At 43.5% G+C, this 72,089-nt stretch overlaps 1 protein-coding gene and 1 pseudogene across 1 annotated transcript; one reads left to right on the plus strand and one right to left on the minus strand.

Moving 5' to 3' along the window:
* The first annotated feature begins 12,730 nt into the window (after positions 1-12,730).
* On the plus strand, positions 12,731-13,777 carry LOC116483810 (26S proteasome non-ATPase regulatory subunit 7-like; annotated as a pseudogene).
* A 10,553-nt stretch (positions 13,778-24,330) lies between these two features.
* APOH (apolipoprotein H) lies at positions 24,331-42,106 on the minus strand. Its single transcript, XM_032177340.2, has 8 exons — positions 42,007-42,106; positions 40,701-40,877; positions 38,100-38,196; positions 35,891-35,967; positions 32,880-33,068; positions 29,106-29,285; positions 26,762-26,959; positions 24,331-24,486 (listed from the first exon to the last, which is right to left on the minus strand). The coding sequence occupies exons 1-8, from the start codon at positions 42,068-42,070 to the stop codon at positions 24,431-24,433; spliced, it is 1,038 nt and encodes a 345-aa protein (XP_032033231.1). The 5' UTR covers positions 42,071-42,106; the 3' UTR covers positions 24,331-24,430.
* Positions 42,107-72,089: the final 29,983 nt, after the last annotated feature.

The following is a 72,089-nucleotide window of genomic DNA, read 5'->3' on the forward strand; positions in this document are numbered from 1 at the left end:
GGCTAACACAGTGAAACCCCGTCTCTACTAAAAGCACAAAAAAAATTAGCCGGGTGAGATGGCGGGCGCTTGTAGTCCCAGCTACTCGGGAGGCTGAGGCAGAAGAATGGCGTGAACCCCGGGGGGACGGAGCCTGCAGTGAGCCGAGATTGCGCCACTGCACTCCAGCCTGGGCGACAGCGAGACTCTGCCTCAGAAAAAAGAAAATGTGGCACATATACACCATGGAATACTATGCAGCTATAAAAAAGGATAAGTTCATGTCCTTTATAGGGACATGGATGAAGCTAGAAATCATCATTCTCAGCAAACTATTGCAAGGACAAAAAACCAAACACCACATGTTCTCACTCATAGGTGGGAATTGAACAATGAGAACACTTGGACACAGGGTGGGGAACATCACACACTGGGGCCTGTTGTGGGGTGGGGGGAGGGGGGAGGGATAGCATTAGGAGATATACCTAATGTAAATGACGAGTTAATGGGTGCAGCACACCAACATGACACATGTATACATATGTAACAAGCCTGCACGTTGTGCACATGTACCCTAGAACTTAAAGTATAAAAAAAAAGAAAAAAAGAACAGTGTCATCATCCAGGGCCCAGGTATGGAAGAACTGGTCTCGAAAACGTGCCCACAGGCCAGACCTGGACATCTTCATGTGGCGCTCTAGGGACAAAGTGGGCATCAGGCCAGGAGAGTTCCCTGGGAAGAGTCAGAGCCCACACCCCATGGCCACTTCAGTCTCCCACTGGGCAGTGCCAGATCCTTTTGTGGCCACCCTAGGGGTCCAGATGTGCACAGAACGCTGTGGCTGGCGGTGCGGCCTGGGCAGGGTAGTGCTCACCACACTCCTGACTTTCATCTGGGTCATGTGAGGGATGGGCTCGGTGTCACTGTGCCCTGCCCAGCCCACCTGGCCAGACCTCCCTCTGGGCCAGAACAGAGGATCGTGAGGACAGTGTGAGGAAGCTGCCCTTAGGCTAGTCGGGGTTTGACCCCAGTGATCCCCAGGCCCCACTGGGCACACGTGGACTTACTCCTCTGAACCTTAAAGGCAGTGCTTGTTATCGGCATCAACATCTGTTCCCCTTCCAGCAAATACATGTCCCACAGGCGCAGGGTGAGCCCGAGACAGATCTGTGGGGAAAGTAGGCATGGGATGACCTGGCCCTTCCAGGCTGGGGCTGGTGGCTCGAGCTAGCCCGTTGGGGCTTCAGTGACCCTCCCCATGAGGGTCACCCGACCCCTCCAGGAGGCTGGGTCAGACAAGGTCTTGCAGCTTCTTATGGGGGGCACTCATTTCAGTGGAGAGAGGGGCTTCCCCAGGGGCCCCTGGACTTGAGGCTCCCCTGAGCCCTCCCAAGTCGGTCCTGACCCAGTCTGTCCATGAGGCTGGGCCTGAGCCCCGCCCTCTGCCCTGAGATGAGCCGTCTTGGGCAGAGGGTCTTGCTTGTGTGTCCTGTGGGGATCTGCCTGAGCCTCCTGTGGGCTGGAGGTGAGTTGGACCCCCGGCCTGGGGAAGCAGGACACTGCAGGGCAAGGAGGGTCCCTGAGCCAGGGTCTCCCTGTGCCTTCTTACCCCATCATTCAGCATCCGGAGAAGCCAGCTGAACGAGGAACCCTGTGTGCATAGACCTTCCTTGTCCTAATGGGAGGAACAGAGGTGCTCAGGGCCCCCTGGGCTGCCCTAAAAACCTCCCTCTTCCAGGGCCCTCTGAAGATCCTTCCCCAAGTGCAGAACACTGGCCAGTGTCCCGGGCTCCCCGCAACATCTTCCCCTTCCGGCACTCCTGGTGGACACACTGCTCTTAGCCCTGCTCTGAGGGAGCTGGGCCCCCATCCCTGTGCCTCTGTCTCCTCCAGGGCTGGAAAGGAAACCCAACTCCCAGCCTGTGGGGAACCCGACATCCCAGGTCAGGCCCTGGCTGGGACCCAGCCTGTCACCAGCCCCACGAGGGGCTCCAGCCCCCCCTGCTCCTCCAGCCCCCCAAGATGCAGGGCCTCTGGGGAAGAGCCGAGGGGACCATAAACTCACCAGATGCCACATGGTCTCGGGTTGTGACGTGGGTACCACATGCTCCTGATGGTCTTGGAGCCCCTGGACTGTCCCACCATTTGGGCTGTGGAACCCTGAGAAGCCCTCAGCCCATCATGAAATCAGAGCCCTCTCCCAAGTTGTGGAGCCATCAGCTGGAAGAGCTGGGCAGCTGCAGAGCCCCCCAAACCCCAAGGCCTCCCACCCTTCCATCTGGTAACCCCACCATGTGGCCTTGGCACTGGGGAGGAGGGGTGGGAACATCCCCTGGAGCCTGGCTGGAGGTTCTCCTGGAGGTCTCCTGGGCCAGGGTGCAAAAAGGGCAAGCCTGACTTTGAGGCCACGACAGGGGGCGGCCAGAACAGGGTGGGTGCTGGGCTTCGTGGTCGTCTCCTGGAAGTGGCGTTGGGCCAAGGGACATGGGATGGGGAGATGCTGCCATCTGGGCTTGGCTGGCCCGTTTGTGGGTACCAAGGGAAGCTAGAGCCTGGGCAGCTGAAGGGCAGGAGGACTCTCAGGGAGGGGAGAGTCAGCTGCACAGAATCAGAGCCGGAGGGCGTGGCTCCATGATACCGAGGGCGGCCACGGGGAGGATGCGATGCCCTCTGCTGATGAAGATGAAAGGTGTCTGACTTGGGCTCTGGGGGTCAGCCCTGGGCTCCTGTGGGACCCTCAGGAGAGACATCCTAAAGGCTCCCAACAAGCTGGTGACACAAGGAAGGTGTCTTCACTGAAAGCCGAGATCACCTGGCCAGGGTGGCTCTCCCTGGGTCTGACTGCGTGAGGCAGAGACATCCTAAAGATTCTTTCTTCTTTCTTTCCTTTCTTTTTAAAGCAAAGCATAACCTTTTAGATCCAAGTTACTGAAAACTTCTTTATGCAAGTTTAATTTACACTTCTCTTTCAAATTGTGTCTTTATTGGGACCATCAATTCTTTTTTTTTTTTTCTGAGACAGAGTCTCTCTCTGTCACCTAGGCTGGAGTGCTGTAGTGTGATCTCGGCTCACTGCAACCTCCTGGGTTCGGGTGATTCTCTTGCCTCAGCCTCCCGAGTAGCTGGGACTCCAGACATGTGCCACCATGCCTGGATAATTTTTTGTATTTTTAGTAGAGACAGGGTTTCACCATGTTGTCCAAGCTGGTCTCAAACTCCTGGCCTCTGGTGATCCACCTGCCTCGGCCTCTCAAAGTGCTGGGATTACAGGCATGAGCCAGCATGCCTGGCTGCCTCTTGTCCTCTTAAATGCTCTCTTCTTATTCCACTAGATCTTTCCTTTCTACTTGGCAAGGCTGCAATCCCTTGATGCCCTCCATGCTCTACAGGGTTGCTGGAAAAAAATGGCACTGCCTTGTAGTCAGATGGCTTCCAACATTACCTGAACCCTCAGGAGTCTTGCTATTTCCTACTCCACAAGGCAGCTTTAAAACTTTTCCCAAATATCTTACAGCCCCTTGAATAACTCCAGCCTCTCCTAACTCTCAATTTAAAAATCATACATCTTGCTTCATGGAAAAAATAATAGTCAGGTGGTACCACCCCAAGATGTTATTCCTCCCACCTCTCAACTTACCTCTCAGAGAAAACACTCTTCCACCTCTGCTCCTGTATCAGATGCAATAACTCTCCCTCTACCTGTCCTCTATCAATTGCCCATCCACTATGTAAAATTTTCCATCTCCACTGACTCCTTCCCCTCTGATGGCAGCTGAGAAATGTCTCAAAATCTGCCTGCTTCTCTATTCTCACTGCCATGACTTCAGATAAAGGCCTGCCCACCACTTAACTTGAACTACTACGGCAGCCTCATCATCTGTCTCCCTACTGCCAGTTTTCTCTACTTGAGTCCATTTTCCTCACCTGTTCCAGAATGAGTTTCCTAATGACAAAGCTAAGTTTATCACTTCCTGTTTAAAAATCTCCCCTCACTCTAGCATTCCATTCACCAAATCCACTTACTTTCTCCACTGCGTCAACTTCTATCCAGATCTCACCCCCTGTATATTACCTCTTCTATCTCCATCATGGTAGCAAAAATCTTTCAAAGCTCACCAGTGATCCACTAATTGCCAAATCCAAAGGGCTGTCTTCAGTTTGCATCCTATTTGACATCTCCACAGCATCTTCCACGTCTGACAACTCCCTGCTCCTAAGAAACTCTTCTTTGACTTCAGTGGTTCCATTCAGTCCTGGCTCCCCTACCACCTCAGATCATTCCTTCTCGGTCTCTCAATAGCTCTGGCTTCTCCAGTCAGTATGGACTCTCCAGTGCTCTTTCCTTAGTCTCCTTTTGATCTGACTTTTCACACTCACTTAGTGAATGCATTCAGTACCATCATTTCAAGTATTCATTTCATGCCATTCACCCTTAAACTTTATTTCAAACTCCAGCCTCTCTTTGCAACTCCAGACTCATTTATAATAGCTCCTGGACCTATTCACTAATGTCCTATTTATTACCTAGATTTATATGTCCAAGGAAAAAATCCTTGCTGTTTTTCTCCATAAATCTATGTTGTACTCTGCTTGATGACATCATCTACTTCATCTCCCAAGCTAGAAGTTTCAATGTTCCCATCCTCTAAACCCCCACAAACCAATACATCAATAAACGCTGAGAAATATCTCAAAATCTGCCTGCTTCCCTATTCTCACTGCCACAATCTCAGATAAAGGCCTGCCCACCACTTACTTGAACTACTGCGGCAGCCTCATCATCTGTCTCTACTGTCAGTTTTCTTTACTTGAGTCCATTTTCCTCACCTGCTCCAGAATGAGTTTCCTAATGACAAAGCTAAGCCTATCACTTCCTGCTTAAAAACCTCTCATGACTGCCTAAAACAGAATACTATCCAAACCCAAAGTTAGGCATACAAGTACCTTTGCATTTAGGCCTGTCTCTCACACCACACACACAAACACACACACACACTTACTTTGCCTAACTACACCAACCCACCAATACTCACTTCCCTCTTGCCACAATGAACTCCTCACTACGGTCAAACCCCCCCGAGCACTTATCTGATCCCACCCCCTTTTCATAGGCTATTCCCTCCACCTGGAGTCAGGTAAATGCAGCTCAAATGTCACCTGAGTGAAGCTGGCCCCCCCCCCCTTGCCCTAGACTGGCTGTTGCTCTGTTCTCAGTGTAAACTGTTCACATCTGTGTACAGCATTTATCATGATTTTTTTTTACACATCTGTGCATTATTATGTATACATCTTCCATTATCTGTGAGAAGCTCCTAGAAGGCAGGGACCATGATTTACACATCTTAGTAAGTACCTAGCTTATTACCTGGTACTCATCATTTTTTGTTTGGCTGGTTGGTTTTGTTTTACATATATACAGTATATTCCATCAGTTATGCACTTGGTAACAGTCGGCTATGATACCAGTGCTGGATGTGAGATCATAATGTTGAAAAGCAACAATTCAAATGGATGAATAAACCAATGGAAACTCATAAACCCGAGTTTTAAAGCACAGCTCTGGCCTAGATGTACTCCAGGGCTTAAAGACTATATACTGCCCATGTACTCAAACATTTGCCTGAGAACATCTATAGCTAAAGCTAAATAAAAAAGATTCCTCATAATCACTAATTCTCAATAAATCCTTTGACATGGGCAGGAAATATTAGTGTTTAACATTAGAGGAAACTAAAATTCAACCATTAAATGACTAACTCAAAATCATGAAATCAAGCACAAAGCTCAGACTAAAATTCTGAAACCTCCAGCTCTCAGATCCATTATATTGACCATTTACATATAAGTCAGCAATATCTCCAACTAATTAAAAAGTATTTTGAAGGCCGGGCACGGTGGCTTAAGCCTGTAATCCCAGCACTTTGGGAAGCTGAGGCAGGCGGATAACTTGAGGTCAGGAGTTCAAGACCAGCCTGGCCAACGTGGTGAAACCCCGTCTCTACTAAAAATACCAAAAAAATTAGCTGGGCAAAGTGGCACACGCCTGTATTCCCAGCTACTAGGGAGGCTGAGGCAGGAGAATCGCTTGAACCCGGGAGGCGGAGTTTGCAGTGAGCTGAGATGGTGCCACTGCACTCCAGCCTGTGTAACACAGCAAAACTCTGTCTCAAAAAAAAAAAAGAGTATTTTGAAAAGTAGAAAGGCAATTGGAATTGCTATATTGACATGCAATATTGAAGTATACATTTAAAAAAAAACAAGATAAAGAATCAAAGTAACATTTGGTAAAAACTAAAAATCTGCTTCTTCTTATCCCTTAATTTTTCTCCAAAAAAATAAAGAAATGGAAAAAGAAACAAAAAAACTAACATTTCAAACCTTGAAGGATTTATTGCTATACAAATTACATCTTATTGGCCAGGTGTGGTGGCTCATGCCTGTAATCCAAACACTTTGGGAGGCCAAGGTGAGTGGATCATTTGAGCCCAGGAGTTCAAGGCCAGCCTGGGCAACATAGTGAGACCCTGTCTCTACAAAAAATACAAAAATTAGCCAGGCATGGTGGCATGCATCTGTAGTCCCAGCTACTCGGGAGGCTGAGGTGGGAGGATCACTTGAGCCCAAGAGGTCAAGGCTGCAATGAGCCAAGATCATGCCATTGCACTCCAGCCTGAGCAATAAAGTGAGAACCTGTCTCAAAAAAACTGAAAATGGGCCGGGTGCAGTGGCTCACACCTATAATCCCAGCACTTTGGGAGGCCTAGGAGGGAGGGTCACCTGAGGTCAGGAGTTTGAGACAAGCCTGGCCAATTAAAAATACAAAAATTAGCTGGGCATGGTGGCAGGCACCTGTAACCCCAGCTACTCAGGAGGCTGAGGCAGGAGAAACACTTGAACCTGGGAGGCGGAGGTTGCAGTGAGCTGAAATCACGCCACTGCACTCCAGCCTGGGTGACAAGAGCAAAGCTCTGTCTCAAAAAAAAAAAAAATTTGAAAATGAAAAATAATTTTAAAGCAAATTACACCATATTCACAAATTGTATCTAAGTTCCAACTTATCAAAAGTTTCATACCATTTATGAGAATTGAAAATTTAAATTACTAGAATTGAAAAATAAGTAAAGCAACATCTTTGGCTTAGGCTTAGAGTAATTACAGTGTGCCTATCAGTTATATAAATTATTTCAAAGGTAACCCAGGTGACGGACATTGCAGTGAGCTGAGATCGCACCACTGCACTCCAGCCCGGGCCACAGAGCAAGACTGTCTCAAAAAAATAAATAATTTCAAAGGTAAAAAAGAAGTAAATTGGGTGACTCTTGCTTATAGCTACAATCTATATTTGGATCATGTCTTTTATTAAACTCACCCATGTTGTCTTTTTTTAAACTTCTTTTTGGACAGCTACAAAATGGGCTTACCTACCCTACAGTGAGCAAACACAACCAGCCACAAGTATTAAAAGGTCTGGGAAAAAAAGGAGTCACAACTGCCAAGCAAAGAATACACTTCATTCATATCACACTCCTTGCCAAACAAAACAAACGTTCTTGGAAGTTGTGTAAAATCCATTTTGTTCAATCAAATCATATTTTAAATATATTGTGGGTCATTAAAGAAAACTGGAAATGTCGACAAATTAAAAAGGATTACAGGTGCACGTTTTCTCTGGCTTACACGTGTGGATGTTTTGACAGGAGCCTTCCCTGACTCTACCCGTAGCTCAGTGTGTGCTTTAGAAACAAATCTCAGTTTATTTTCTGGCCCGGCCCTACCATTTCCGCACCATTTCCATGGTCATTTCACAGAGGAAGATGCTGAGGCTTAAATGAGGTGAAATCACTGACCTAGGTTCTTAGGGGACAGTGACAGCTGGGCCTGAACACTGCACAAATTATTAACACCATGCATTCCACTAAGCTGCAGCCTGACCACTGTGGAGAGGCTCATGGACTTTAATGTGCCTTTTCTATCTTATTTTGACTCATCTTAAAATATTAAAGACAAAAATAGCCGTGCAATGATCAGAAAAGCTGTTCACATTTACTTATGTCGTTCTCTTGAACACTTAAAAATAATTAACTCAGAAACACAGGGTAGCATCCTACATGCGGCGGTGCTGGGCTAGGGCCTCTCCAAGCGGCCTATGACTTTCTGCAAACCAACCAGCGCCCTGGTTCTGTCCCCGCAAATCCAGCTGATTGTTCTGAGACTCTTTTCTGGAACGGAATTGAAAACTCTAGCGGCGCCGTTCCTAGCAGTCCCGTTCCTAGCAGACCCCTCCTCCGCCCGCCGAGGCCCAGGCCCAGGCCGCGCTCCTACCTTGTCCAGGACACAGATTTCCTCTCCCAGTCGCAAATCCTTGGGTCAGACTCCTGGACCACGTCAGACCGATCAAACCGGCTGATCAAACTTTACTTAGAACTTTCCCAAGCGTCCCGGCCTGGATCGCGCTCTGCCTGCCGGGGACACCACAGCGGGCAGCGCCGGGACCCCTGGAGGGCGCGCCCCCCAGGCCCGGAGAACAGGCCCAGGGCCTGAGGGCGACGCCCCTTCCCGAACGGGCCCGCAAGTGCAGGGCGGCAGCCACCGGCGCAAAATTCCACTCAAGAACCTGGTGGGAGGGGCGGGGGAAGGAAATTCGGAAAAAACGAGAACCTGGCACCACCACACGCAAGCTTTCCGCTCGGCCGCTGCCGCCAACGCCGCCGCCACCGCCGTCCCTGCCAAATGGTTTCAAATCCTCGCGGGCCGCTGAGTCGCCGCCCCCCAGCAGCCCTGGGGCAGGGACTTTCGCGCTCGCATTTCCCCGCCCCCTACTCCACCCCTCTAGCCTGCGGTGCGGTTGCCATGGCGACGTTCCCGGCAGCGGCTACCACTGGTGCCCCAGGCTGGGGGCGGAGACTTCCGCGCGGGCATTTCTCCGCCCACAGGCGTTGGCGTGCGCTTGGCCCCGTTGCCATGGCAACGCTCCTGCTGGCCTAGCAGCGGCCAGACTCGCACCCCAGCTTGCGGGCCCCTTGGCGGGTCCCAAGTCGAAGCTTCCGGGATAACCCGACCACAGTTTGAATGCTGCTGCCCTCCCGCATCCCGCGCAGAGTCGCTTATGATCACCTTAGGGGCCGTGGCGAAAGAATAAGGGCACAGAAAATGGGGCGGCTGGAGGATGTTCACAGAAGGGGTGATCTGTTATGTGGACAGACATCAGAGTTGAATGAGTCTCAAGTGAAAATTTCCTCACTCTCTGATATATCAAAACCCAAGTCAAATTCTTTAAAAGTTCTTTTTAAAACCTATCCCACTGGAAGTAAACACCAACAGCTCTTCCTTGTCTCAAAGACAAATCATGCTGAGGAAAATAAAGGGTACAGAATGCTTTTAAGAATGTTTAGTTTTCAAAAGCATACTTGAACATGTTTATAACTAGGGAATGATCTATAATCCAGATCATTAGTACTGAGAATCAAGGATGCAAAATCAAGCATGCAATTACAGGAATTTAACCAGTCAGTTAATACATTCAAGATAGATAAACTGGCCGGGCGCGGTGGCTCACGTCTGTAATCCCAGTACTTTGGGAGGCTAAGGCGGGCGGATCAGGCGGTCAGGAGATCGAGACCATCTGGGCTAACACGGTGAAACCCTGTCTCTCCTAAAAATACAAAAAGTTAGCCAGGCGTGGTGGCACACGCCTGTAATCCCAGTTATCGGGAGTCTGAAGCAGGAAAATTGCTTGAACCCAGGAAGCAGAGGTTGCAGTAAGCCGAGATTGTGGCACTGCACTCTAGCCTGGGCGACAGAGGAAGACTATGTCAAAGAAAGAAAGAAAGAAAGAAAGAAAGAAAGAAAGAAAGAAAGAAAGAAAGAAAGAAAGAAAGGAGGGAGGGAGGGAGGGAGGGAGGGAGGGAGGGAGGGAGGGAGGGAGGGAAGGAAGGAAGGAAGGAAGGAAGGAAGGAAGGAAGGAAGGAAGGAAGGAAGGAAGAAAGAAAGAAAGAAAGAAAGAAAGAAAGAAAGAAAGAAAGAAAAACTACCCTACTCCAGCCTCAGGAGGACGAAGATATTGGTCAAAGAAACAAAATTTAAGTTAGATGGGAGGAATAAGTCTAAGAGATCTATTGTACAACGTGGTGAACACAGTAAATGACAATGTATTGTGTTCTTGAAAATTGCTAAAAGAGTACATCTTAAGTGTTCTCATCACAAAATTTATAAGTATGTGAAGCAACACTTATGTTAATTAGTTTGATTTAGTCATTTCACAATGTTGTGCATAATAAATATATGCAATTTTTAGAATCATAAACTGCATTGCTGAAAGAATATGAAATGAATTTGACAAATGGTGTCTAAATGAACATGAAAAAAATAGAAGATAAATAAATAGAAGATAAATCAAAGAAAAATGTAACAAGCTCAAGCTCATCTCAGAGGAAATAACTATAGCAGAAAAATATAACTGAAAATTAAAAATGTCTTTAAATATTTCCTCTACTTAGGTGAAAATAAGGTGAATAGATCTCCCTACTTTTAAGAACAAGCTGATTGTCATTTTTTTCATTTATATATATCATTTTCATTTATATATTTTTCATCCATATATACACACACATGCAAATAAAAATAAGATATGCATATAGTTTTATTATTTATGTTATGCGTATATAACATGAAAGGGATACCAGCTTGAGCCTGAGCTGTGTTCACCTTAGAACTCAAGCCTACATGTCATGTTTAGATGACTGGTAGGCAAGTTTCACTTGGAAACTCCTTACCTGAGAACCAAGGAACCTCCTAGGAAGTAAGTCATCCTGGCTGAGCACGGTGGCTCATGCCTGTAATCCCAGCACTTTGGGAGGCTGAGGCAGGTGGATCATGAGGTCAGGAGTTCAAGACCAGCCTGGCCAATATGGTGAAACCCCGTCTCTACTGAAAATACAAAAATTAGCAGGCGTGGTGGTGGACGCCCGTGGTCCCAGCTACTCAGGAGGCTGAGGCAGGAGAATCGCTTGAACCCAGGAGGCGGAGGTTGCAGTGAGCCAAGATTATGCCACTGCACTCTAGCCTGGGTAACAGAGCGAGACTCTATCTCAAAAAAAAAAAAGAAAAAGTAAGTCATCCTAAAGAGATCTGGTTCAAGGGCAATATGCAAAATTGAAGGGGAAAGTGATGATGCATGAAGCAAAGTATTGGCCATGAGTTGCCCTTCATGTAGCATCTTCCTCTTTGTATAAGAGAGTGATTCCTAATCTTACAGTATGAAGAGCTTCCTTTGAGAATTTTCTTTTTTCTTTTTTTAGAGGCAGAGCCTGGCTCTGTCACCTAGGCTGGAGTGCAGTGGCTTGATCATAGCTCACTACAGCCTCCAACTCCTGAGCTCAAGCAATCCTCCCACCTCAGCCTCCCAAGTAGCTCAGTCAGAGACAGAGCACTATGATAGGGTAGTTCCATCATATACAGAGCACCTATGTGACTCACCCTGGGGACCTCTACAAATATTTGGGAAGAAATTGCTGAACTCAGAGCCTATTCAGGAACCTCAAGGATGAAGCCAGATAAATATTCTCTAGTCGGCCAGGTGTAGTGGCTCACACCTGTAATCCCAGCACTTTGGGAGGCCGAGGCGGGCGGATCATGAGGTCAGGAGATCGAGACCCTCCTGGCAAACACGGTGAAACCCCGTCTCTACTAAAAATACAAACAAAAAATTAGACTCCGTCTCAAAAAAAAAGGTATATAAATCATGTTTTGGGATAGAGAGGAAATAAAGAAAACACTGTGCTGTGATTATAAAGTCAGTATAGGAAATATATACAGAACCTTGTTTTACCTTTGATAAAAAGAGAGTGATGTTGAAACATTATTTCTATTGAAAATATTGTTTCCTAACAGCTACAAATGACTTAAATGAAAGTAGGTTTGTTTCAAAAACAAATGACATCTTATCTCAATTTTTAAAAATCAAATGGTGACATTGTTGATAATGGTAGTATAAAGAGGACCCTAAAAAAATTGTTTTTCTTTCCTCTGTGGGAAGATAATTGTGCTATACTTCCCATGTTGAAAGAGATCTGCTTATTTTCAAAATATAAACTTAAGAATTAGTCTAGATGACATTGAACAATGTGAATTCAATTATTCTCTACAAAAAAAATCAATAGGAAAATGTGAGCTTTTATTAATTAGAAAGATAATAATTATTCATCTGTAATTTGAACTAACCTGCATCTTGAAGGATTAAATCTGATGATCTGTATACATATATATATATATATATATATTTTTTTTTTTTTTTTTTTTTTTTTTTTTTTTTTTTTTTTTGAGACAGAGTTTTGCTCTTGTTGCCCAGGCTGGTGTGCAATGGCATGCTTACTGCAAACTCCACCTCCCAGCTTCAAGCGATTCTCCTACCTCAGCCTCCCCAGTAGCTGGAATTACAGGCATGTGCCACCACACCTGACTAATTTTTTGTGTTTTTAGTAGAGACAGGGTTTCTCCATGTTGGCCGGGCTGGTCTCGAACTCCCGACCTCAGGTGATCCGCCCGCCTTGGCCTCCCAAAGTGCTGGGATTACAGGCGTGAGCTACCGTGCCCGGCCAATCTGTATAATTTAAACTCTTGCTCCATAAAATTAAAGTAACTATAGTAGGAGACCTAGAGATTACCTTTGTTTGTTTAAGCCACTGTTATTTGGGTTTTTGTTTTGCAAAGTCAAATGTAAACCTGAGGGAAGAAGAGCCAGAGCCGGGCCTGATGGAGTCCCAGGGAAATCGCTACCACTGCCAGTGTTTGCAGGTCGCAGGGAGCCAGGCCTGGGCGAGGTGTGTCTCAGTACCAGAGCTGGCAGTACAGAAGGTGGTGGGCCACCCCCGGTGCTGCTCAGCGTAGCGTGGTGGATCATTTCAACCGAATCGGCAAGGTTGGAAACCAGAAGCGCATTGTTGGTGTGTTTTGGGGGTCATGGCAAAAGAAAGCAATTGATGTATCGAACAGTTTTGCAGTTCCTTTTGATGAAGATGACAAAGACAATTCTATGTGGTTTTTAGACCACAATTATTTGGAAAACATGTGTGGAATATTTAAGAAAGTCAATGCCAGAGAAGGAATAGTTGGCTGGTACCACACAGGCCCGAATATACACAAGAATGACATTACCATCAATGAACTCATGAAAAGATACTATCGTAACTCAGTATTGATCATTATTGATGTGAATCCAAAGGACCTAGGGCTGCCTACAGAAGCGTACATTTCAGTGGAAGAAGTCCATGATGATGGAACTCCAACCTTGAAAACATTTGAACACGTGACCAGTGAAATTGGAGCAGAGTAAGCTGAGGAAGTTGAAGTTAAACACTTGTTACGAGACATCAAAGACACAACAGTGGGCACTCTGTCCCAGCAGATCACAAACCAGGTCCGTGGTTTGAAGGGACTGAACTCCAAGCTTCTGGATATCAGGAGCTACCTGGAAAAAGTAGCCACAGGCAAGCTGCCCATCAACCACCAGATCATCTACGAGCTGCAGGACGTCTTCAACCTGCTGCCAGACATCAGCCTGCAGGAGCCTGTTAAAGCCTTTTACCTGAGGACCAACGACCAGATGGTGGTAGTGTACTTGGCCTCACTGATCCATTCTGTAGTCACCCTGCACAACCTCATCAGCAACAAGATTGCCAACCAGGATGGAGACAAGAAAGAAGGGCAGGAGAAAAAAGAGAGCAAAAAGATAGAAAAGCTGACAAGGGGAAAGATAAAGATAAGGAAAAGAGTGATGTAAAGAAAGAGGAGAAAAAGTAAAACGTGTATTAAATAGCTTTTTTATGCCTGTAATCCAAACATTTTGGGAGGCCGAAGCAAGTGGATGACCCAAGGTCGGGAGTTCGAGACCAGCCTGACCAACATGGAGAAACCCCGTCTCTACTAAAAATACAAAATTCGCTGGGCATGGTGGCACATGCCTGTAATCCAGCTATGCAGGAGGGTGAGGCAGGAGAATCGCTTGAAACTGGGAGGTGGAGGTTGAATTGAGCCGAGATCATACCATCGTACTCCAGCCTGGGCAACAAGGGCGAAATTCTGTCTCAAAAAGATAAATAAGTAAAATTAAAAAATAAAAATAAAAAGTTTTCATGGTTTCAAAGTTTCATTTCCCTTATAAGGAAATTGAAAAATACTGGAAAGTTTAAAGGAGAAAAACATTATGTGTAATCCTGCCATTAAGTAATAACTACTATTAACATTTGTATATATTTACTCAAATTTTTATATCTATATTATCATTTTTAATATCTACTTATTATATCATCATGTGGATATGACAATTTTCTTAATTACTCTCCTGTGGTTACCAATTTTTGCCCTTATAAATAATGTTGCAATAAATGCCTTTGAATATATACATCTTGGTTGAAATTTTAGCTCTCTCCATAAAAGATATTCTTATGGGCATTATAAAAGCATTAAGGCTTTTGATCAGTACTGCCAAATCGCTCACTCGAAGTATTTTGCAAATTTGCAACTTCACTCAGTGGTCTGTGCGAATGACTGTCTCACATTAATGGTTTTTTAGATCTATGCTAATTGTATGTTAAAAAAAAGCATCTCTTTTTACTTTGCATTTTTCACTATTACAGAAGTTGAAATATTTAAATATCTCTATTAGTCTGTTATTCTTCTGCAAAGTATCTCTTTTGTCCTTTATTTTCGTGGAATTTTTTATATAGTTATATAGATATATTAGACAGATATAAGTATCTTCCATATTTTTATTGTTTCAAAATTAGCAATATGCATAAGCTAACATTCAAAGCAGTCAAATTTCCATGATTCAACATTTTGCATTATTAAGATACTCTGTATCATTAGAGTGAAAAATGTAAATGACTTTTAGCTATCCAGATGGAAAACAATTTGTAAATACCAATAATTGTAATTATATAAACACATTAGAGACAAATATGAAAACAATCCTGTACCTGGTAAATTCCTTAAATTGAATGGTAAGTAATGCAGAACTTTCCATTTACAGACCACAGGAGTACAGATTATACCACAAATGAATGCATTATAGGCCGGGCGCAGCAACTCACGTCTGTAATCCCAACACGGTGGGAGGCTGAGGCAGGCAGATTACTTGAGCTCAGGAGTTTCAGACCAGCCTAGGCAACATAGCGAGACCCTGTCTCTATTTTTTTAGTTAAATAAATAAATAAATACAGTATAAAGATTGCAGAAACTAAGAATGACGAGGCATATTTTCTTTTCTTCACTATTAAGAGTCACTGCCTTTAACACAGTGACTTTGGAGTTCTTCCTTATGCTAGAACTAAGCAATATTCACCATTTCATTCCTCCTTCTGCTGCTTATTCTATCTTAGCCTCTTGGGGCAATTCATGCTATAGGATATTAACAGAGATAAACTGGCTACTCTTTCTCCCTTCCCTTCAGTGATATACATATTGCCATAATGCCCTAGCCAGTATCCATAAAAACTAGCAACCTAGGGTACTTCCTAGCCTTGCATATACAACAATCTTTTCTACCAACTTGTTTCAGGAGTAGGCTGTAAAACGCCAACTTTAGAATGCAAATATTTCCAGGAAGCCACTGGGAAAAAACGTAGCTTAACTAGCAGTATAAACATGGTATGAAAGACATCATTCTGAAGTTTGGATATCTGGTTCTGTCACTTATTAGCTTTGTGAACTGGGTAAACTAAGTTACACAATCTTCCTGAGCTTCAGTTTATTTATTTTCCTTATGGGATGACTGTGGAGACTGAATTAACAGAAGTGAGATATATAGAAAAATGTACCCAGTGCCTGACACAGGAGACTTCAATATGAGGGCTTCTTTTCTTTCCCAACTGTTTTGCCAGCACTTTGGAAAGGAATAGATGCCACTAGGAGGCAGCAATAGCACACAAAGAACTAATTATCATGTGCACATGCATGCGCAGACACACACACACACACACTCACATGCATACGCATGGGCACATACACAAAGCACACACATTCAAACCACATACACAAATCCACATGCATGCCACACATACCACGTATATACTCACACTCACACAAAAGGGACAAATATGCTCACACATTTGCACAGCAACCACATACACACTCTCTCACCCACACACAGGCATACTGGCACACACAGGCACATGGGTCAAGCTGTTTTCTTTCCTTTTCTTTCTTTCTTTTATCTTTTTAATCTTTTATTGAGAGATTAAAGCAGGGAATGAGCCTCAGGCTAATAGGAAATGTCACTGAGGAATAGTACTTATTATTAAGTTTGGGGCACAGGAAAGAGACCCTATATATTGAAAGATTGGTCCATGTATTAGAAATGAGAGAATTATGTTATAAACTTGCTGCAGAAATATAGCATAAGAGATAAGTGAAAACATTGATTCCTTTGCATTTAGAACACCATCCTGCCATAAACCGAGAGAAAAAAGATGATCATTGAGAAGCACCTTCAGGAACCTACTTGTCTTGGAAGAAGACCTCCCTAGCCATATGCATTTATAGAGTGCATAGTTATATAGTTATATGCATTTGTAGAGTTATAGTTATATAGTTTATAGAGTTTATTTAGTCTATGTTTGCTAGGTGAGTAATATTACTTTGGGAAGATTCAGTTCAACTGTGCAAAAATAGAGGATGGGCCGGGCACAGTGGCTCACGCCTGTAATCTCAGCACTTTGGGAGGCTGAGGTGGGCGGATCACAAGGTCAGGAGATCAAGACCATCCTGGCTAACACGGTGAAACCCTGTCTCTACTAAAAATACAAAAAATTAGCCGGGCGTGGTGGCGGGCGCCTGTAGTCCCAGGTACTCGGGAGGCTGAGGCAGGAGAATGGCGTGAACCCAGGAGGTGGAGCTTGCAGTGAGCCGAGATCGCGCCACTGCATTCCAGCCTGGGCGACAGAGCAAGACTGCGTCTCAAAAAAAAAAAAAAAAAAAATGGAGGATGATAACCAGCTCCTTATTGTTGTAGTTCTTTCTTCACTAGGCTACCTGTGGTGGCCAGTACTTCCTGTACCATCTACAGCAGGGGGAGATCACTGCAAACTATGGCTAGGGAGGGTACAGCAGAACTGTGATGACAGGCAACCTGGTGATCAAAGCATTTAAGAAGAAAAACGCTTGAAAAAGGGAATCTACTTACGGCACAAAATGGACCACATAATCACTAAATAGAGGGGCTGCAATTGGGCAGTTTCTACCGATGTACTCCTCAAATCCAAATTGTCTCTTCCAATTACAAAAATCGCAGATTTTTATTTCTGTGAAAATACCGTTAAATGAGAGGAATCAGGACTATCGTCTAAGCTCTAAAGTCTGCTCTGATGATTTTTCAGGGATCCAAACCTATCCAGCAGCCTAAAATGCCTTCCAGTGAACAAAATGGCACAAAACACAACCTTCAACAAACTTGCCATATCCCAGGAGCTTCTTTGTAGAATAGGCTGGGGAAGGGAGCAGTGTTGGAAAGGTGCTAAGGGTTTCAAACAGAAGTGCTGAGGTGTCAAAGTTAGGCATGCTGACTATCTGGTGCTATCAAAATGCAGACCTAATTATTGTGTATATGAGTAGTGTATGTGTACATAAATATGTGTATATATTTCCTAGCTCTGTCTGTTGAAGAGGACCCAGAAGCAGTGATGCCTCAGTATCAATGAGCACTACACCCAGACACAATGCAGACCTTGTTTCTTTTTCTTTTTTTTTTTTTTTGAGACGACGGAGTCTCACTCTGTCACCCAGGCTGGAGTGCAGTGGCGCGATCTCAGCTCACTGCAAGCTCCACCTCCCGGGTTCACACCTTTCTTCTGCCTCAGCCTCCCGAGTAGCTGGGACTACAGGCGCCTGCCACCACGCCTGGCTAATTTTTTGTATTTTTAGTAGAGACGGGGTTTCACTGTGTTAGCCAGGATGGTCTCGATCTTCTGACCTCGTGATCAACCTGCCTCGGCCTCCCAAAGTGCTAGGATTACAGGCGTGAGCCACCGCACCTGGCCCAGACCTTCATTTCTAAACACCGTTATCTTCAGTTCATTGGGGAAATGGCTGAGGTTTAGAAAGCTGAGGTTTACAAATTATGACAAGCTTGGAGTATTGTGCTTTAACCAAAAGCATGCACACCTCTTGTCCCAGCTACTTGGGAGGCTGAGGCAGGAGAATTGCTTGAACCCGGGAGGCGGAGGCTGCAGTGAACCGAGATCGTGCCACTGCACTCCAGCCTGGCTACAGAGTGAGACTCCGCCTCAAAAAAAAAAAAAAAAAAGAAGTGCTCAAAGATAGGGGTGGAGCAAGATGGCCAAATAGAGACCTCCAGTGATCATCCCCCTCACAGGAACACCAAATAGAACAACCATCCATGCAAAAAAGCACCATCATAACCAAAAATCCCTGTACCTGGCTTTAAAATTATATCAAGGAAAGGGGCATTGAAGAGGCTGGGAAAGACAATCTCGAGTTGTCGACACCACCCCTCGCTCATCCCCAGCAGTGGCCATGTGGTGCAGAGGGAGAATCTGTGTGCTTTGGGGAGGGAGTGTGAAGTGTTTGTGGGACTTTGCATTGGAATTCAGTGCTGTCTGTCACGGCAGAAAGCCACACAGGGCAGAATTCACCTGGTAACCACGAGGGAAACATTTAGACCAGCCCTAGCCAGAAAAGAATCATCCATCCCAGCAGCCAGACAGAACTTGAGTTCCAACTAGCCCCACAACAATGGGGTAAAGTGCTCTGGGGTCCTAAATAAACTTGAAAGGTGGTCTAGGCCACAAGGACTGAAATTCCTAGGCAAGTCCTAGTGCTGTGCTTTGCTTGGAGCCAGTGATCTTTGTGTATACACAACCTGTGAGACACCAGCTGGGGTGGACAAGGGTGTGCTTGTGTTACCCCTCCCACAACCTTAGGCAGCACAGCTTGCAGCTCCGGGAGAGACTACTTCCTTCTGCCTGAGGAGAGGAGAGGGGAGGGTAAAGAGAACTTTGTCTTGCAACTTGCATTCCAGCTCAGCCACAGCAGAATAGGGCACCAGGCTGAATCCTGAGGCCCCCATTCCAGGCCCTATCTGCTGGACAACATTTCTTGACACACTCTAGCCACTGCCTTAAAAAGAAGTGCCAGTTCCGGCAGGATTCATTACCGGATGATCCAAGAGTCCTCGGACTTGAATTAACACCACCAGTTGCCAGGCAGTACTCACCACAAGACTTAAGTGAGATCCCGCGCCATGCCGACTTCAGGTGTGACCCAGCACATTTCCAGCTGTGGTGGTCACAGGGAGAGACTCCTTCTACTTGAGGAAAGGAGAGGAAAGAGTAAAGGGGCCTTGTCTTGCAGCTTGGGTACCAAGTCGGCCATAGTGGGATAGAGCACCAAGCAGGATCCTGGGGTCCCTGATTCCAGGCCTTGGCCCCTGGGTGACATTTCTGGACTTGCCCTAAGCCAGAGGGGAGCACACTGCCCTGAAGGAAGAGACTCAAGCTTGGCAGCCTTTACCACAAGCTGACTGAAGAGCTCTTGGGCCTTGAGTGAACATAGCTGGTAGCCAGGCAGTAATCACTGCAGGCCTGGGATGGTGGTAACCAGGGGGAGAGACTCCTTCTCCTTGAGGAAAGGAGATGGAAGAGTAGGAAAGACTTTGTCTTGCTGTTTAGGTGCCAGCTCAGGTGCAGTGGAAAGACCACCAGGTAGATTCCTAATGTTCCCAACTCCAGGCCCTGCCCGGACAGCATTTCTGGACCTGCCCTGGGCTTAGGGAGAGCTCACCACCCTGAAGGGAGGGACAGAAGCCTGGCTGGATTCGCCACCTGTTGACTAAAGAGCCCTTAGGCCTTGAGTGAACAACAGACGGTAGCCAGGCAAGACCCAGTGCTGTGCTGGCTTCAGGTCTGACCTAGTACAGTCCCGGTTGTTGAGGCCACAAGGCTGCTTGTGTTACCCAGCTCCAAGCAGTTCAGCATGGAAAGAGAGACTCTGTCTGGGTGAAAGTAAGAGAGGATAGCAAGAGTCTTTGCCTGGTAATCCAGGGAATTCTCTTGGATCCTACTTAAGACTGCCAAAGTGATACCTTAAGAGGTCTGCGATCAAGAGGTCAGGAGATCAAGACCATGGTGAAACCCCGTCTCTACTAAAAATACAAAAAATTAGCCGGGCGTGGTGGCGGGCGCCTGTAGTCCCAGCTACTTGGAGAGGCTGAGGCAGGAGAATGGCGTGAACCCGGGAGATGGAGCTTGCAGTGAGCCAAGATTGCACCACTGCACTCCAGCCTGGGCAGACTGAGCGAGACTCTGTCTAAAAAAAAAAAAAAAAGAGATCTGCAAGAGTCATCATTACTGGGCTTGGGGTTCTCCTAGTGCACATATGGTTGCAGTGACTCACTTGGGGACACTTATGCTTTTGTTCCACATCTGAACTCTATAAATAGTTTAAAAGGCCTGGTTTCCAAAAGGGAAACACTTCCACTAGGGGCACAGCAAGTCCTATTGAACTATAAACTACAGATGGTGCCTGGCAACTTTGGGCTCCTTTTGCCAAGCAACCAGCAAGCAAAGATCTCACCATCTTAGAAAGGGTCATTGACCCTGATCATCAGGAGCAAATAGGGCTGCTGCCTCCTCAGTACTCCTTGATACAATTTTGATTATAAAAATCATAGAAACATCAGAAAGGCATAGAGGCCTTTCAGACCCCTCAAGGATGAAGGTCTTTGTCACACCACCAGAAGAGCCACTGAGACCAACAGAAGAGCCAGCCAAGGGTGAGGAGAATACGAAATGGATGATGGTGGAGGAAGAAGATGAGTATCAGTTGCAGTTCGAAGGCCAACTGCAGCATCAGGTGTTGTAGTTTATCTCACTAACCTTACTCTACTGAGTTTCACCCAAGAAAAGAGGTCTATCAGAATCCTGGAGGAGCTATTCTCAGAAAGCATACAAAGCAGTGGATCAAGCAAAAAAAAAAAAAAAAAAAAAGAGTGTATTGTCATGGGTACTATACTGTGCCATCCAATTTTCCTTTAAGGACTGAAGGGCAATGAACTGAGGGAAGTCACAGGTAAACAGTAAAAAATTGAGGCTCTCTTCCAATAGCCCAAAGGGAATTGAATCATGCCAACAACCACTGAGCAAGCTTAGAAGCAAATCCTCCTCCACTTGACCCTTCATATAAGACTGCAGCCCTGGCCAACCCCTGACACTTCTGTAGAAAATCGATCGACTATAAATGTGTGAATTTATTTTTGAACTGCCTATTCTCTTACATTGGTCTATGTGTCTGTATTTGTACCAGCTGATTTGATTACTATAGCTTTGTAGTATATTTTGAAGTTAGATAATGTGATGCCTCTAGCTTTGTTCTTTTCATTCAAGATCCCTTTGGCTATTCAGGGGCCTTTGTAGTTTCATACAAATTGTTTTTTCTATTTCTGTGAAAAATGTCATTGGAATTTTGATAGGGATTGCACTGAATCTGCAGATCACTTTGGGTAACATGGACATTTTAACAATATTAATTCTTCCAATCTATGAACATGAATATTATTCCATTTATTTGTGTCTTTTTTAATTCCTTTCATGAATATTTTATATTTTTCAGCATACAAGTCTTTTGCCTCCTTGGCTAAATTTTTTTGTAAGTATATATATATTTTTTGTAGCTATGTGGATGGAATTGTTTTCTTAATTTCTTTTTCAGATGGTTTGCTATTAGTGTATAGAAATGCTACTGATTTTTGTATGTTAATTTCATATTCTGGAACTTTACTGAATTTGCTTATTATTTATAACATATGTTTTAAATTTAAAAACAATAAAATGAATTATGAAGCATTTGCAACAAAAGGTGGGATAATACAAAAATATTCTCTCCCCTTTTTCAGAGCCAATGCAGTGATCATGTGTGGGCAGGAGAAGACATTCTAAATGCTTACTGCCCTCTTTCCATGTCTAGAGCTGTTAGGTAGGATAAGAGAGGTCCATTTTTAAAGTGACAGGCAACAAATTAAAGAAAACAATGGTTCTAAAGCTTTGTGCTTTGAGACGAGGAAACCAGAGCAGATGGTTTTTTGTTTGGCAAAAATCCCTAAATAGGGCTTTTGGTTTAGAAAGGGGAAATACCACAACCTCTCAAACTCCACTTTCAACACACACACACACACACACACACAACACACACACACACACACACACACACACACAGAGTCTGAAGGAATGAGTTGAGGAAGAAAAAGTAAACTTTTGTTGTTGTTGTTGTTGTTGTTTGTTTGTTTGTTTTGAGACAGAGTTTCACTCTTGTCGCCCAGGCTGGAGTGCAATGGCGCCATCTCGACTCACTGCAACCTCCACCTCCCAGGTTCAAGTGATTCTCCTGCCTCAGCCACCCAAGTAGCTGGGGCTACAGGCACCCGCCACCATGCCCAGCTAATTTTTTGTATTATTCTAGAGACGGGGTTTCACCATGTTGGCCAGGCTGGTCTCGACCTCCTGACCTCAGATGATCCACTTGCCTTGGCCTCCTAAAGTGCTGGGATTGCAGGTGTGAGCCACAGCACCCAGCCATAAAATTGGTTGTTAAGGTTAAGTAAAGGGAATTTGGAGCTTTTGAATGAAAGCCTAGAAGGGAGGGGAGCCACTCTGGTTTCTGTAAAAGGAGGAGGAGCAGAGAAGCATCTTGGAGAAAAGATCCAGTCCACATCACATGGAATTGGGTTAAGTTCTGAGAAAGAGGCATGGGTGGGGAAATGCTATGGAGAATGCAGATTGTGGAGAAGTGATGGGTAGTACATAGTGCAGATGGCAAAGGGAAATAACTCCAGGACTTTTGTAAAAACAGGGAATAAAGAGTTGGAGCAGTAGCTGGAAGAAACACGTGAAGTAACAGGGCTTCTTTTTTTAATGGGTGATATTACTGTATATCTGTATGCTGATTGAAGTGTTCTGATAGAAAGGAAAAAATAAACATGGATAAGCATTAATTAGAGGAGTAAAATCCTTAAGTAGGAGAGAGAAAACGGGACCTAGCACATAAAGAGAGAGTTTGTCCTTAGGTGTTCATCCATTCATTGTAACCTGACAGAAGGCAGATTCCGTGGTTGCCAATACTGGTAGAATGATGGACTTGGGAGTGGAAAGATAAAAAAAAAAAAAAAGATCTTTTCTATTTTCTCAGTGAAATAAGGAGCCAAGTTATCAGCTAAGGGTGAGGAGAAGGAAGGTGGCTTGAGAAAGGTTGAGAAGAGAAATAGCCACTTTAGAGAGTAAGGGAGTGAACAAACTAGAGAAATATAATAGGATTGTCGGGCAGAGCTGGAGGCCCATGTAAAGTTTGTGTTTATGAATTTAAAATGAGACCTATTGGCATGGTTGTGAGTTTCTCTTTTTTTTCAAGCCACATTCAGTTCCTCAGGTGCAGGCATAAGGAAGGCAGATGGTAGCGGGGATGAGTTTGGCCAGCAAACACTACCGAAGGATAGAAGGACAAGGGAGTTGAATATATGCAAAGGAACAACGTCAATGATGGGTAATGGAATTGTAGTGGATGCAGAAAACATTTTTTGGCACTATGTAAACCCAGCATCAAGTATGCAAATTCACTCTTATTGACCTGGAAGTCCGTGCTTGCTTCTGTATGCCAATGCTTCTCAAACTTGAGGATGCACGAGAACTATCTGGAAACTTTGTCATAAATGCAGAATTCTGGGCCATTCTTAACAATTCTGGGGCACAACACTTGTTCTTTGAAATAAGCAGATAGGTAATAGTAACAGAAGGAGGGGGTCTGTGGCCCATTCTATGAAAAATATTGTACTGCAGGTGTTTTACGTGAAAGTGCTTGAGAGTAGGATTTATTTATTTGTTTGTTTGTTTGTTTGTTTGTTTATTTATTTATTGAGATGGAGTCTCACTCTATCGCCCAGGCTGGAATGCGGTGGCACCATCTCAGCTCACTGAAACCTCCACCTCCCAGATTCAAGCAATTTTCTTGCCTCAGTCTCCCGAGTAGCTGGGATTACAGGCCCACATCACCACACCCAACTAATTTTTGTATATTTAGTAGAGACGGGGTTTCACCATGTTGCCCAGGCTGGTCTCAAACTCCTGACCTCAGGTGATCCACCTGCCTCTGCCTCCCAAAGTGCTGGGATTACAGGCGTGAGCCACCGCGCCCAGCCGAGATCAGGGTTACACACAGGAAAAGTGGGATACCCAGACAATTGTTTATACTGTCAATTTCACAGCCAAATGATGACATTCCAAATATTTGCATTTCTTAACCAGATGACATAACTAAAAGTAAGCTACCATGAAAAGTAACACTGCAATGGCTGAGGCAATAAATTCAGTAGCTTTATTTTTAAATCTCAATTAGGTTCCTTGGATGAACAAGAAACAAATGTGACATTTTATGTGGAATCTGAAAACCACTTTAGCATGGCTTTACATCGGATGCATCAGTTTTCCAAAAAGCCAGAGAACTGTGTTCTGTTGGGTGAGAAAAAGATAAACATTCTAAGAGAAACAATCATTTCTTAAATGTGGTAAACAGCTAAGCCAAACCAAATACATTTTACAAGTATATAGAATACATGTGATTATGTGAATGAAATCATTTAGTGTGAGGTTTAAGTGATGGGAGAAAACATTAGGGAAATGATAAGACCCTCATTTTCTTTTTCTTTTTCTTTTTCTTTTTTCTTTTTTTAAGATAGAGTCTCGCCCTGTCGCCCAGGTTGGAGCAGAGTGGCACAATCTCAGCTCACTGCAACCTCTGCCTCCCAGGTTCAAGTGATTCTCCTGTCTCAGCCTCCCGAGTAGCTGGGACTACAGGCACGTGCCACCATGCCCGGCTAATCTTTGTATTTTTAGTAGAGAGCGGGTTTCACCATGTTGGCCAGGCTGGCCTCCTGACCTCAAGTGATCCCCCCACCTCAGCCTTCCAAAGTGCTGGGATTACAGGCATGAGCCACTGTGCCCGGCCAAGACCCTCATTTTCAAGAGATAAAATTAAAGGTTCTATATGCAGTGAAGACTGTTCTATAACAGTCAAGATTAAAGGGGAAAAAACAGTATCGGCCCTTTATAGTACTGCATCTGTCTAAAGACCGTAAGGGAGAAGATCCTGAAGAAATATATCAACAAAGCTAAGACTTTTTTCAATTATTCTTTTCTCACATTTTTTCTACTGATTTTTATTTAAGCTTATTGTATTTTTTCATGTTTTGTATTTAACATCTCACTAGGGCTCTGCTGTCTTTTGAACAATGGCAATTTATTCAGTGCATTTGTAACTATTTGCAATTAAAATTATGTTCCTCCGTGTCATGCATATTTCTAATAATCAAACCAACCCCGTGAGGTGAGTATTTTTAATCAGTTATCATTCCCTTCTCTCCCACTAGCTGGACACTTCTCAGACTCCTCTCTTCTTAGCTTTGTCTGCTCCCTACTGTCCTCTCCCAGCTGCTAAAACAAGATTGTCAATGTTTTTGGAAGATTTCTAAACCTAGAGCCAACGACAGCTTCAGCCTCTGGCTGGTTCTTACTTCCTGGCATCAGAGACATTTAAATCCTAAATCTGAAACCTTAAAAGGTTAGTAGCTCTAAATGCTGGCCATTACGCACTTCTTTATCTCACACAAACCTGGTATCATCTTCCTTAAAATATTTTGCTCTAATGGATACTTTGCTCTAATGGATAATTTTCAAACTCTAGGAATTGCTGGAGAAAGGGGAAATGTTAGATCTTTAGACCAATTATCATTGCCATGAGTTATTTTGTAACTTGGGGTGAGTTCTCTATAATGTGGGACCAAGATGAAGTAGATATTTTATTATTCAATATTGTTCATTATTATTCAAGCTCAACTTGGAATTATACAAGATGGCATCATTCACCTCAGCATTCATTGAATAAAACCACAACCCTGAGTTTTACAGAAAAGAATTAGAAAAGAGGCTGGGCACGCAGCTCACGCCTGTAATCCTGGCACTTTGGGAGACTGAGATAGGTGGATTGCTTGAGCCTAAGGGTTCAAAACCAGCCTTGGCAACATGGCATAATCCTTTCTCTAATAAAAATATAAAAAACAGCTGGACATGGTGGTGTGTGCCTGTAATCTCAGCTACTCAGAAGGCTGAGATGAAAGAGTCACTTGAGCCCAGAAAGTTGAGGCTGCAATGAGATGTGATCACACCACTGTGCTTCAGCCTGGGTGACAGTGAGAACTTGTCTCAAAAAAAAAAAAGAATTGGAAAGGAAAATGCAAGTGGGGACACCATCTGCAGCTCACTGCTTCATGTCATTGTTTCTCCCTCTCAGCCCTCTTTTTAGAAACCCAGTGGCCAAATTCATCTGTTTTTTTGTTTGTTTTTGTTTTTGTTTTGAGATGGAGTTTTGCTCTCTTGCCCAGGCTGGAGTGCAATGGCGTGATCTCGGCTCACTGCAACCTCCGCCTCCCAGGTTCAAGCGATTCTCCTGCCTCAGCTTCCCGAATAGCTGGGATTACAGGTGCCCGGCACCACACCAACTAATTTTTGTATTTTTAGTAGAGACGGGGTTTCACCATTTTGGCCAGGCTGCTCTCAAACTCCTGACCTCAGGTGATCCACCCGCCTTGGATCCCAAAGTGCTGGGATTACAGGCATGACCCACAGCGCCTGGCCTCATCTGGTTTTTGACAATCATTATATAACAAAGGCTCTGATTATGATGACGGGCAAGTGGGAGTCCTAGCTAAACGTTCCAGTGTAGACTTACCCTTGAAGCATTTGGGGACTTCGATAGTGCCATCTATACACTGAGCATCTTCTGTATAGCTACACTTCTTTTCCTTATTTTTGCAGAAGAAAGAAACTTTATCACCATGAAGCATTCCATTCTTAAATTTTTCCTGAATCTTTACTCTCTCTCCTTGGTACACCACAGTGGCTTTTTTCACAGGTACTTTACAAGATGCTGAAAGAGAGAATACTTGTAATCAGGACTTAAGAGTTCAGGAAATCTTTCTGAAAGAGAGTATAGCATTTGAAACAGTAGATGAGTACACCTACACAAATTGGTCAAGGCAAGAAAAATCCAAGAATGTACATAGTAAGTAATGGTAATATGATTGCTAATTGCAGTTCTCTATCAATAGAACCATTACTCATAGCTTCCAAGATGGCCTTCTCTTCCCCTACAGTAGCCACAGAAGGTCAGAACAGAACAGAAGCATCAGAGCCTCCATTTCAGTGAAAAAAAAAAAACTTCTAACAGATATTGACATTTCATGTAAGCCTACACTGCCCTCTCAGATTGCATTCATTAAGCAGGTGCATCTATCCACCAGCCATTGTGAGTGTTGGCTGATAACAGCTCAGAAATACTCTGAAAAATTGCCTTCAGCCATAGGGAAGCCACCTCTCCTAGGAGTTTATGCAAACCACCCCCATCACCACCCCAGGGTCAGGGAAGGGAGCAACTCAAAGCCAAAGACTGACTGACGAGGGAATATAAAAAGCAGGTCCCCTTGGCTGTCACTGGGATTAACTCAAGGGTGGAATTCACACTCCAGAGCTCCCAGTGGGATCAAACTGAACCTCATTTTAGCAGAGACCACAATTCTCCCTGGCTCGGCATCATTAGCATCACCAGGGAACTTGGCATAAATGCAGATTGTCAGGCCCCATCCCAGATCTACCAAATCAGAAACTCTGAGAGTGGAGCTCAAAAATCCTGTGTTAAAACAAGCCTTCCAGGTGTTGCTAATCCACAGCGAAGTTTGAGAACCGGTGCCTTACCCTCACAAATCTGCCTCACTCTTTCTTCTCCTGAGACACTCACTAAATCAACTGTACTCGAATCCCTGTCTCAGGGTCTGCTTCTAGGGAACTGTAACCTAAGATGCTAGTTATTTGTCATCTTGCCTGCTGCCCCAGAGTTCCTCTTTCTGCTTAAACTGTCCAGCCCATAGCGACCTGAGCAGAGTTCTAATGCTGGGCTGTTGTTCTTTACTTATGCGTGACACTGATGGGATCAAGGGTAGACACCTAATTCAAAAGGAACCGCGTCCTCAGGAAAAGATGCCAGTTGGTGATGAATCCTGTAACTGAGAGGGTCTGGTGTATATCAAGCCATGTTCAAGATGAATAAGTAGAGAGACAGAAATGGGAGAGACCATTGAGATATGGAAAAAGTAGGAATAGTTCCTGCCTTTCAGTTCCAATCTTCAGGAGCATCAGTTGTATTTCATGTCTTCATCTTCAATGCCCACAAGATCGACTTGCCTGTTGCCTCCTTATAATATCCCCAATTTCCTTGAACTCACTCGAATGTGTGGTTGGTTTTTGCAATGAGAAGAGCCTTGGCTAGACAGAGCACAAAAAGGGGTGGGCGTAGTGGCTCACATCTGTAGTCACTCGAACCCGGGAGGTGAAGTTTGCAGTGAACTGAGATTCCACCATTACACTCCAGCTAGGCAACAGAGTGAGACTCCATCTCAAAAAAATAAATAAATAAATAAAATCCATGTGTCTACAATAATACTAAAAAATGATGGATGGAAGAAAAGTTCTTCTCTATAGAGGCCGAGGCGGGCAGATCAACTGAGGTCAGGAGTTCGAAATCAGCCTGGCCACCGTGGCAAAGCCCCATCTCTATTAAAAATACAAAAATTAGCCAGGCGTGGTGGTGAGGCGCCTGTAATCCCAGCTACTCGGGAGGCTGGGGTAGGAGAATCGCTTGAACCCAGGAGGCAGAGGTGGCAGTGAGCCAAGATCATGCCATTGCACTCCAGCCTGGGTGACAGAGCAAGACTCCATCTCAAAAAAGAAAAAGTGCTCAGAGGCAAAGACTTAAAAGCAAATAAAGAAAGCCCACATGATCTCCCACCGTATCACCAATGCTTACAAAGGATCTGCTTATTTCATACTGTTTAAGGTCAAGGATGCTTCCTAAGCATGAGGCTTCCCCATGCACACGTGAGTCCTGAAGTCACATGCCAGCAGTTTCCTAGCAAGTCTGAGCAACAAGTGGAAAAGTGTTGGAACAAGAAAATAGCAAGTAAAGGTGATCCACTGTATCAATTCAGAGATCTCACAGGACCTCACCTATATTTCCATACCTTTACAACTTGGCATGGCAGACCAGTTTCCCAGTTTGGTACATTCTATTTCTTCTGGGCCATCCAGGGAATATCCATCATGGCAGCCAAATGTGGCTTTATCCTTGTAATAAAGTGTTGGTTTTGCAGGATAGTTCACAAATCCATTGTCTGGTCTTGATGGGAATGGGCATTTTACTTCTAAAACATTTAGTCAATAAGACATATTAGTAATAGTAGTGCTGTCCAATAGTCATGAAATAGTTACATTCTTGTCTCTGTCACACCACTGAATCACTGTGTGTTCCTGTAACTGGAATGCAATTTATAGTTACCTTGCGCTTAATTCTGTCCCCACTCCTCTTATATTCATGGTACCCTGGATATTAAAAAAGAAGCAACCACACTTTGAAAGTAAATTAATGAGATTTCACTAAGTTCTCCGGGTTTTCACATATAATCATAAGGTATTATTTATTGCAAACTTCATCTCTACACAGTCTAAGATGGTGGGTTTGAAAGAAGAAAAGCAAAGTCTGTTTCTAACAAACCATAAAATTAAAATGCAAAGACTGAACCCCCCCCATTCACACTTAGTACACCATTATTTGGCTTTAAAATAGTAAATCTTACTGTGATTCAATTCAGACTATGGCAGAAGCCAGCAGGAAATATGTCAGAGAAAAATGGTGCTGCTTCCTGGCCTCCTTAAGATCCTCAACAGTAGAGGCCCAAACCCACATCCTTAGGAGCTGCAGTGTGAGAAAGCAAGGCTGGAGCCAGGAGCACAGTATTCTCAGAGGTAGTTTAAGGAGGTAATTAAGGGTACGAACTCCAGAGTCAGACTGCTTGGCTAATTTTGGTTCTGCCACATATTAAATAAAACAGAATTCATGTGGCCAGGCACAGTGGCTCACTTCGGTAATCCCAGCACTTTGGGAGGCTGAGGTGGACACATCACTTGAGGTCAGAAGTTCAAGAGCAGCCTGGCCAACATGACAAAACCCCATCTCTACTAACAAAAATTAGCCAGGTGTGGTGGCGTGTGCCTGTAATCCCAACCACTCAGGAGGCTGAAGCAGGAGAATCACTCAAACCCAGGAGGTGAAGGTTGCAGTGAGCTGAGATTGCACCATTATGCTCCAGCCTGGGCAACGGAGTGAGACTCCAACTCAAAAAAAAAAAAAGAATCCATGTGTCTATAATAATACTAAAAAATGGTGGATGGAGGGAAAGCTCTTCTCTATAGAGGGAAGCCAGTGAATAAATGTAGAAGGAAAAATAGAATTAGAAAGTCACCATTTTTCAGCCACCAATGTCATAATTGACAGATTCAAGGATCATCATTGGATTCTACCATGACTGCCCAACAGTGGATATTCGCATGGTTTCGAAGTATCACCCACAGGTTGCTTACTAATTCCAAGGAAAAAGCAGTGCCTTTACCAACAGGTGATCTGGCACACCTCACCTGACTAAGGATCAAACTAAGCATGGCCAGTGATGGAACAGCTGACACTATGTGCCTCCTAATATGACAGAATGTATTCTTTTTTTTTTTTTTTGAGATGGAGTCTTGCTCTGTTGCCCAGGCTGGAGTGCAGTGGCTCAATCTCAGCTCACTGCAACCTCCACCTCCTGGGTTCAAGTGATTCTCCTGCCTCAACCTCCTGAGCAGCTGGGACTACAGGCGCACGCCACCATGCCCAGCTAATTTTTGTATTTTTAGTAGAGATGGGGGTTTCACCATATTGGCCAGGCTGGTCTCGAACTCCTGACCCCGTGATCCACCCACCTCGGCCTCCCAAAGTGCAGAATGTATTCTTAACAATAATATTTAACGTGAATCTAATCATGAGTAAATAACCAATCAAGTTCAGATTATGGAACATCCTACAAGACAACTAGCCTGTACTCTTCAAAAATGTCAATGAAAGACAACAAAAGAGGCAAGGACTTATTCTTAATTATAGGAGACTAGGCTCACGCCTGTAATCCCAGCAGCTTGGGAGGCCAAGGCGGGCGGATCATTTTAGTTCAGGAGTTTGAGACCAGCCTGGACAACATGGTGAAATCCCATCTCTACTAAAATTATAAAAATTAGCTGGGCGTGGTGGCAGGTGCCTATATTCCCAGCTACTTGGGAGGCTGAGGCAGGAGAATTGCTCGAACCTGGGAGGTAGAGGTTGCAGTGAGCAGAAATTGCACCACTGCACTCCAGCCTGGGTGACAGAGCGAGACACCATTTCAAAATAATAATAATAATTATTGTTATAGGAGACTAGAGAGACATGACAACTAAATTAAAGGTGTGATTCTTGATTAGATCCTGCATAAAACAAAATTCATGTATAAGAGATACTTCTGGGTTAATTGGGAAAATTTGCATCTGAGATAAATGTTGCATGATATCGTTGTTAATTGTTTATGTTGTAAGAATTATTTGGATTATTATTATTAATAATCCAAAACATATAAAGTGATGATATAAAATGTCCTTGTTCTTAGTATATTCATGCTGAAGTCTTTATGGGCAAGTATCATAATATATACAAGTTATTTTCAGATGATGCAGGAAGTAAAAGGGATCTTTCTATGGAGAAACAGAGAGAAAAATGTTACAACATATTAACAGTTGATACATCTAGGTGAAATATTGAAAAAAAAAAAAAGGAACCTACTTGGGAGAATGAAGTCAGATGACACATATGTAGCAGGAGACCAGTGCCCGGCCCATAGTTGAGTACCCAGAAAGGTGCAAGTTACTACTGTTATTGGTAGCTCCTCCATGCTGAAAATCACTTATGTTTTGAATCATTCACTGGATATCTGTAATATCTACCACTGGAGAAGTTAACAGTCATGAGAATAACTCTTGGCCGGGAGCAGTGGCTCACACCTGTAATCCCAGCACTTTGAGAGGCCGAGGCAGGCGGATCACTTGAGGTCAGGCGTTTCAGACCAGCCTGATGATCATGGTGAAACTCCATCTCTACTAAAAATACAAAAATTAGCCAGGCATGGTGGCAGGCGCCTGTAATCCCAGCTACTCGGGAGGCTGAAGTATGAGAATCGCTTGAACCCAGGTGGCAGTGAGCCAAAAATCACCCCAGTGCACTCCAGCCCGAGTGACAGTGTGAGACTCTATCTCAAAAAAAAAAAAAAAAACCTCTTTGTGCACATGATAAACTTTATAATTTGTCTGTTTGTTATGCAGCTGACAAACTTAAAGATAGTAATGACAGGTCAAGTTAGAGAAGAAAGAATTTTCATAATTTCTTAAAAATCAAATATTTCTGTGATTTTTAAACTTGGGTAAAGATTTTTAAAATGTGTAACAATCAGACAGCAACCCAGGCTTAAACTTCATCTCCTAGGACTCTCCAGTTTAACCCAGGAACTTCACCCAGAAGAGAACTTCACCAGCCTCGCTGAAATGTCCAGCTGTCCATGGATACATCCTGCCTTTCATGTCTCCCCCATGTGGGGTATGCCTTCTCCTCATTCTCTACTCCCCCTCCAAGGCCCATTTCAAAGGTCACCACCTATGGGAAGCTGTCCCAGGCAGCTCCAGACAGTTAATTGCATTATTTGTAATTCCCTTGGGTCAGAAGCCAGGTCTCATTCATCGGGAATCCACAGTGCCCAGCACACTGCCTGGCACATGGTAGATGCTCAATAAACACCTGTTGAATGAGTTCGTTGGAAACACTCCATGATAGTCAGAATTTTCAATACCTTTCACAAATGGGATCTTGCCCTACCATACGTATTTTGTCTGATCGTTGCACTTACCCCTGCATTCTGGTAATTTAGTCCAATTTCCATGTGTCGTGCAGGTAATTGTATCATTTCCAAACATCGCATGTTGTGGCAAACATTCAAAAACTGCTGTGTCCCGATAGAGGGAATTGTTTCCAGCTGATGGCTTATAAACACGAAGTGTTGCAAATGTAGGTATGGATGGCGGAGGGCAGGTGATGGCTGGGAAAAGAAAGAACTATCATTTCTACGAAAATAGTTAAGGCTTTTAAATATACTCTTTCCAGAAAGAAAAAAAAAACCCTAAGGATAAACTTGAGAAAATGCAAACTGATCAAATTACCAGGGTAAAAATAGTCAATTGTGGACGCCTAATAGGAAAATAGGGCCTGCCAGGCATGGTGGCTCACACCTGTAATCCCAACACTTTGGGAGGCTGAGGTGGGCAGATCACTAGAGGTCAGGAATTTCAGACCAGCCTGGCCAACATGGTAAAACCCTGTCTCTACCAAAAATACAAAAATGAGCCAGGCATGGAGGTGTGTGCCTGTGGTCCCAGCTACTCCAGAGGCTGAGGCAGGAGAATCGCTTGAACCTGGGAGGCAGAGGTTGCAGTGAGCCGAAATGGCACCACTGCACTCCAGCCTGGGCAACAGAGTGAGACTCTGTCTCAGAAAAGAAAAGAAAAGAAAAGAAAAGAAAAGAGAGAAAGAGAGAGAGAGAGAAAGGAAGGAAGGAAGGAATGAAGGAAGGGAGGGAGGGAGAAAGAGAGAAAGAAACCCTCAAATCAGATGTCCAAACCAGTCAAAACACCAAAAAACGAAGGAAATTTAAGTCTTGCCACAGCCTTTTGCAACAACACAATGGTTAGGTTTTATAAAATCTTTTATTCAAATACTACCTTGGAAGATGCTTCTGGAAGGCAGAATTTGTCCCTCAGTGCTGAGGGACCATCCTGAAATAAGGGCTGGTGACAGCAACTTGGTACATAGTAGTTTGGGAATGAGTTCCATTACCAGTTCAGTCTGTTTCTCTTGAATACCTCCCTGCTTTTGGACTCTTGGTATGGGTGGAGCTTACCCAAGTAGCTTCAGGAACCCAGAGAGATAGTAGTGGCTTGTCACCCTGACCTGAGTACTATGGAGCTTCAACAAGTTATACTAGCATAAAAGAAGATGGTGCTGACCAAAATGTGACTTACCTTGAATTCTCTAGATCCCTGCTGCTCAAAGTATGGTCCAGGGGCTAGCAGCACAGGCATAGCCTGGGAAAATAGCTTGTTGGAAATGCAGAAGCTCAGACCCCACGGCAGGTGCCTCAATCAGAATCTACATTTTAACAAGGTGCCCAGGAGACTCATATGTGCATTCAAGTATGAGAAATACTCATTTAAATTAGATTAAAGCTCAAGTAGTCTTTCTATTTATAACTCTTTTGGAAAGTGAATTTATGGCTAGGCACCGTGGTTCACGCCTGTAATCCCAGAGCCCTGAGAGGCTGAGGCAGGTAAGGTTGCTTGAAACCAAGAGTTCAAGACCAGTCTGGGCAACACAGCAAGACCCTGTCTCCACAAAAATTTTTAAAAATTAGCCAGATCTGGTGGCACTCATCTATAGTCTCAGCTGCTCAGAAGACTGAGAGGATCACTTGGCCCTAGGAGTTCGAAGTTACGGTGAGCTGTGATCACACCACTGCACTCCAGCCTGGGCAACAGAGAAAGACCCTATCTCTAAATAAAGAAGCAAATTTACATAGTTGGTATAAATCTATTTTAAATGAAAACTATAGGAACCATCGTAATCCCTACTGCTGAGTGAAAATTTTTACTTAATTTATCCTTTAAAAACTTTTGTTTTTGCCTGTTCAGGTTTTCTTAAACAATTATTTATTTGAAATTGCTTTACTTTCAACTTGCTTTTTTTTTTTTTTTTTTTTTTGAGATGGAGTTTCACTCTTGTTGCCCAGGCTGGAGTGCAATGGTGCGATCTCGGCTCACTGCAACCTCCGCCTCCCAGGTTCAAGTGATTCTCTTGCCTCAGCCTTCCAATTGGCTGGGATTAGAGGCATGTGCCACCATGCCCGGCTAATTTTATATTTTTAGTAGAGACGGGGGTTTCTCCATGTTGGTCAGGCTGGTCTCGAACTCCTGACCTCAGGTGATCCACCCTCCTCGGACTCCCAAAGTGCTGGGATTACAGGCGTGAGCCACTGCACCTGGCCTCCACTTGCTTTTGCTAAGGACAGACCTCACTGACATGTTGAAGAACTATAGTTAGTATTGTAATGCCTGGGCCTCCTGGTCAAAGATGTATAAATCACAAGTTGGGGAACATAAGAATGTCCTTCCCTACATAAGCAAAGCCCAGAGATGACTCTGACAGCTTGGCTGAGGATCCTCTGAAAAAACAACAGTGCTTTTTCGAGGAATGCCAATCAGCTCCTAGGATGCAAGCCCCTTTGATAGGCTCTTAGCTTACTGTGAAGGTGACTTTCCTCCTCGTCTCCCCCATCACTAGGCTTACTGTCTGAAGGCAGAGCTGCCTCCTTTGGCGTTGCAGCCTCAGTGCTAACAAGAGGATCCAGCATACAGTAGATCATCAATTCATGTTTATTGAATAAGTGAATAAATGAATGAACGAAGTTCCAGAGTGGGAGGAAGACGTTTGTTTGATCCTACTGTTTGCAGAAGTTCCCCTAGTTAAGTGGTGACAGTCCCTGATAGACCAATGCCACACATATCCAAGCCTCTTCCAAAGCACTATGAGAGCATTGGAGTCAACACACCCAGCAATGACTGGCTTGGATAGAGTAATGACCACAAGGTGGAGAATACAGAATGTGTCTGTGAGTAAAACGCTTTCCTTCTGTCATTCCAAAGTGGTTGTTTCATCTTCTAGAGCAAGATACCAGGATGAATATCCCCCACAAGGGTGACCATTCATCTCATTGAGCTGCCACTGAAGAGTTTCCAGATGTGAGACTTTCCGTGCTAAAACCAGAAAGGTTCTGGGCAAACCAGCTGATCACCTTCCCCACAGACTTACGAGCACAGACAGGAAGCTCTGGGCTCCATTTTCCTTCCTCAGTGCACTTGGCAGAATTAGTGCCATTCAGATAAAACCTGCAAAAGGAAAATTCATTCTATCAAGGAGTAGAATAATCCATCACTGACATCTCAAATATCTTCTCCATTGAGCATTACTTCATATTAATGCTATTGACTTCTTTTCCATTGTATAATGCTGTCTTCCTGACAAACTTAGTACTCATCTATGGCTCATGGAGCCTCCCAACCAATGATGCGGGTGAATCACTGCAGGGTTCCACAGCTGGTGAGTGGAGAACCCAAACCCCTAAATCCCTAATCTTTAAAGAGTTGGCCAAGATGACTGTTTCTAATGTAAAGCAAAGAACCATCTCTTTTTCAGGATGACAAAAGTGAACCAAACTGAGTAATCTTCACTATTCATTTTCTTACAGCCTACTGACACCAATGAATAAAAGCAATGCAGTCTGTTTCCAATGAAAATATAACATTCTGACTGGGTACTTTGGCTCATACCTGTAATCCCAGCACTTTGGGAGGCCAAGATGGACGGATCACTTGAGCCCAAGAGTTTGAGCCTGGGCAATGTGGCAAAGGCCCAATTTCTACAAAAAATCACCAGGCCATGGTGCTGTGTGCCTATAGTCCAAGCTACTCAAGAGGTAGAGGTGGAAGGAAGGATTCAAAAGGATTTAACCCAGGAGGTCGAGGCTGCAGTGAGCCATGATTGTGCCACTGCACCTGTAAAAAAAAAAAAAAAAAGAAAGCAAGGAAAAAGGAAAGAAGGAGAGAGACAGAGAGAAAGAAAGAAAGAAAGAAGAAAGAAAGAAAGAAAGAAAGAAAAAGAAAAGACAAGACGGAAGGAAGGGAGGGAGGGAGGGAAAGAGAGAGAGGAAAGAAAAAAGAGAGAAAGAAAGAGAGAGAAAGAAAGAAAGAGAAAGAAAAAAAGAAAGAAAGAAAGAAAGAAAGAAAGAAAGAAAGAAAGAAAGAAAGAAAGAAAGAAAAGAAGCAGGATGCCATGGTGGCTCACACCTGTAATCCCAGCACGTTGGGAGGCCAAGGTGGGTGGATCACAAGGTTAGGAGTTCAAGACAAGCCTGGCCAAGATGGTGAAACCCCATTTCTACTAAAAATACAAAAATTATCTGGGTGTGGTGGCAGGCACCTGTAATCCCAGCTACTGGGGAAGCTGAGGCAGGAGAATTGCTTGAACCCAGGAGGTGGAGGTTGCAGTGAGCCAAGATCGTGCCACTGCACTCTAGCCTGGGCAGCAGGGCAAAAAGAAAGGAAAAAAAAAAAAGAAAGAAAAATGTAACATTCTGTCTTTGAAGCCAATTTTCTTAAGGTCATTTGTTACCAGACCCGTTGGTAGATTGGTGCTTCAGATGAAAGGTGTGTATTTCTTTCTCACATGTAGTATTCCTTAACCTCCAATCCAAGTAGAAACTTACCCTAGTGGAGAGCCAATGTGCTCTCAATAATGTCACAGGGGCGCCTTTGCTCCTTATGAGTCTGTGCCCACCGTAAGTGATTGCTTCCTGGGGATGTGGTACTGCATTGCATTCTCCACTGTCATACTCTCAACCTTCTCCATAGAATTCTCTTCTAGAGACTACCAGGTTGGTCAATCAAATTAGCCTAATAACTAAAGCCCGAGTCTTATTCCTAAAGTATTTTAACCCTATCTAAGATTTGGCCCAGAGATCATATGGAATTATCATCCAGGTTCAATCATTTTAATGTACCTCCTCTGATAGATAATTAATCCGGAGCAGAAAAATTAGAAACAGTGGTGACTACGTATTTCATTAGTTGTTATACTCTCCAATCCTTACCCACCCTCAATGCTATGAGACTATCCTGGCTAACACAGTGAAACCCCATCTCTACTAAAAACACCAAGAATTAGCCGGGCGTGGTGGCGGGCGCCTGTAGTCCCAGCTACTCAGGAGGCTGAGGCAGGAGGATGGCGTGAACCCAGGAGGTGGAGCTTGCAGTGAGCCGAGATTGCACCACTGCACTCCAGCCTGGGCGACAGAGCGAGACTCCGTCTCTTAAAAAAAAAAAAAGCGAGACTAAAATCGATTTGCATTTGGAAAGTCCAACCTAAAGGCTGAAAACAAAATATAGACCAGTCTTGATGTTTAGCTTAAGGATACAAAAATGTGTTCAGTCTGTTAACTGCTTAGTTCTATGAAAGTTCTTACCCAGTATTACAAGAAAAACTGATCGTGTTGGGATATTCAAAAGTCGTATAGCGTACTGCTCCATTTTCTAAGATTCCAGCAAAAGGACATACTCTGGCTGTGATACAAAGATAAAAAATGTTACTTTTCTTTGGGTTAAAAAAAAACATAAACAGGTGAATTTCTATTTATAGAATTTTTCATTAAATAAAACATATAAATTCATTTTCATCCTTTGGTTCAATAACTTTACTGGTAACTATTCTAAGAAAGCAATTCAAAATAAGACAAGTGATATATGTACAAAATCGTTCGTTACATGGTTTCTCCTAATAACAAAATTTGGACAGGCGAGGAGCTGTGGCTCACGCCTATAATCCCAGCACTTTGGGAGGCAGAGGAGGGTGGATCACTTGAGGTCAGGAATTTGAGACCAGCCTGAACATGGTGAAACCCCATCTCTACTAAAAATACAAAAATTAGCTGGGCATGATGGCGGGTGCCTGTAGTCCCAGCTACTCTGGAGGCTGAGGCAGGAGAATAGCTTGAACCTAGGAGGCGGAGGTTGCGGTGAGCCAGGATGGCACCACTGCACTGGGCAACAGAGTGAGACTCTGTCTCCAAAAAAAAAAAAATTGGATAGTCTAAGGGTTCATCAGGGGACTGTTTTAACTAATCATGATAAATCAACAGTTGAACTATTATGTAGCCAATAAAATATGAATTGTGAAATTTGTGGAGATACAATTTTAATGATATGCTGACGAAAACAGAAAAATACAAAATTGTACCTACTCTGTGCAATAATGCAAAAAGATATGCATGGAAAATAAAAATGAAATTTTTAGTGTTCCAGAGTTATAGCTGATTTTTATTTATTTATTTATTTATTTTTTTTTGAGACAGAGTCTCATTCTGTTGCCCTGGCTGGAGTGCAGTGGCACAATCTCGGCTCACTACAACCTCTGCCTCCCAGGTGATTCTCCTTCCTCAGCCTCCTGAATAGCTGGAACTACAGGCACATGCCACCATGCCCGGCTAATTTTTTTTATTTTTAGTAGAGATGAGGTTTCACCATGTTGGCCAGGCTGGTCTTGAACTCCTGACCTCAGGTGATCCACCCACCTCAGCCTCCCAAAGTACTGGGATTACAGGCGTGAGCCACTGCACCTGGCACTGATTTAAAGAAAAAATTTCCCTAATGATGTTACAGCGGCTTTTTACTAAAAATTATGTTTAGGCTCTTTAAGCAAAAAAGCATAGTAAAATCAACTTGCATGAACATGCATAACTTTGACAAAGGTCCTGTTCATATAACCAAAATCACCAGATCCCTACATCTAATTTTACTGCTTAACTTCTACATATAATTAAATTTACCATAAATTCAATTTGGTTGATTGCATGATACTTGACTGTAAGGAATAATGCTAGCATGATATCATAGAATCATGTTCTAAGAAATAAATAAAAGCAACCATTTACAGTAAAGCCATAGTGAGACTGATATATTTTACATTATATTATTATTTTAATTTGACATCCTTTCTTGTATTTCCTTATAATATAATATATACATAATGTAGATGAAATTTGTATTCATTTCAGTAACTATTAAGTCTCCTTTCATTTTCAGGTGAAGTCCAAAGATATGATGACTCCTCAAATTTTGTTTTTCCAAATGTCTCTTTGGCATCAGTTGCCATTTCAAAGCCTCTCCACCGTTCTTTTAACTTCTGTAGTGTTTCTTTCTCCTTTTGCCACACCAGATCTCATTTTTAAACCTACCCTAGTTTCAGGCTATGATCTTCTCCTCTTCTATCAATAACACTACCAGGTTGGTCAATCAAATTAGCCTAATAACTAAAGCCCAAGTCTTATTCCTAAAGTATTTTAACCCTATCCAAGATTTGGCCCAGAGATCATATGGAATTATCATCCAGGTTCAATCATTTTAATGTACCTCCTCTGATAGATAATTAATCAGGAGCAGAAAAATTAGAAACAGTGGTGACTACGTATTTCATTAGTTGTTATACTCTCCAATCCTTACCCCACCCTCAACGCTACGAGACTATCCTGGCTAACACAATGAAACCCCATCTCTACTAAAAACACCAAGAATTAGCCGGGCGTGGTGGCGGGCGCCTGTAGTCCCAGCTACTCAGGAGGCTGAGGCAGGAGAATGGCGTGAACCCAGGAGGCGGAGCTTGCAGTGAGCTGAGATCGCACCACTGCACTTCAGCCTGGAGACAGAGCGAGATTCTGTCTCAAAAAAAAAAAAAAAAAGAATTTAGTTATTGTTATTATTATTACTATTATTATTTTAGACTGAGTTTTGCTCTTTTTGCCCAGACTGGAGTGCAATGGCGGGACCTCGGCTCACTGCAACCTCTGCCTTCCAGGTTCAAGTGATTCTCCTGCCTCAGCCTTGCAGTAAGGGATTACCCTTACTCTCTTTGCGCAGAGAGAACTCCCCAAGACCTTCTCATTTCTCTCCAGCCTGCCTTTCTGTAGCATCTACTGGCCGTCTGCACTCTGAGCATGACGAGGTAGCTTATTCCTCCAAAATACCCAGAATCCAAATGAGGGAAGAGAATTTGAGAGAAGGTACTGACTTACGTGTACATTTCAGAGTGTTGATGGGCCACATTCCTGTGAGAGGGCAGATAAACTTTCTCATCCCTCCCCGGGACACATAGCCCGGCTTGCAGGAATATGTAATCTCTTCTCCTGGCTCATAGAACGTTTTTAATGGGACCACTGTGGAAAATGGTAAATCATCTGGCTTGGGACAGGCTGAAAGAGGGCACAAAGCAGATGGTTAACAAATCTCTATTTGCATTTTAAAGTTCAGCTAAGCCCACAAATGAAAAACGTGTGTACTGTTACCAATTATAAGTATACCAAGTTGCATGCCAAATACCTCATATACACTATCTCATCTAATCCCCTCAACAACCATTTGAAGGAGGTATTATAATTATCCCCATTTTACAGGTCAGTATGCTGAGGCTTAAATTGGCTACATATCTTACAGAGGAGCTTTACACGTGGCAATATTAAAGAATCAGTATCAATCCAGTCTTACCAGCATCCACTCTAAAGATAATTTAGTTATCAGCCAGGCGAGGTTGCTCACACCTTTAATCCCAGCACTTTGGGAGGCTGAGGTGGGTGGATCACGAGGTCAGGAGATAGAGACCATCCTGGCTAACACAGTGAAACCCCGTCTCTACTAAAAATACAAAAAAATTAGCCGGATATGGTGGCAGGTGCCTGTGGTCCCAGCTACTCAGGAGGCTGAGGCAGGAGAATGGTGTGAACCCAGGAGGCGGAGCTTGCAGTGAGCTGAGATCGCACCACTGCACTTCAGCCTGGCGACAGAGCGAGATTCTGTCTCAAAAAAAAAAAAAAAGAATTCAGTTATTGTTATTATTATTATTATTATTATTATTATTTTAGACTGAGTTTTGCTCTTGTTGCCCAGACTGGAGTGCAATGGTGGGAACTCGGCTCACTGCAACCTCTGCCTCCCAGGTTCAAGTGATTCTCCTGCCTCAGCCTCCCGAGTAGCTGGCATTACAGGCGCCTGCCATCAAGCCCAGCTAATTTTTGTGTTTTTAGTAAAGACAGGATTTCACTATGTTGCCCAGGCTGGGCTCGAACTCCTGACCTCAACTGATCCGCCCACCTCGGCCATGATGCCCAGCTAATTTTTGTATTTTTACTAGAGACGGGGTTTCACCATGTTGGCCAGACTTGTCTCGAACTCCTGACCTCAGGTGATCCACCTGCCTCGGCCTCCCAAAGTGCTGAGATTACAGACGTGAGCAAGCACACCCGGCCAAGTTATCATTATTGATCCCTGACATATACAAAGGGGTTGGACATATTAATTATTTTTTCAAAAGCAAAAAGTACTTACTCCGTCCTGCAATAGCAACATGGCAGAGAAAACTCGAGAACAAGATGAGCACTGGAGAAATCATTGTGGATGAGTCACACTGGCACTACCAAAGTGGTTTTCCTCTGCTAAAAAGACAGAGCCAAATATGAAAGCACTTAAACATTAACCATTTTCTGGTGTACTTTTATCTTTGTAAATAGAAGATAAAGTATCATGATTTGAATGGAACTCTGAGACCCACATTCTTTAATCATTTACTTTCCACTTATGTGGCTCTGTTATGAAATCTTTGGGAGATGGTTTCTGTCTTTATAACATTTTTGTTAATGGTACGAAACAGTTCATTATTGCTTTTGACAAAAACTTGTTGTTTCCCGGGTTGCCTGGACTTGTTCTCCATCTTTTGTTTTGTGTATGTTGTAGATGGAACACCAAAAGATCGAAGCTCCTGTTTCACTCACAGCCTTGGCATATAAACTTTGGACAAATACCTACTCTCTGTTCTCAGTCTCCACCTCTCTAAAATGATGTTCCAGTTTTCAGATGTATAATTATAAAGAACGTGTTCAAGGAGGCACTTACAATTTTAATTCCCTAAAAACTGAGCTCAACATCCTCTCTCGCAAGCTCCTGTAGCTCCAGTTAGGACCTTAGAGCTATCCTTGAATTCTCTATCTTCTCTTATGTCAAATCAATACAAAGTCCTGCTCATCCATTCTTTATATGTCTTGGATCTGTCTAGACAGGCTTCTAGATCTGTTTCAGGAATGTGAAAGTTGATTTGAAACTAACAACTCGGGACTCAAAGAAGAAAAAAAACTTGAGTAGGATAAGAGAATGGGCCAGTGCTGATGTTGTTGCTTGAGAGGGTTCGGGAAGGGGGTTGTCTTTGATTCCCTAGTTCTCTTCTACATCATTTGCTTTAAAAACAAATGGATATATAAATGGACAATAGCCAGGCCATATGTGAAAAGAGAACTCTGACCCACACATCTGTAGCAACAGGTCTAGAAAGCCAAACCTACAACCTCTATAGCAGTTGGCCCAACTTAAGGCCAACCAGAGAAATCCAAACATATTTCTCCAACCAATCACATGGACACCCCACTTCTAATTAGTTTCCTTCCATCCTCCCCACACCAGCAATCCATTGGAGCACACCTGAAGCCTTTCCTTTTTTCTATTATAAAGCTTTCCCACCCCTCTGCCTGACTTTGAGTCTCTGCCAAACACAACTGTTAATGGCTGCCTCCCTTGCCATAGCAAGCTCTGAATAAATAACCTCTGCCTGCTCTCATTTGGGTGATCTTGGTTTATATCCAGAGGTCTAAGTTTCCCTGAGACACATCAGCTTGAGAAATCTCCATCTGTCAGGCAGATGATTCTTAAATTACGCTCCTAATGAACATTCTGTTCCATGATAAGAAGAGTGTGCTGCCACCAATGTGAAATAACAGTGGTCCATCCCTATTTGTCCTTCTAAGGGGAAGGAATTTTGTTCCCTGGATAACTCCCAGGTTCTGCTTTATTGTGGAGAATCTCCTTGATGAGTGAAGAAGAAAGATAACTAATGAAGTCAGGAGGAGCCAAGTCGTTCTGTATAGTAAGATCTGAAGTAGATGGGGAAAAGGAGACAGAAACCAAACAGGTTGGGCATCAGTTAAAGAAAATTTGAGAAAAGGTTAAAATTGAGACGAGAATGTTTTCGGCAACAGCTACAAACTGAGTGCTTAATACTGAGAGAGGACAAGGAGAAGGGTTTTTAATGATGTTTCCTGGTAGATGGGCTCCCTTGCATTAGGAAACTTGGGGTATGGGTGTCAAAATAGTTTATATTCTATTTTAGGTGGTTGTTACTTGGCTACATGGATTTTCAAAAGCCATCAAGCCAAATATTTAAGATCTGTGGGTTTACTTAATTATACTTCAATTGGAAAACTACACACTCCTTTCCTCCTTCTTCCGTCCCTCCCTCCCTCCCTTCTCCTTCCTTCCCTCCCTCCCTTCTCCTTCCTTCCCTCCCTTTTTCCCTCCCTTCCTCCCTCCCTCCCTTCCTCCCTCCCTTCCTCCCTCCCTCCTTTCTTCCCTTCCTTCCTTCCTCCCTCCCTTCCTCCCTCCCTCCTTTCTTCCCTTCCTTCCTTCCTCCCTCCCTTCCTTCCTTTCTCCTTTCCTCCCTTCCTCTCTTCCTTCCTTCCTCCTTCTTTTCATCCTAACTCAGTCTAAAAGTCACAAGGAAGGCCTCAAGGGGGAAGTCATGCTTATCTGTGTAAGGATGGCAGCGTGATGGTGTCACAAGCTTTGCTACATATAGGAGATTGAGCAAACAAGCAAATATATTGAGGATAATGGGGGTCAGGTTTCTTACTAACTAAGAGAAGTAACAGTGTGGAAAGAAGGAAAGTTAGCATGAACCTTGAGGTGCTGGATTGAAAATGGAGACAGTACAAATTGTGCATATATATAAACAGATACAGAAATCAATATAGATATAATGGTATGTACATGTGTGTGAATGTATGCCTGAACATACATATAATTCTTAGTTCTGTCCACTAGGATAATAGCAGTAGTACATCCAGTAGCAATGAGCACACACAGTGCCTAAATATTTGTTGTTATTGTTTTGTTTGTTTGTTTGTTTGTTTTTTAATTAGAGTACGACTCCAGGGTAGACCTGTTTTGTTGTCGCTTGGTTGGTTGGTTTGTCAGTTGTATTTTTCATATGTTTCGCCATGTTGGCCAGGCTGGTCTCGAACTCCTAGCCTCGGATCAACCCGCCTCGGCCTCCCAGAGTACTGGGACTACAGGCGTGAGCCACCACGTCCAGCCCCCACATTGCTTCTGACCTCTGTGGTAGACCTCCCAGACGAGGCGGCGGGGCAGAGGCGCTCCCCACATCCCAGACGGGGCGGCCAGGCAGAGGTGCTCCTCACTTCCCAGACGCGGTGGCCGGACAGAGACGCTCCTCACTTCCTAGACGGGGTGGCGGCTGGGCAGAGGCGCTCCTCACATCCCAGACGATGGGTGGCCGGGCAGAGGCGCTCCTCACTTCCCAGACGGGGCAGCCGGGCAGAGGCGCTCCTCACTTCCCAGACGGGGCGGCGGGGCAGAGGCGCTCGTCATAACCCAGACGATGGGCGGCTGGGCAGAGACGCTCCCCACCTCCCAGACAGGGCGGCGGCTGGGCAGAGGCTGCAATCCCAGCACCCTGGGAGGGCAAGGCAGGCGGCTGGGAGGCGGAGGCTGCAGCGAGGCAAGACCACGCCACCGCACTCCAGCCCGGGCAACACCGAGCACCGAGTGAGCGAGCCTCCGTCTGCAGTCCCAGCACCTCGGGAGGCCGAGGCGGGCAGACCACTCGAGGTCAGGAGCTGGAGACCAGCCTGGCCGACATGGCGAAACCGCGCCTCCAGCCAAAGGAGAAAAACCAGGGAGGGGTGGTGGCGCGTGCCGGCAATCGCAGGCAGCCTGCAGGCCAGGGCAGGAGAATCACGGGAGCCTGCAGCGAGCCAAGTGTACTCCAGCCTGGGCCACAGAGGGAAGAAAAAGAAGAAAGCAAGAAGGAAGGAAGGGAGGGAGGGAGGAAGGAAGGGAGGGAGGGAGGGAGGGAGGGAGGGAAGGAAGGAAGGAAGGAAGGAAGGAAGGAAGGAAGGAAGGAAGGAAGGAAGGAAGGAAGGAAGGAAGGAATATTTGTTGTTAAATGCAATTCTTGGCTAGGCATGGTGGCTAATGCCTGTAATCCCAGCACTTCGGGAAGAAAGAAAGATCGCTTGAGGTCAGGAATTCAAGACCAGCCTAGCCAACATGGTGAAACCCTGTCTCTACAAAAACTACAAAACATAGCCAAGCACGATGGCAGGTGCCTGTAATCCCAGCTACTCGGGAGGCTGAGACAAGATAATCATTTGAACCCAGAAGGCAGAGGTTGCAGTGAGCCAATGAGATTGCAACACTGCACTCCAGCCTGGGCAACAGAGTGAGACACTATCTAAATAAATAAATAAATGCAATCCACCATCGAAAGGCACCAAAGCTCCTTGGAAAATTGGCTGATTCTTGAACTGGGTCAGGGAAAAGTACAAGATGAACCTGGAACACCGTCTTGAACAACTTAGGTAACGCTCAGAGAATGATAGGGACATGTCCAAAGGACAGAGAAACCATTTGAAAGGGGCTTTCTTGACTGGGTGTGGTGGCTCACACCTGTAATCCCAGCAGTTCAGGAGGCCGAGGTGGGTGGATCACCTGAGGTCAGGAGTTTGAGACGAGCCTGGCCAACATGGTGAAATCCCATCTCTACTAAAAATATAAAAATTAGCCGGGCATGGTGGCGTGTACCTGTTATCCCAGCTAGGAGGCTGAGGCAGGGGAATCACTTGAACCCGGGAGGCAGAGGTTGCAGTGAGCCAAGATTGTGACACTGCACTCCAGCCTGGGCGACAGAGTGAGATTCCGTCTCAAAAAAAAAAAAAAATTGTGAGGAGGTGCTTTCTCTGGTCAAATCTGTGACAGTTTTTCCAAATAAGTAATAATAGTAATGGATTATAATCCACTAAAAAAAATAGGAATCAGTGAGTCCACAGTGATAGTAATAAACAGATTAGCAATTATGTGAAGAGATAAGAAAGTTATTCCTTAGAGTATAATGCCAAGCAATTAATATAGTAGGAATACTGGACTTAGGAAATTGTAATTTGGAAATAATTATGAAACGATTTAATTCTGGCAAAGAAATATCAATTGATGCTAGAACCAGGGGATACAAGTAGGATGAGAAATGTTCATACAGCCTTAAACATGTCTCCACATAAAATAACTATTTATTATAAAGGAGACAAAGAAAAACTTAGAGGGGAAGAACCTGGCAGACACCATCTTAATTAAGTAATCAAAATTAATGTCAGCACTAATGGGATAAATTGGCATGTATGTCCCCACCCAGAGGATGCAATGAAAAGGACACAGCATCACTTCTGTGATATTCTGCCAAAAGCTTAGTAACCTGGATTGTGTCATGAGAAGGCACTGTACACACACAAATTGAAGGACATTATGCGAAATGACTGCCTTGTCATCTTCAAAAGGGCAAAAGCCATGAAAGGCAAAGAAAGATTTAGGGAAGCCAGGTGGACATGAGAAGTGGGTGCACAATGTGGGCCCAAAGGGGCATTTGGTGACACTTGAATGGAAGGGTCTAGGGTCTCTGGGTAAAGAGAACAAGGAAGTTTTTGTTCTATTCTTACAACTTTTCTGTATGTTTGTAATTTGAAATCATTTAAAAAATAACGAAAAAGAAAAAGAAGAAAGAAAGAAAGAGAGAAAGAAGGAAGGAAGGAGAGAGAGAGCGCAAGAAAGAAAAAGAAAGAAGGAAGGAAGAAGGAAGGAAGGAAGAAGGAAGGAAGGAAGGAAGGACCCTTTTTGTGGTTTCCTTGAAAGTCCTTTTATTGAGATGTGATTTTTAAACTGGATCATATGAGGCCTCAAATTTTATTTGCATCACCCCCTGAGAAGGAATACAAGCTTGGCCCCCACCCCGTTGCCATCATTGACACTCAGCTCCTATTTGCCAGCTACTGAGCTTTGAAAATTTATGCAAAATAACAGTGACAGGAAAATGGAGAAACCACTAAATCAAACTTAGTTTGACGGCTTTTGTGGGCTGTTATATGTGTTTGTAATTACAACTTTGATGTTTACTCTTCAGCTGGTAAAAATTTCCCGTGTTTGAACAATTAAATACAAAGATAATGAATAGTAATCTGCATAATTAATAAATTATGAGTATAATGATTAATTTATTAATAATCATAATTTTAGGATTATGATTATTATTAGCTGGCCACCACGCCCAGCTAATTTTTGTAATTGTAGTAGAGCCAGAGTTTCGCCATGTTAGCCAGGCTGGTCTCGAACTCTTGGACTGAAGTGATCCACCTGCCTCAGCTTCCCAAAGTGCTGAGATTACAGGTGTGAGCCACTGCCTCCAGCCGAACTTGAACATGTCTGAGAACTACAAGGTATTCCTAAAACTCTTCCAGAAACACACATGGCCCTAATGAAGAAGTCTTTGGGGAGATAAGATACAATTGCACCTTTCAATTATTTTCACCTTCCAGTTTGTGATACATTGGTCCACATAACTTTAGCACCATCTGGTTGATCAGTTAACTGATCTGTCTTCCCTCCACGCACTTCAATTCACATTCCCAAAACTAACCTATGATAAAAACTGAGGAGCTGGCTGATTACCAATGTTAAATGACAATTTTAAAGACACATTTAAACCGACCATTGAAGTTTTATTTGGCAGAGCAAGTGGAAAAACTGTTAAAAAAATACGGAATTTTGGCAAATCAAGTGGCTGTCTTGTATTTTCAGGGTTTATACTCACCAGTAAAGATTGGCAACTCTTGGGTTTAATGTTACACTTAACATGCTATTAATATATTTTAACAGGCCAGGCGTGGTGGCTCACACCTGTAATCCCAGCACTTTGGGAGGATGAGGTGGGCGGATCACTTGAGGCCAGGAGTTCGAGACCAGCCTGGCCAATGTGGTGAAACCCCATCTCTACTAAAAATACAAAAAAGTAGCCGGGCATAGTGGCGGGCACCTGTAATCCCAGCTACTCGGGAAGCTGAGACAGAGGCAGAGGTTGCAGTAAGTGAGTGTTTTGATCCAGCCTGGCAACAAGAAATCCATCTGAAAATTATATATATAATATATAATATAATATTATATAATATAAATATTTATATATAATATAATATAAATATTATTTTATTATTTATTTAAATATAATATAGTATTTTATATTATAAATATATATTTATATATAATATAATATATATATTATATATTAATAATATATATATTTATATATAATATAATATATATAAAAAATATTACATATATTAGATATAATATATAATATAAAATACCAATAATATATTATATATTATATATAATATACACGTATATATTATATATAATATATACGTGTATATATATACACATATATATACAAGCATGATCAAGAACACCTGAGAATTTAAGAATATATAAAATAATATTTTTATCACAAGTAACATGGGACCTCGCCTTTGAAACTGTTAATGACTTTATAGCGTTTCTTACCCTAATTTGTAAATTAAACTATAGAGACCTGGATTCAGAGTCCAAGGTTTTTGTATTCCTGAAACCACATTGCATCACATGTTCAAAAACTTTCTTATTTACTTCCCAAGCAGAGACTTTGACCATGAAGTTAAACATTTAGCAACAGTTTAGATTTTTTTTAAAAAACCGACTTTCAATGTTGTCTCTTTCTGAGTTGGAATTCTAGTCAATATCTACCAACCACATTTCAGAGAAAAGATTCAAATGCCTTCTCTTTATGATAAAATATGTCAGGAACTATATATGCATTTATAATGGGTATAAACATGTCACAGGGCTGAATGGGCATGATTAAATATGTCTAGAAATCGATAATGGGCCTAAGTCAGCACTGGGACATTTTTGTGTGGACACTGGGATCCTCTGAATACAGGTAGCTTTTACCTTGAAAAAACTAGTATCTATATGTTGTAATTTCTATTTTTATCTAGAGTAGTTATTCTTATCCTTGGCTGCATAGTAGATGTTCCCAATTGTTTGGTAAAAATACCAATACTCATAATTTCTGGGTATAGTGCTTTTTAAAACAATTGTGCAGGTAAGTATGATTGAAGTAAGGATAAAGATCCACTGATATAGCATGTCAATGTTTAACTAAGACAAGTTCAACTAATACGGTTCTACCACATACATTTTCTCTCTTGCTAAAGTGAGACTATTTTCTGTACTTTGAATATGACACAGCTCTGAGTCTCTTGTGAATTTCCTCATAAGTGCCGTTAATGCTTTTATTTATTTGGGTGTTTGTTTGTTTTTGACAGTGTCTCACTCTGTCGCCCAGGCTGGAGTGCAGTGGCGTGATCACAGGTCATTGCACCACCATGTCCGGCTAATTTTTTGTATTTTTGGTAGAGACAGCGTTTTGTCGTATTGTCCAGGCTGGTCCCGAACTCCTGGCCTCAAGTAATCCGCCCACCTCTGCCTCCCAAAATGCTGGGATTACAAGCGTGAGCCACCACCCCCAGCCTTATTTCTTATTTCTTTATTTTTTGTAGAGATGGGGTCTCCCTATGTTGCCCAGGCTGGTCATAAACTCCTGATCTCAAGTGATCTGCCTGCCTCAGCCTCCCAAAGTGCTGGGATTACAAGCATGAGCCACCGTGCCCAGCCTTTCTTTTTTCTTTTTCTTTTTCTTTTTTTTTTTTATAAACTGCTACTAAGCCCTTACTAAGCTGTACTTTGTGGTTGATAGCGGAATTTCAGAAATAAACAAGAGTTGACTATCGCCTATAAGGAGTTCACAGTTTACTAAGACTGAGGTACAATGCTACAATTACAATCATAGAAGAAAGTGTCAGGTGCATGTGTATCCCTGCACATAAGGATGTAGTGGCAATGATGAGGATGTTCCAGGTTGTTGCCAAAGCGCAGAGGCATAAAACAGCATCATGCAACCGACAGCTGCAAATTGTTGAGTGTTGCTGGTGCAGAATATTTCAGGTAAGGAATAGCAGGAAACAAAGCTGGAGAGTGGGTAGGAACTAGATGACAAAGGCTCTTTTGTTTTTTTTTGTTTGTTTTGTTTTGTTTTTGAGACAGTGTCTCACTCTGTTGCCCAGGCTAGAATGCAGTGGTGTAATCTTGGCTCACTGCAACCTCTGCCTCCTGGGTTCAAGCAATTCTCCTGCCTTAGCCTCCTGAGTAGCTGGAACTACAGGCATGCCAGCACACCTAGCTAATTTTTGTAATTTTTGTAGAGACAGGGTTTCACCATGTTGGCCAAGCTGGTCTCAAACTCCTGACCTCAAGTGATCCGCCTGCCTTGGCCTCCCAAAGTGCTGGGATTACAGGCATGAGCCACCACACCTAGCCCCAAAAGTCACACAGGAATCGAACACGGGCCACCACTGTGAAAGGAGAGAACCTTAGCTACGGAGCTACAACACTGGGCCTAATTTTTGTATTTTTAGTAGAGACGGGGTTTTGCCATCTTGGCCAGGCTGGTCTCGAACTCCTGGCCTCAAGTGATCCGCCTGCCTTGGCCTCCCAAAGAGCTAGGATTACAAGCATGAGCCACTGCACCCAGCTGGCAAAGGCTCTTGTAAGCCACGTTTAGGAATTGGAACTTATCTTGAAGGCAGTGAAGGGGAGGAACAGGATCAGGTTTGTATTTTAGAAAGTATATCGATAGCAGTGTAGAAGACACACTGGGATCAGAGAGTAGTGCAGGGAGAAAGAGAGACTGGAAGAAGAAAAACCACAGTATGTTGCCACATAAACTCATCTTCCATTCATTCCACTCTCCAAACCAATGGCATCTTCTCTGGTGTTCATCTATGAGATGAACAATATGAAATTGGCCATCCTGATGAACCAGAACGTGTGCTGCTCTTGTGAAGCATTCATTAGAGGGAAGGAATTTCCTTCCCCTTTTCCCCAAAATCAAGGCCTGAAATGCCAGAGGAACGGAGTCCTAGCTAGGGGCCAAGGTCATTACTTAGAAACTGGCAGGAATTTTGCTAGGCAAATTCACCAACCCATATGTTACATGTTAGATTGGATTTGGAGAAAGGTGCTTAGATATAATTGTGATATCGAGTCTGTGGAGGATGATGTGCACGAAATAGAAAAAGGAGCATAGTCTCTGGCTCTTCATAGAGTGACCCCATCAGAGAATGGAGGCAATTTCATCACTGTGGCAAGACCATGGTGTTATGGCTAAGGACGGAGGTTTTCATCACCGTATACTTGAGTTGGAGTCCTGGCTCTGCCTCTTAGTAGCTGTGTCATCTTGGGCAAGTAACATTCTCTAGTCAAGTTTTCATGTCTAAACTGGAGATAATAAATAAAACCCCCAGCCAGGTGCAGGTGGCTCACACCTGTAATCCCGGCACTTTGGGAGACCAACGTAGGTGGATCACAAGGTCAAAAGATGGAGACCGTCCTGGCCAACATGGTGAAACCCTGTCTCTACTAAAAACAAAAAATTAGGTGGACGTGGTGGCACACACCTGTAGTTTTAGCTACTCAGGAGGTTGAGGCAGGAGAATTGCTTGAACCCGGGAGGCGGAGGTTGCAGTGAGCTGAGATGGTGCCACTGCACTCCAGCCTGATAACAGAGCGAGACTCTGTCTCAAAAAATAAATAATAAATAAATAAACAAATCCCCCTCCAAATGGGTGTAGTCAGGATTCAATTAGAATGCAGGCAGGATACTTAACTGTAGCTTTATTCATAATAGTGAAAGTAAGCACCAAAATACCCCAAAGCAAAGAAATGGTTAAAATAGAGAGCATCTCCATGATGTAAGATTATGTAGTCATTAAAGAAAAAAGCAAGCTTTGAAAACACAAATAATCTGGGAAAGTGCTTATGGCATGAAAATAAAATACACAATTATATACTGAATATGATTCCATTTTGATTATGACATATACAAATGCTGAAAGAAATAACCCTAAGTGGTGATATTATAATGAGTGTTTAATGAAAGTTAGTTCTCATTAACATTCTTCCTGTCATTAATATAAATGCCTCTGATGTCTTACTCCAAAGAATTTGAAATTCCTACACAAAATCACACAAAGGTAGGCATGAGGTTCATGCATGTTAAATGAGCATCCCATAATGATACTGTTTACCCGGTTTTAGTCCCCATGAGTAGCAAAATTGTAAGTCTCCCCAACTTATCTTGGTATAGAAAATAATATAGATGCTTCTGCGACATTCAGTAGGGTCATTATGTCACCCAACTCTCAGCCAGTGACCACCACAAATCACAGCCAGTCCCTCCAGAGTCAGCCGTTTAGCTGGCTGGATCATCTCAGCCCTCTGTCCAGTCCCAGTGTGAGAGTCTGGTATCAGCCCCCCAGCTCACTTCATTTTCCTGCTTCACAAAAAGTTCTGAGTTAGGACAAGTTTGAGACAAAAAGGCCATGATGCTTTGGAATACAAAGAAGAGAACACTGAGGCCGGGCACAGGGGCTCACACCTATAATCCCAGCATTTTGGGAGGTTGAGGCGGGCAGATCACATGAGGTCAGGAGTTCAAGACCAGCCTGGCCAACAAGGTGAAACCCTGTCTCAACTAAAAATACAAAAATTAGCTGGGATGATGGTGCACATCTGTAGTCCCAGCTACTCAGGAGACCTAAGCAGGAGAATCACTTGAACCCGGGAGGTGGAGGCTGGAGTGAGCTGAGGTCGCACCACTGCATTCCAGCCTGGGCGACAGAGTGAGACTTCAACTCAAAAAAAAAAAAAAAAAAAAAAAGAAGAAGAAGAGAACATTGAGACCTTTCACACAAGTGTCACGGACTATTTAGAAAAACATATTGTGAGAATTAGAAAGAAGTTATGGGGATGATCTCATCACCAGAAAGTCTAAAAGGGAATGAGGTTTAACAGATGAGAGCCTGATAATAAGATGCTGGAAATGCATTTGCTGACGATCTGGTGCAGAAGAAGATGAGGAGGCAGCCAGAAAAAAAAAAGAAAAAGGATGGAGGAAGGAGAAAATTACATGGGATGAATTCGAAGTACAGCATAAAGGCCAGGCGCGGTGGCTCATGCCTGTAATCCCAGCAATTTGGGAGGCCGAGGCAGGGGGATCACACGAGACCAGGAGTTAGAGACCAGCCTGGTCAACATGAAGAAACCCCGTCTCTACTAAAAATAAAAAAAAAATTAGCCAGGCGTGGTGGTGCACGTCTGTAATCCCAGCTACTCAGGAGGCTGAGGCACGAGAATCGCTTGAGCTCAGGAAGTGGAGGTTGCAATGAGCAGCAATAGTGCCATTGCACTCCAACCTAGGTGACAGAGCAAGACTCTGTCTCAAAAACAAACGAACAAACAAACAAAAACAAAAAAAAGTGAAGTACAGTATAAACCAAGTCCATAAAATGTCAGGAGCTCAGCTGACTAAACTAAATCCAAGATGGGATAAAGATCGGAAAAAATGCAAAGACAATAAAGTGTAGAAGTCAGGATGGAAAGAGGAAGGAAGAGTTACTGTATTTCATGAGGAAGATGATTCATACATATGGAATTATACTTTTCTCATTATGAGAGTAATACAGTATCAAATCAATCTGGAAAACAAACAGAAAATGACTAAAAATCCTATAATATCACCATTTAGGGTTATTTCTTTTCAATATTTGTATATGTCATAATTGGAATTGGAATCATATTCGGCATATTGTTGTATATTTTATTTTCATATCATGAGCACTTTTCCAGATTATTTGTGTCTTCAAAGCTTGCTTTTTTCTTTAATGACTACACAACCTTACATCATGTAGATGTTCTCTATTTTGACCATTTCTTTACTTTGGGATATTTGGGTGCTATCTTTCACCATTATGAATAAAGGTACAGTTAAGATTCTTTTTTTTTTTTTAAGGGAAAGTAAGTTTGTTAGGAAAGTAAAGGAATAAAAGAATGGCTTCCCCATAGGCAGAGCAACCAAGATTCTTTTACAAATTTTTTTTCATTGAAACAGAGTCTTGCTGTGTCGCCCAGGCTGGAGTGCAGGTGCAATGGTGCTATCTCGATTCACTGCAATTTCTGCCTCCTGGGTTCAAGCTATTCTCCTGTCTCAGCCTCCCAAGTAACTGGGATTACAGGTGCCCACCACCCATACCTGGCTAATTTTTTGTATTTTTACAAAAGCAGGGTTTCACCATGTTGGCCAGACTGGTCTCGGACTCCTGGCTTCAAGTGATCTGCCCACCTCGGCCTCCCAAAGTTCTGGGATTATAGGCATAAGCCACCGCACTGGGCCCTTTTATAAAATTTTTGAATAAATTATTTCCTTAGGATAGAGTCCTAGATGTGGAATTACTTAAGCAAAGGGCAAAACATATTTAAGGATCTTCAAACATGCTGCCTAGTTGCCTTCCTGAAAGGTTAGCCCAATTTTTGTTCCCACTTAAGGATGAAGTTTCTAAACATAACATAAGGTTAAAAGCTGACAAAGAGAGAGACCGATTATTTAATTGTTAGTTTTCTTCTGACTTATTGGTAGAGTTTGAATATTCGTGCCCCCAAATCTCATACTGAAGTGTAATTCCCAGGGTTGAAGTTGTGACCTGGTGAGAGGTGAACAGATTATGGGCAGATTTCTCAGGAATGGAGTAGCACCATTTCCTTGGCGCATGTGAGTAAGTCCTCATGAGATCTGGTTGTTTAAGTGTGTGGCACCTCCTCCCAGCTCCTTCTCTTGTTCCCTGCTCCCTCTTCACCTTCTACCATGAATAAAAGTTCCTGGAGGCCTCTCCAGAAGCCCAGCAAATGCTGGCTGTGTAAACAGCCTGCACCATAAGCCAATTAAAACTCTTTTCTCTGTAAATTTTCTAGTCTCAGATATTTCTTCACAGCAACCTAAGAACAGACTAAAACACCTATCTAGCAAAAAATAAATAAATAAATAAATAAATAAATAAATAAATAAATAAATAAATAAAGGAAATTACACTGACACTGAAAAATTAAAATGGATATCAGGAAGATGGAATAAAAAGTCCAGCTATTAAATAATACAAGAAACTAGCTGTCCAAAATGAATTTAGGGGCTAGAAATCCAGGAAAATATATTCCAAGTTGTTAAAGCATGTAATTGTGACCCTGGGAACTTCACTATCAACAATATTTACAATATAGGATGGTAAGGAGGACAATCTAATAACATGAAAATTTTATTTTAAAATTCATGTACAATTGGCTGGGTGAGGTGGCTCACGCCTGTAATCTCAGCCCTTTGGGAGGCTGAGGCTGACAGATCACTTGAGTTCAAGAGTTTGAGACCAGCCCGGGCAACATAGTGTAACTCCATCTCTACCAAAAATACAAAAATTAGCCAGGCATGGTGGCATGCGCCTGTAGTCCCAGCTACTCAGGAGGCTGAGGCAGGAGGATCACTTGAACCCAGAGGCAGAGGTTGCAGTAAACTGAGATCACACCACTGCACTCCAGCCCGGGCAACAGAGCTAAAACCTGTCTCAATTAAAAATAATAATAATACATGTACAACACTGTGATACTGTTAAGAATATATACCCACATACACAAACCTGCACATTCTGCTCATGTACCCTGGAACTTAACATAAAGATTTTTTCTTTTTTTTTTTTTGACATGGAGACTCTCTCTGTTGACAGGCTGGAGTGCAGCGGCGCAATCTCGGCTCACTACAACCTCAGCCTCCCCAGTTCAACAGATTCTCCTGCCTCAGCCTCCCAAGTAGCTGGGACTACAGGCGTGCACCACCATGCCCAGCTAATTTCTGTATTTTTAGTAGAGACGGGGTTTCACCATGTTGGCCGGATGGTCTTGATCTCTTGACCTTGCAATCTGCCCACCTCGGCCTCCCAAAGTGCTGGGATTGCAGGCGTGAGCCACCACGCCCAGCCTAAAAATTTTTTTAAAAAGAATATATCTAGAAAAAATGCTGGAAGTTAGTGTACCAAAATATTGAGTATTTGAGTTAGAAGGAGATTTTTTTCTTGTTTTCTATATTTCCAAATTTTATGTAATGTGTTTATACTATTTCATGAAGAGAGAAAAAATTATTTTCAAAAACGATGAACAGGAAAGATGCCTGAAGACACAGGAGGAAAAGCAATAGATTCTGACAGCCAAGCCTCAGTAAGTTTGACATAAATCCACAGCCCAATGGCATGAATTGTTAAACAAATGGTTTATGGGTATGTAGATGAATGTGAAATGATGACTGAAAAATAACATGAACTCTCTTCAAACATTTGAAGGTTTCAACAAATTAAATCCAATTCTGTTTTTTGACATTGTTATTAGGTTAGTAGAAAATGGGAACACTTTAGCTACAATGTATATCCCTCTTTTAGCAAAGCATTTGATGAGTTATCTACTGGCATCCTTGGGAGTAAGATACAGAACTGTGGATTGGGATATGGTACTTCTAAGTGATTTGACAGCTGCTTGTACAAACTGTATATGAAAAGTTCTGCCCAATAGCTATAACATGAAACACCCAAACTCCACAGAGGTTTATTAGCTGTCATAGGTCTAGATTATATGAAAGTAAAATGAGGACTTGGGGAATGATTCATTATTTTTTAAGAGAGTAGAGGCATGAATGTCTCCCACAAATATCATCTATTGCTTTTTGTTTTAAACTTTAATCTTTTTTTTTTTTTTCAGATGGAGTCTTTCTCTGTCACCCAGGCTGGAGTGCAGTGACACGATCTCGGCTCACTGCAACCTCTGCCTCCCAGATGAAAGCGATTCTCCTACCTCAGCCTCCCGAGTAGCTGGGATTACAGGCATGCCCTACCACGCCTGGCTAATTTTTGTATTTTTAGTAGAGACGGGGTTTCACCATGTTGGTCAGGCTGGTCTGAAACTCCTGACCTTGTGATCCACCCACCTCGGCCTCCCAAAGTTCTGGGATTACAGGGGCGAGCCACTGTGCCCGGCCTTAAACTTAAATCTTTAAATTTATTTATTTATATTTATTTTTGAAACAGGGTCTCACTCTGTCACCCAGGCTGGAGTACACTGGGATGAGCTCCATTCACTGTATCCTCAACCTCCCAGACTCAAGTGATCCTCCCACCTCAGCCTCCCGAGTAGCTGGGACTACAGGTGCAAGCCACCACGCCTAGCTAATTTTTGTTTTGTTTTGTTTTGTTTGTTTGTTTTTGTTTTTGTTTTGGTAGAAACTGGGTTTTGCCATGTTGCCCAGGCTGGTCTTGAACTTCTGGCCTCAAGCAATCCGCTGGCCTCAGCCTCCCAAAGTGCTGAGATTAGAGGCTTGAGCCACCCCGCCTGGCCTAAATCTTTAAGTTTAAAGTGAGTATGAACACCCACCGATGTTGATTCATACTGGCCTCTTCGAGAGGACCATGGATCTTAAGAAGCAGTCTTCTGTTAAAGTATTGTGAAAGTAAAATATCTTCAGCCCCCAAAATCACTAAGGAAACCTCAAGCTGGAAACTGCTTAGGGCAAACTTGCCCCCTATTCTATTGAAAGTCACCCCTCTGCTCACTGAGATAGATGCATATCTGATTGCCTCCTTTGGAAAAACTAATCAGAAACTCAAAAGAATGTAACCTCTCTGCTTTGGATCTTCCTGCCTTTCTTCAAGTTGTCCCGCCTTTCCAGACTGAACCAATGTACTTCTTACATAGAGTGATTAATGTCTCATGTCTCCCTAAAATGTGTAAAGCCAGGCTGTGCCCCGACCACCTTGGGCATATGTCGTCAGGACTTCCTGAGGCTGTGTCACGGGCATGTCCTCAACCTTGGCAAAATAAACTTTCTAAATTAACTGAGATCTGCCTCAGATTTTCTGGGTTCACAATGTGAACAAGCACAAATACATCAAGGAGCTTGACAGATGACTGCCCTTGTCTCCTAGATCAAAGGAAATTCAACTTATTATTTAACCTGTCAAGAATATCTGTGCTTTCCCCTTTGTTTCTATGTGTTCTCTAATTAATTTTCTTCAACATGGCATGTCCCCTTCATCTACTTGCTCCGTTCGAAAATCTTCACTTTTATCTGTCTGCCAATATCCCACAGCTGAGGAACCTCACACTATACATACACACAAATATACTCCTCTACCTCCCAGTTCATTATTTTAAAAGCTGACATTTAAGTAAAAATTTCAGGCCAGGTGCACTGGCTCACGCGTGTAATCCCAGCACTTTGGGAGGCCGAGGCAGGGGGATCACCTGAGGTCAAGAGTTTGAGACCAGCCTGACCAACATGGTGAAATCCCGTTTCTACTAAAAATACAAAAATCGGCCCGGTATGGTGGTGGGCACCTGTAATGCCAGCTACTCAGGAGGCCGAGGCAGGAGAACTGCTTGAACCTGGGAGGCAGAGGTTGTAGTGAGCAGAGATTGCGCCACTGCACTCCAGCCTGGGCAACAGAGCAAGACTCCGTCTTGGAAAAGAAAAAGAAAAAATTTCAAGAATAAGACAATAGGCTGGATGCAGCAGCTCACGCCTGTAATCCCAGCACTTTGGGAGGCCAAGGCAGGCGGATCACCTGAGGTCAGGAGTTCAAGACCAGCCTGGCCAACATTATGAAACCCCGTCTCTCCTAAAAATACAAAAAATTAACTGGGTGTAGTGGCGCATGCCTGTAATGCCAGCTACTCAGGAGGCCGAGGCATAAGAATCTCTTGAACCTGAAAGGTGGAGGCTGCAGTGAGCTGAGATCACACCACTGCACACCAGCCTGGGCAACAGAGTGAGACTCTGTGTAAAAAAAAAAAAAAGACTATAGAATTATTTCCTCAGTCGTATTCTGTTCAATATCTTCAACAAATTGGATAAAGAATAAAAACAAGGGCCAGGCGTGGTGGCTCATGCCTGTAATCCCAGCACTTTGGGAGGCCGAGGTGGGTGGATCATGAGGTCAGGAGTTCAAGACCAGCCTGGCCAAGATGGTGAAACCCTGTCTCTACTAAAACTACAAAAATTAGCTGGGCATGGTGGTAGGCACCTGTAATCCCAGCTATTCGAGAGGCTGAGGCAGAGAATTGCTTGAACCTGGGAGGCAGAGGTTGCCGTGAGCTGAGATGGCGCCATTGCACTCCAGCCTGGGCAACAGAGCAAGACTCCATCTCAAAAAGAAAGAAAAAGTATAAGAACAAAACTACAAATTTTCAGATGTTACGCAACTGAGAGAACGCAGACAGAGTTGATCTCAAAAACCTTACCACTTCAGCCAGAAACCACAGGATACATTTCACAAGATCACTGCAGATCTCAGCATGCAGGTGAAGTGGAGGAGGAAGCAGCATCAGCTTGAAGAAGTTTCAGATGTTTCTATCAACCACAAGTTTAGCCTCACCTGCTAGTGACACAGCTGAAGCGTAATTGAATTAGGCTGTGTTCAGATACAGAAAACTCCAGTCTTGAACACAATTACTGCTTTGTACTATGTTGGTCAGACCAAAGTTTGGCAGTTCTTCAGGAGCAAACTGAAAAGCCAGACCTCTCTGAAGGACAATGAAAACTCAGAAAATCATGTAACAGGATAATAAGTCAAAGTATCATGAAAGCCTACCCTGGAGAAGACTAAGAGAGTCTCCAAATATTTCAAAAACCATTATGTGGAAGGAGTTTTAAACTTGTTTTCAGTGAATTCTGAGCACAGACTTTGGGTTAATGGGTACCAGTTATAGAGAAGAAAGAAAGATTCAATGTGTGAAAAAATGGTTTTTTCTTTTTCTTTCTTTTTTTTTTTTTTTGAGACAGGGTCTCACTTTGTCCTCCAGGCTGAAGTACAGTGGCACAATCTCAGTTCACTGCAGCCTCGACTTCTGGGGTTCAAACAATCCTCCTGCCTCAGCCCCCGCCCCAAGTAGTTGGGACTACAGGTGCTTGCCACCATGCCTGGCTAATTTTTGTATTTTTTTGTAAAGACGGATTTCACCATGTTGCCCAGGATGATCTTGAACTTCTGAGCTCAAGTAATCTGCCTGTCTCGGCCTTCTAAAGTGCTGGAATTACAGGTGTGAGCCACGGCACCTGCCCTAATGTTTAATAATTAAAGACTTTCAACAATAAGGTGGGTTTCTTCAAAAAGTGATGTGCATCCTGTCAATCATAGCATCAAGTTCTAGGCCCTGGAAGTTTAACTGAGTGATGATCCTAAAATAACAGATTGGGTCACTGTTCTGCTTAGACGCTCCATGGCTCCGAATTAAAATTAGAACAAAGGCCAGGCATGGTGGCCCACACCTATAATCCCAACACTTTGGGAGGCCGAGGTAGGCGGATCACGAGGTCAGATCGAGACCATCCTGGCTAACATGGTGAAACCCCGTCTCTACTAAAAAAAATACAAAAAATTAGCTGGGCATGGTGCTGGGCGCCTGTAGTCCCAGCTGCTCAGGAGGCTGAGGCAAGAGAATGGTGTGAACCCGGGAGGTGGAGCTTGCAGTGAGCCGAGATCGCACCACTGCACCCCAGCCTGGGTGGCAGAGTGAGACTCCGTCTCCAAAAAAAAAAAAAAAAAAAAAAAAAAAAAAAAAAAAAAAAAAAATTAGAACAAAATGCAAACTCCCTATCCTGGTCTACTAGGCCCTGCGTGATCTGGCTCTGCTGACCTGTATCAGCAGCTGTCTCCCTTTTCCTACTTTTCATCCATGTATTCATTTACTCCAGGACTATTCTTCAAGGTCAAGCATGTGCTGGCACAGTTGTGAACACAGCAGGCAAAATCTCTACCCTGAAGTTGCTGACATCGTAGTGGGAGAAGAAAGACAAAAATAAATAAATAATAAACAAATAGATGAAGGGTTAAGGTAAGTGCTGTGTAGAAAAATGAGCAGGGCAGGCCAGGCACGGTGGCTCACACCTGTCATCCTAGCACTTTAGGAGGCTGAGGCTGAGGCTGACAGATCACTTGAGCTCAGGAGTTCAAGACCAGGCTGGGTAACATGGCAAAACCCCGTCTCTACAAAAAATGCAAAAATTAGCCGGGTGTGGTGGCAGGTCACGGTTCTCCTGTCCAGCCCACCGCCCCTGGACCACTCCACCTAGGAGTCCTCAATAAACCCTATGTCTCGCTCACTGGCTCCGGGTCTCTTTTTCAGCCTCTCAGACATGGTGCCATCCTTATTAGGGCCAATAAAGGTCCAACACAACACATGCCCCTCAAGGGCTGACTCTGTCTTTACTGGCTACATCCCCAGCACGTAGACCAGTGCCTAACACAGTCAGTGCTCCAGAAACAGCTATTAACTGACTGATAAGGGAAGCAAGGAGTGAAGTAACGTCGTTGCCCAGAGCCATTTCCCTGGCAACACTTGCCAACCGGAAGTTCACTTCCGCTAATAAAATTCTCTTTGGAAAATACAGATACAGCCTGGGCAACATGGCAAAACTCCATCTCCACAAAAAAACTGCAAAAGAAAAAAATTAGCCAGGTATGATGGCATGCACCTGTGGTCCCAACTAACCAGGAGGCTGAGGTGAGAGAATTGCATGATCCCAGTTCAAGGCTGCAGTGAACCGTGATGGTGCCACCATACTCCAGCCTGGGTGACAGAGCAAGACCCTACCTTAAAAAAAAAAAAGGCCAGGTGCAGTGGCTCGTGACTGTAATCCCAGCACTTTGGGAGGCCGAAGCGGGTGGATCACAAGGTCAAGAGTTCAAGACCAGCCTGGCCAAGATGGTAAAACCCCATCTCTACTAAAAATACAAAAATTAGCTGGGTGTGGTGGTGGGCGCCGGTAATCCCAGCTACTCGGGAGGCTGAGGGAGGCTGAGGCAGGAGAATCAGCTTGAAACCGGGAGGCAGAGGTTGCAGTGAGCAGAGATCATGCCACTGCACTCCAGCTTGGGCAAAAGAGTAAGACTCCGTCTCAAAAAAAAAAAAAAAGAGAAAGAAAGAAAAAAAGAAAATACAAATATAAATATGTCCTGATGTCCTGGAAAAGTTAAGCCTCATTCATACTGTAATATGAATGAATTAATTTCATCAGATGACATATACATAGCAGATAGAGTAGCATTCAAAAGGTAAGCATTTTGGTTGAAACAAAAGGGATTTTTTTTTTTTTTTTTTGGCAGAGTCTTGCTCTGTCGCCCAGGCTGGAGTGCAGTGGCGCGATCTCTGCTCACTGCAACCTCCAATTCCTGGTTCAAGAGATTCTCCTGCCTCAGCCTCTCAAGTAGCTGGGATTACAGGCAACGCGCAACCATGCCCAGCTAACTTTTGTATTTTTAGTAGAGATAGGGTTTCACCATGTTGGCCAGGATGCTCTCAATCTCCTGACTTTGTGATCTGCCTGCCTCGGCCTCCCAAAGTGCTGGGATTACAGGCTTGAGCCACTGCGCCTGGCCAGGATACCTTTTTATTTTTTTGAGACAGAGTCTTGCTCTTGTCACCCAGGCTGGAGTGCAGTGGCGCGATCTCTGCTCACTGCAACCTCCAATTCCTGGTTCAAGCGATTCTCCTGCCTCAGCCTCCTGAGTAGCTGGAATTACAGGTCAACCGATCCTCCTGCCTCGGCCTCCCAAAGTGCTAGGATTACAGGCATGAGCCACTGCACCTGGCCCAGGAGGAATACCTTGAAGGGAGTTCTAGGCCTCAGTAGCAGCTGGAACAAAGGAGTCAAAGTATGGAAGGAGAGCCAGTGTGATGGCCCAAAGAGAGAGAGGGCAGAATTGGAAAAGATTTAGACTGATGGGTCTCAGGACACACCACCCCCAAATATGACTGCAGGTCATTCTGGTCAGAATATGCTACCCCAAAATCTGTCTCTTTTATGTATGGGTTATTTCGAGCTGGTTATTTTGAGAAACTGCAGACACAGGAGTATTTCAGAGAAGTCACCCTTTAGTAAGGAAATTTACATCTATAAAGAAAATCACCAGAAATTCCTAAAGGATGGAGAAGGCCTGGATTTTACTCTGCATAACAAACCTGACCCTTGGCCAGGCGCAGTGGTGGCTCACGCCTGTACTCCCAGCACTTTGGGAGGCCAAGGCAGGTGGATCACCTTAGGTCAGGGGTTCAGGACCAGCCTGGCCAACATGGTGAAACCCTGTCTCTACTAAAAATACAAAAATTAGCCTGGCACGGTGGTGCATCCTTGCAATCCTAGCTACTCGGAAAGCTGAGGCAAGAGAATGCCTTGAACCCAGGAGGCAGAGCTTGCAGTGAGCCAAGATTCCACCATTGCACTCCAGCCTGGGCGACGAGTGAGACTCCATCTCAAAAAAAAAAAAAAAAACAAAACAACAAAACTGACCCTTGTTTTTCAGTGCTTTTTCTGGCCATCTTGAAAGACCATGGGGTCTTTCCTCACACCTTTCTTTCTTTGTTTAATAAAAAGGGCAGCATTTAAACCTGAAGATTAAACTCTTCCTTGGAGATCTACTCTGGAGGTTTATGCATTTCTCCATGGTTTTCTTCCATGTGTACATGAGGTATACACGCTAATAAACTTTCGTTTGTTTTTCTCTTGTTAATCTGCTCAGGGAGTCCCAGTTAAGAACTATGGAGGGTAGAAAGAAAATTATTTTTCTTCCCCTACATAACCAAAGTTAATCTTGGCATCTTATCACATCTCTTGAGGCCCCAGCAGCAGCTGCGTGCAAAGCCTCAGTTAAAAGATAAGATTGCCACTGAATAGTGTTTCTTAACCTTTCTCAAAGTCATTTTTCAAAATAAGCCAATGCGGTTTATTATTTACTGCTTGTCTTCAGATAGTAGCAAGACAGAGCTTCATGTGGCTGTAAATGGGGGAAGAAGTTACTATACCTCCTGACCCTCCTTTTCTTCCACACGTAGATGTTAGTCCTTGAGATGTATTTATCAAAATCAGCATGATAAATATAAAAATCTCAGCTAGGTGTGGTGGCTCACGCCTGTAATCCTAGCACTTTGGGAGGCTGAGGCAGGTGGATCACTTGAGGCCAGGAGTTCGAGACCAGCCTGGCCAACATGACAAAACCCAGTCTCTACTAAAAAGTACAAAAAATTACCCAGGCATGGTGGCACATGCCTGTAATCCCAGCTACTTAGGAGGCTGAGGCATGAGAATCACTTGAACCCAGGAGATGGAGGTGGTAGTGAGCCAAGATTGTGCCACTGCACGCCAGCCTGGGCGACAGAGTGAGATTGTCTCAAAAAAAAAAAAAAACAACTTATGCCCTCATTTCATGTTATTTGAACAAAAGACCATGGCTAACACTAGATCACAGCAATGGACATAAGAGAAAAATTTTTTATCTTGAATTATACGTATTTAACATTTGGGCCATATAGTAGTGTGAATTGTCTATTTCTATTTACATCACCTAAATCAGCCAATAGACTGTGATCTGCATCAACCAACTGGAACTCAGCAAGTGTTGACCAATCAGAACTACATAAATTTGCATCCTTCATTTGCATAAGCAGACCAGAGTGGGAACCTGGGAGGCAACTTTCTCTATAAAAGATAACTCCTCTCTTTGTTCTCTCAGAATGCACCTTTGTTTTGTACCAAAGACTGCATCTCCCTGGTTTACAAATTGTTTACTGGGATGAATTCTCTTGATTTTCTTTAAAAAAATATTTTTCAGTGAATTTGTTGATAATAGTCATGACAATCTAGAACTACAGCAGGACACTAGTTTTTAAAAGTTATTTGAACTTTTTAACATGTGTTAGGCAATACTGATGAAACATCTCTATCTATAGAGATGTATTAAAGTTCTGGCCAGGTGTTGTGGCTCATACCTGTAATCCCAGCATTTTGGGAGGCCGAGATGGGTGGATCACCTGAGGTCAGGAGTTCGAGACCAGTCTGGCCAACATGGTGAAACCCCATCTTTACTAAACCTACAAAAATTAGCTGGGCGTGGTGGCAGGTGCCTGTAACCTCAGATATGTGGGAGGCTGAGGCAGGAGAATCACTTGAACTCGGGAGGCGGAGGTTGCAATGAGCTGAGATCGTGCCATTGCACTCCAGCCTGGACAACAAGAGTGAAACTCTGTAAAAAACAAAAAACAAAAAAACACACACACACACACAATGTTGTACAATTTTATTTATTTAGTCTATATAACAAAAATGAGACTTCAAGTCAGCTTAGTTCATCGTCATCCAAGCATACATATTAGGGTTTGGTAATACAAGCACATGTTAAAAAGTATTTCTAGGCTGGGTGCGATGGCTCACGCCTCTAATCCCAGCACTTTGGGAGGCCGAGGCAGGTGGATCACCTGAGATCAGGAGTTCAAGACCAACCTGGCCAACATGGCAAAACCCTGTCTCTACTAATAGATACAAAAATTAGCCAGGCATGGTGGTGGGTGCCTGTAATCCCAGCCACTTGGGAGGCTGAGGCAGCAGAATCGCTTGAACCCGGGAGGCGGAGGTTGCAGTAAGCTGAGATTGCGTCACTATACTCCAGCCTGGGTGACAGAGCAAGATTACGTCTCAAAAAAAAAAAAATGAGATAAAGGGTGGTGGAGAACAAAGTTTTATCATGCAGATGAAGCCTCCAAGTAGCAGTAACAGGCTTCAATGAGACTAGATTGTAAATGTTTCATATCAGACTTAAAGTCTGCATTGATGTTAATGCTGGAGGGGTATAATGAGGCATATCTGACCCCCACTTCCCCATCATGGCCTGAACAAGTCTTTCAGGCTAAATTTTAGGTGTTCTGGCCAAGGAGGAAGTCCATTCCTATGGTTGTGGGGAGGCCTTCAAATTTTATTTTTGATTAAACCTTCTAGAAGTATCTTATGCATTATGAACATTTTTATACAAATTTCAGCATATTACACATGTTGTTCTTTTTTTCTCTCTCTCTCTTTGAGGTAGTCTTGCTCTGTTGCTGAGGCTGGAGTGCAGTGGCATGAGCTTGACTCACTGAAACCTCTGCCTCCTTGGTTCAAGTGATTCTCCTGCATCAACCTCCAGCATAGTTGAGACGACAGGCGCATGCCACCATGACTGGCTAATTTTTGTATCTCTTGTAGAGACGGGGTTTTGCCATGTTGGTGCCAGGCCGGTCTCGAACTCCTGACCTCAGGTTATTAACCTCCCTTGGCCTCCCAAAGTGCTGGCACTACAGGCGTGAGCCACCACACCCTACCGAAACACATTGTTCTCGATCATGTTTATTTCACTTAACAATGTGTTTTGGTGCCGGGGCGGTGGCTCATGCCTGTAATTCCAGCACTTTGGGAGGCTGAGGCACGCAGATCACCTGAAGTCAGGAGTTTGAGACCAGCCTGGCCAAAATGGCAAAACTCTGTCTTTACCAAAAATACAAAAATTACCCAGGTGTGATAGCGTGCATCTGTAGTTCCAGCTACTCGGGAGGCTGAGCCAGGAGAATCACTTGAACCAGGGTGGCGGAGGATGCAGTAAGCCAAGATCGCACCAGTGCACTCCAGCCTGGATGACAGAGTGAGACTCTATCTAAAAAAAATATATATATGTATATATATATATATATAGTGTGTGTATATATATACGTGTGTGTGTGTGTCTTGGTGATCATTTCATATCTGTAAATATAGATTTGACTTATTTTTCAAACAACAACATGCTATACTATATCCATTGTAGGAATATGTCATGATTTATTTAACCAGTACCCTACTCATGGATGTTTAGGTTGTTTTCAGTCTTCTGCTATTACCAACAGTGCTGCTAGGAATATTTTTATATACATTTCTTTGTGCACATGTATAAATATATCCAAAAGATGAATTCATAAAAGCGAAACTGGTACTCCGAGGGTATGTGTATTTTTCTTCTTAATATATATTCTCAAATTATCTCCTATTGGAATTTGGCAGAGATTCTGGAATTGCTTTTCATCAAGGTTGTAACACCCACCACCAACATAGGAAACGCTGGATATTTATCTCATAATGCCTCTGTGGATGTTTCCTTCAAAGAACACCAGATGGCAGAACAGACCCTAATATGTTTGCCTTGGGGAACAGTGAACTTCCGGACTTGAAGCCTCATTTTGGTTATGTAGACTGAACAAATAAAGTTGTAGAACCAGTTGTACATTAATAAATCTCTATAGATAGAAATGTATCAATTCCTCAGTAATATCATCAGTAATAGCAGATGGTAGCCTGTGCCTTTTTACCTGTCTACCTGAAAAAAACACTAAAAAGATCCTCATCTTTTGCTCTGTAATTCTTCCCCATTACCCAAACATTACCTTTTCTCCAGCTGAATAATATAGAGCACGTGCGTCAGCAATAATAACTCATGGAGTTTCATTTATGTGTGAAAGTGACTTATTTAGTTCATGTTGTTACAACAAGGAAATGTATGAACATATGTATGTCACATAAGAATATTTCTTTAAGCAAACAGAAATGAATAATTAAAGTTGATGCCTTTACTATAAGGCTTTCATTTGGCAGAACACCAGCAAACCAATTTCAAAGCGGGAAAACATTTTTTCTTCTTTCCTGGAGAGTATGTCATCTGAGCAGAACAAATTCAATTAGCGTTGTACCTGCTTTGCAACTTATGAGAATGCTTTTATGTGTCTGGGTAGCTGCTCTCAACCCATAGCCCACAGCCCACAGCCCACAGCCCATATATACCCAATAGAGAAAGTACTCATGAACTTGTATATGCTCTTCCGTAAAACCCTTTTCAGTCTTCAGGATGTAGTACTTTTTAAATTAATCCTTCATTGCCCCAAAAGATAAACAGGTGGGAAGTTAATGAAATTGGCGTCCTAAGCTACCTGCTGAGGATCAAAATTTGCTACATACTACAGCGCTTATTATTTCCCTTCTTGAGCAAATGACAGATGTCTTATTTTAAAGGTTCTAAGACAAGATATACATAATTTTAGGGGCAGTATCATCTAGTTGCTGTAATTCCTTGGAACACTAAAAGTCCTTAAGCTAAACAGGAAGAGACTCTGCCACAAAGAAGGCAACATTGAGATTAATGAAGATTTCTTGGCTAGGCATGGTGGCTCACACCTGTAATCCCAGCATTTTTGGAGGCCAAGGTGGGTGGATCACTTGAGACCAGGAGTTTGAGACCAGCCTGACCAATATGACTTAATCCTGTCTCTACTAAAAACACACACAAAATCAGTCGGGCGTGGTGGCAGGTGCCTGTAATCCCAGCTACTCCGGAGGCTGAGGCAGGAGGATTGCTTGAACCTGGGAGGCAGTGGTTGCAGTGAACCAAGACCATACCACTTCCCACCAGCCTGCGTGACAAAGTGAGACTCCATCTAAAAAAAAAGAAAAAAGAAAAAAAAGATTTATTAAGTACTAGATCTTTCCCAACTGCCATATCACATTATAACTTTATCAGGAAAAAGTTATCATGCCCCTGTTTCAGATTAGGAAACTGTGGCTCAGAAAAGTTAAATAACTTCCCCAAATTAACACAACTGCCAAGGGGCCAAGCAGGAATTTGGATGCAAGTATATCTACCTCCTAGACTGATGGTTCTTGATCTATGGCCCCCAGACCAGCAGCATCACCATCACTAGCATAACCTGGAAATTTTTTATGAAACATCATTTTTCAGGACTCAACCTGCTTCTCCTCAACTAGACACTCTGGGGTTGCAGCCCAGCAATCTATCTATCTATCTATCTATCTATCTATCTTTCTATATATATATATATTTTTTTTTTTTTTTGAGACAGAGTCTTGCTCTGTCACCAGGCTGGAGTGCAGTGGCTCGATCTGGGCTCACTGCAACCTCCGCCTGCTGGGTTCAAGAGATTCTCCTGCCTCAGCCTCCCAAGTAGCTGGGACTACAGGCATGCGCCACCACGCCCAGCTAATTTTTGTGTTTTTAGTAGAGACAGGGTTTCACCATGTTGGCCAGGATGGTCTCGATCTCTTGACCTCGTGATCTGCCAGCCTCGGCCTCCCAAAGTGCTGGGATTACAGGCATGAGCCACCGCACCCGGCCCAGCAATCTATATTTTAACAAGTCCTCTAGGAGATTCTGATGCAAGTTCAAGTTTGAGAACTATTGTCCTAGACACATTCTGCCACAATATCCTGATACATGGGAGGGATGCATGAGAGAGGAAACTAGTGTTCCTCGAGTCACCATCATGAGCCAAACACTGTCATGAGTGTTTTACATCCTATTTCCTTTAATCCTCACAATAGCCATGCAAGTTAGGTGTTCTGTTTTGTTTTGTTTATTATTTATTTATTTATTTATTTTGCGACAGAGTCTCACTCTGTCGCCCAGGCTGGAGTGTAGTGGTGCGATCTCAGCTCATCGCAACCTCTGCCTCCCGGGTTCAAGCGATTCTCGTGTCTCAGCCTACCGTGTAGCTGGGATTACAGATGCGCACCACCACGTCTGTCATGTTTGTATTTTTAGTAGAGATGAGGGTTTCCCCTGGTTGGCCAGGCTGGTCTCAAACTCCTGGCCTTAGGTGATCCACCTACCTCGGCCAAAAGATGCTAGGATTATAGGCATGACCCACTGTGCCCAGCCTTGTTTTTTAAATTTTACACTGAGGAAACTGAAGGTACACTGAGGAAACTGAGGATGATAAGGTCATTTTGTTGAAGCTCTGAATACCAATAAGAGGCACTTTACACTTGGGCCTATCTGATTCCACAGTGTAAACTTCATGCCAAGTCCACTAGTAAGTTCTATCCTAACAGTCATATTGGTCGGCTAAGTGTTTGTCTTAAGGGTATTCTCCACACACAATTGTAATTAGCCTGATTGTGTAGTTTCCCAGCCAAAATCTAGATGAATGATTATAAATGAGAGGGATGCTGCTAGAAATACATTAAAGAGAGACAAAAGTGACAACATGCCAGGCGAATAGTCTAGAAGGAGATAGTAAAAACTGCAGGAAAAAAAATGCATAACTTTAAAAAAATTTAAGACTGTATCACTTTGTAATAAAAAAAGCAATAAAGATTAGTTATAAAAGTTGAGGGTCTGAGGCTATTTCGTGTATGGGTCTACACTTCAACAATCCCTGAGCTCGTAACTAGAATAAAGAATATCGTAATGATGATTACAAAATCCACTGAAAATAGATTGAACTTTCCATATTAAAGTGTGTGAAGTGCATTTCAAAAAGATCTGCATGAGAAATGGTTAAAATGAGAAATGTGTTGACTCGAGACACAAGCTATAGGTTACCTGTGCAACTGATCCATCTGGAATATTACATTCATCAGGGCTGCTATTGCCTGAAACCAATTTGGACTTGGACTGCTGAACCTTCCTGATATGCCTGAATGTTCGTGTGCCTCCAAAATGCATGTCAAGGCCCGGTGAGGTGGCTCATGCTTGTAATCCCAGCACTTTGGGAGGCTGAGGCGGGCGGATCACCTGAGGTCAGGTGTCCAAGAACAGACTGGCCAACATGGTGAAACCCCGTCTCTACTAAAAATACAAAAATTAGTCAGTCATGGTGGCGGGTACCAATAATCCTAGCTGCTCAGGAGGCTGAGGCAGGAGAAGCACTTGAACCCCAGAGGTGGAGGTTGCAGTGAGCCAAGACTGCGCCACTGCGCTTCAGCCTGGGTGACAGACCAAGGCTCTGTCTCAATAAAAAAAAAAAAAAAAAAAAAAGAAAGGCATAGGTCAGGCGCAGTTGTTCAGCCTGTAATCCCAGCACTTTGGGAGGCCGAGGCAGGTGAATCACCTGAGGTCAGGAGTTCTAGACCAGCCTGGCCAGCATGGTGAAACCCCATCTCTACTAAAAATACAAAAAAATTAGCTGGCAGTTGCCTGTAATCCCAGCTACTCAGGAGGCTGAGGCAGGAGAATCACTTGAACTTGGGAGGTGGAGGTTGCAGAGAGCAGAGATCATGCCTCTGCACTCCAGGCTGGGTGACAGAGTGAGGCTCTGTCTCAAAAAAAAAAAAAAAAAATGCATATCAAAACTTAATCCCCAATTCAACAGTATTAAGAGGCAGGACCTTTATGAAGCAATGAATGCCCTTATAAAAGAGTTTGAGGAAGAAAGTTCAGCCTTTCTGCCATGAGAGGATGTAGTCAGTATTCATGCCTTCTGCCACGTGAGGATTCAGTGACAAGACTCCATCTTGGAATCAGAGACCAGCCGTCACCAGACACCAAATCTGCAGGTGCCTTGATCTTGAACTTCCCAGCCTCCAGAACTGTGAGAAATGAATTCCTGTTGTTTATAAATGAACCTATCCAAGGTATTTGTGTTATAGCAGCAGGAACAGACTGAGACACTTCTTTTTGTCCCATCTTCATTGTGTGTGTTTTTTTGTTTTGTTTTGTTTTGTGATGGAGTTTTGCTGTGTCGCCCAGGCTGGAGTGCAGTGGCAGTGATCTCGGCTCACTGCAACCTCCACTTCCCAGGTTCAAGATATTCTCCTGCCTCAGCCTCCTGAGTAGCTAGAACTACAGGCATGTGCCACCACACCCAGCCACTTTTTGTATTTTTAGTAGAGATGGGATTTTGCCATGCTGGCCAGGCAGGTCTCGAACTCCTGACCTCAG

Source organism: Hylobates moloch, unplaced genomic scaffold (genome assembly GCF_009828535.3).
Source record: "Hylobates moloch isolate HMO894 unplaced genomic scaffold, HMol_V3 SCAFFOLD_15, whole genome shotgun sequence".
Taxonomy (NCBI): domain Eukaryota; kingdom Metazoa; phylum Chordata; class Mammalia; order Primates; family Hylobatidae; genus Hylobates; species Hylobates moloch.

Coding starts and splice junctions, on each gene's coding strand:
- APOH (XM_032177340.2), bottom strand. CDS start 42,070: ATGATTTCTCCAGTGCTCATCTTGTTCTCGAGTTTTCTCTGCCATGTT. Junction 40,878..42,006: donor TGTTGCTATTGCAGGACGGA/GTAAGTACTTTT, acceptor GCCCTCTTTCAG/CCTGTCCCAAGCCAGATGAT. Junction 26,960..29,105: donor TGCCATGCCAAGTTGTAAAG/GTATGGAAATAT, acceptor TCTCTCTTTCAG/CATCTTGTAAAGTACCTGTG.